This window comes from Ixodes scapularis, unplaced genomic scaffold (assembly GCF_016920785.2).
Source record: "Ixodes scapularis isolate PalLabHiFi unplaced genomic scaffold, ASM1692078v2 PGA_scaffold7__128_contigs__length_106722199, whole genome shotgun sequence".
Classification (NCBI taxonomy): Eukaryota; Metazoa; Arthropoda; class Arachnida; order Ixodida; family Ixodidae; genus Ixodes; species Ixodes scapularis.
Genome location: NW_024609882.1, coordinates 86,243,065 through 86,311,189, shown reverse-complemented (window position 1 = coordinate 86,311,189; position 68,125 = coordinate 86,243,065). Strand labels below are relative to the sequence as shown.

General features: G+C 42.9%; 1 protein-coding gene across 1 annotated transcript; it reads left to right on the top strand.

The window, feature by feature from the left end:
* Window positions 1–9,826: 9,826 nt before the first annotated feature.
* Window positions 9,827–66,176, top strand: LOC121833185 (lysosomal alpha-glucosidase-like). The gene is made up of 15 exons (XM_042286300.1): window positions 9,827–9,856; window positions 10,003–10,099; window positions 11,894–12,132; window positions 14,387–14,518; window positions 16,157–16,267; window positions 26,681–26,797; window positions 28,390–28,589; window positions 33,184–33,317; window positions 36,126–36,277; window positions 46,421–46,569; window positions 49,681–49,765; window positions 55,921–56,105; window positions 59,300–59,388; window positions 62,121–62,170; window positions 65,925–66,176. Exons 1-15 carry the CDS (start codon window positions 9,827–9,829, stop codon window positions 66,174–66,176), a joined length of 2,022 nt encoding a protein of 673 aa, XP_042142234.1.
* Window positions 66,177–68,125: the final 1,949 nt, after the last annotated feature.

The window sequence follows — 68,125 nt, the reverse complement described above, 5'->3', positions numbered from 1 at the left end:
TAATACTCCGTGATAGTGTGTCAGCCATATTGATGTTCAATATATATTTAAATAGTCAGGCATGCCGCAGAACGGAATTCTAGGACGCGCAGGTGTTTATTCGCGGCAATAGTTTAATACCTTTGTATTAGTAAAAGTTGTTTTTTTAAGCTATCGTTGTAATTAAAATATTTGCAAGCTGAGATTGTAATAAATAATTTCTAATTGTCATATTTCTCTTTTTCTAACCGAAGATGACCCAATCGTTAGCGCGTAAACACTGTGGGGTTGAACGATGTGTAGGAAGGTCTCTGATATAGAGACGGTGTCCTAAAATTGGGCCTATACACGACGTTTCAGATTAAGTAAAGCACAACCGATGGGGCCATTCTGAACTCGTCAAATGCGCAAGGTCACAGTATATGTATCCATCTCGTCCAGATGATATAATCATCATAAATATGTTCAGCGCAATAAATGCGTGGCCTTCCTCTCTCTGTTCGTGTGTGTGTGCGTGCACGTATGAATGCATAGAACAGAAATATGATGAATTGTGCTCGGTTTGTTTAAACGGCATTGACTCAAACGAATATATAGACTTGAAATAAGGGTCTTCAGCTTGCCAAGAGAAAGATACGCATAAATGTGTATTAAGCAATTTCAGGAAATTCAACGAAGTACAATCAGTCACATTTGAAGAAATAAATTGCTGCATAAAGATTACCAAACAGCGCCTACGTCCTTGGGTCATCAAGGATTGGTGCGTGGCTTGTTGCAGGTGCTGGATCCCTTTCACAGGCGATTCATTCCACCCGTGCCCCAGATCCCCTTCCGAACTTTCTCGGGCGACCGTCAGTACGTCGTCGGTTTGGACAAAAGCAGCGGCAAGCTGGTGGTTCAGCGCCGTGGAGACTCTCAGACTATCATGTAAGGCCACGATGTGCATAGATGTTTTTGGTGGTGTAGTCATTCCGTGCTTAATAAACACGGTGTTTGGCGAGTGCCGAGCATGCTGTAATCGCTCCCCTGCAAATTCCATTCAGGCATTAGCTGAGAAGAGTTCTCAAAAAGAAATCAGAAAGAGAGGTGATTAAAATAGGCCCCACTCCACGTTTCTTGAGGGAACACTGCCATCCCCAGAATTTTTTTTTTTGCCTAATACACTACAGTACACTAATACACTACACCGGGCTGATGAATAATTTTAATAATAAAAAAAAATGCTCAGCTTCTCGAAATGGAGACGATTACACGAGCACGGAAGCTTATGGCCGGAAGTCACGTGGCTAAAAACGCCGTAATACCAGATGTCATTTTTTTTTAAATTCTCCGCATTTTTGGCATGTGAAGAAGACTAAAAGGTTGCGTGTACGGTGTGTAGTGTGATTGTTTCGCACTAACATCCTTCCCACTCGGTGTTCTGCGCTTAAGGATCGATTTTCTGGTACCACGAATGACATTTCCTAACTAGCGTCTCCCACGTTGGCCCGTCCTGTGCCGGCACTCGCTCGTCCAGCCTGCGACACGTCGGCATATTGTGAATGACGTGTAAATATACTTCCTGAGACTTTTCAATTTTTTTTTCAATAGCTTATTTGGAGTTTTTGGGGGTCACAAAAAAAAGGGCTCAACTTTGTTTTTTTTAATATTACATTTGTTTTATAAGAGCCACCACTTTAAATGTACTTAGTGCACATAGTTTGAACGCGACGCTACCATAGAAGAGAGGGTGAGCGCGACTGAAACCAGCCGATTCTCGACCGGCTGTTTACGGGCGGAAGGATAACAAATTTCGAGCCGGAAATTATGTTCTGAGTAGTGCGGCTCTGAATGGTCCAGTTTCTATAAAAGCTCAGCGAGAATAATTACCTTTTGGTGTTCCTTTATTCGGCCGGAGTCTATACAGAGCTACATTAGAGGCATTACAATGATTTAGGTTCCACTGACCCTTTGTAGCTTTATAGTTATGCATGTGTGCTGGACAATTCCGTAGCAAAGCTTGTATAAAAACTGTGCGCAAGAAGTCCGGTACGGAGAGATACTTATTAATTGCTAAATTCTTATAATCAAGGAATGGGTGGAACAACGAAATATTTGAAGAAGCAGCCGGCAGGGTTGCAACATTTTTAACACAATTACCAAAGCGCTTTTTGATTTCTAACGTAATTTTTGGTATTATCGCCTTGGATACAAAGCTTATTCTTTTGCGCAGTGTATTCAATCTGCATAGTTCGTCGCTAGCTCGTTAATGGCTTAAATAGATGCAAGTTCTAAACGGGTTTCTGTACGAAGGTCCCCGCATTAAAAAAACGAGAAGGAAAATATGCGCTCCAGTTTTTTTAGGCTATTATTCGATGAGACCTTGTGGTTTTACGATACCTTACTTTAAAAAAAAAGAATAACTGTCTTTGCTTGTTGAAATGAAGATTTGTTTATTCATCCAGACAAAATGTCCTGCAGGGCGGTTAGTGACCGATAATTTTGGCGATTATGAGAACAAATGTTTACTGTAAATAAAATTTCCTGCTTTAGAAATTTATCAATAAACTCCTCAAAATATCCTCCGAGCCAATTTTAGCAAAATCTTGGAAAAATAAAATAAATCTCTAATTTCAGCTTTTTTAGAAAAAGGAAAAAACTCAAGCTTCCGAAAAATGCATCTTTAAGTACTGTTTTTTTAGCTTTGACCCTGTGGGCAATTGGGAGTTTCAAAGCGTCCGGCCAGGTCTCCCGCATCTTTAGTCGTCTCTGTTCATATGCTTCTCGAGGCAGCCGAGTGCAACTTGCCACGCAAGCAGCACTCCGCCACTGGGAAAAGGCCTGAGCAGGCTATGCGCGAGAGGCTTTTTAAGTCGCAACGCGGTGCGATAGCCTTAGTAAATGACTACTCCTTGTTGAATGAGTGCGTTGTATCCTTCTGGGAGGTGAGCAGCGACAAGGGAAATAATACAACCCGAAACACAGCGCATACAGAACTCTCAGCGTGGCTGCTTCTTTCTTCGGGAGCTTCCCACCCCTTAAGTTTTTTCCTTTCTTATCGGCACTGCAACGATATCATAATGCTCGGGTTACTCGCTCGTTCGCTGGAGACTCTTGTTGCCCACGTTTTCCCCTATCCACCCCACTTATCAGGGCATATCATATCACGTTAGCTTCATTATAAGCCCCTAGAAACAAGGATTTTTTTTTTGGCAGACGCCAAAATGTGACACAAAAAACACCCGAGAATATTCGTGGAAAAAAAAAGACATTAACCCCGAAACTAAAAAAAAACAAGTTTCAACAAAATAAACTCCAAAACCACAGAACCCTTCTTGTAGGCAGTCTTGTAGACATTACTAACCAATAGTAATCGGTTCCATGAATAATTACTCCGGATTAAAATGTATTCAATTAGATTACTTGATTACTTGGCAGAACAAGTAATTGACTGTTACTGGAGCAAGTAACCGTTCCTTTTTAGATAACATGAGATTTTCGAAACGACAGATTTGTTTGCCGTTTTGAAAACTGCCCTCTTGTAGTTTGTATTATTTAATAAAAATTACGAAATTACGAAGTAATTATATTCTTAATGTACCAATAGTTTTTTTTTTTATAAGCCTTCCTCTTGCAGGAGTGTTGGTTACAGGATTTCTTTGCAGGAAACTATAAACAGAGGGCGCCAGTAGAAGGGCCTTGAAAAATAGTAACGATGACAAGCAATTTTAGTACTTCCTAAAGTAATTAAATTGCTTTTGAGATTACTTGGTAATAAAAGTAATCAAATTACTACAAAGTTATTACAAGAGGAACGAATCACAAGTACTATGATTACATGCAAAAATACCGTACACTTTTGGTTGTAAGCTTGTTTTCTGCGAGATAAGCTTAAAGGCCGAAAAAAAGTAGAAAGGAGAAAACTCTTCCTCAATTCCTCATGTCCATTAGAGATAGAGGGAGATCGCCCTTCAATCTGCGGGGAGTAGCTCGGAGATCCGCTTTTATGGGCGGAGGAAGGGAGAATTAAACTGGGAACCTATTTTCTGACGGCAGAAGAGGATTCGGTAGGTTGGCCTTTAACGTTACGAAAAAGCGTTACAAAAACAAAACAAATAAAATCTTCAGGCTTACAATACCTACATCAATGAACAAAATATTAAATCATTAATCTATATAGTACTTGTTAAATCACAAAAAAAAAGAAAAACTTATCTTTCAGTGGAATTCGATTCCTTGCCCTCTTGACTTGCAGCTAGATGCATAAATCACGCCCAAACCCTCTTTGCTTTTGTGACATGCAGCGTAAGCCACGAGGGGCGGAGCCAATGCCAGACATCGCATTATCACTTCTCGGCGAATAAGACTGCGGCATTAGACGATAAAAATGACGAAGAACCAATCACGAAGTAAAACGCGTAAACATAATAAACTATGCACTGCGTTTCTCATGCTGTCAGTGACTACGGCAGCAGCATGTAACCTAAGGCTTCTGAGTCACCTGAGACGGCCCGCGAACATCGGGTTTTCAACCTATTGCGCTGGAATTTACTGTAGTGATGCTGTCAGGTGATTGAGGTTTACACTGAAAGAAATTAAGGAATGAACTCACCTCGTTCTGAAGAAAAACAGCTTTTCTGTGAAATATACGCCACCACTTCGCAGATGATGCACGTGTAGAGAGAAGTGCTGCCGACAGATGGCGTAAGCCACATCGAGGGTACGCCGGCTGATTCGGGTTCTCTTGCGAGATCCTCTGTTTTCAACTCGAAACTGCCGGCGATCCCCTGAAGCGGCGTACGCCATCTGTCGGCAGGTCATCTACCTACGCGTGCATCGTCTACGAGTGCAACGAAGATTTCAAAGAACAATTTTTTTAATTATTATGAACCATATAAGTTTGTGCCTTCATTTTTTTTTCCTGTTAACTTCCACCATTCGCTTGCAACTCTGTAGTAAATTTCGGCGCGATACGTTTAAAAACAATTTTTGCGGGCAGTGTAAAAAGCATTAGAAGCTAGGTATAAGGTTTAAAACAGCAAAGACACGGACGAAAGGAATTAAGACAAACGACAGGGACAGGCCTTGGAAGCGTTCGTTTACATGTCGTAGAATTCTCTTTTCCTCATTTCAACCATTTGGACAACAAGGGTTCGAGTGCTCACAGCTGCTATGTATCGAGTAACCAGAGTGCGTAGGACATCAGACGACCCTATCACACCGTCATGTGATCGCATCGGCCGAAATAACGTCATAGTCCCTTACAGAAGCGCACTTGCGGGCTTAGCCGCTTTCAACATGTCGGGAAGGCTCCTACGAGAGGTGCAGATGAAGTCCGTTGGAAGAAGTATTGTGAACACAATAAACATTGTACGAATACCGTCCAGTTTGTTTCGCCGGCACTAAAATAAATTTGAGCATGCCTTTACGCTAGGTATTAAGTCGGGAGACGCACTCTGTGAAGCGAGACCTGATAGCTCTGAAAACCTAAATATAAACACCCAGCGCACCTTAAAACTTGCTGGTAGTTCTGTAATTTTCTATTTTCCCCGTAGAATAAAACCATATTTATTTAAAATGTTTGGATATGTAAATCTCAAATTACGAAAGTTGTATTGATAGAAACTATCAAGGTGCCATGTTACGCCTACTGTGAAAAGTTAAATACTTACTCGTTAGCACAAATTTATGACGTAAGAAACCAAATTTCTTCTCTCTTTTTTTAGATTTGGTATGAGCACAAGGTAGTACGTTACATTGCCTGTTTTTCAAAACAACAAACAAATGTTATTTTTTAGCTTTCAGACGGATCTGTCCCGACTGATCTTCGCCAACCAGTTTCTGCAGCTGTCGACGCTGATGCCTTCTGACACAGTCTACGGCCTCGGAGAGCAGTGGAATCCACTCCGCCGATCTACCAATTGGACACGCCACGTGTTCTTCAACAGGGACATGGCACCTATTGTAATACGACGTATTTATTTCTCTTCGCCATTCACTACGTATTCTGTGAGCCAGGTCGATAAAAATGCTTTATTTTAAAGGTTTGTCCACACATTTGTGTTTTAGACTGAACGACAGCCCTGCAATCGCTCGTACCCACCTTGTTTTCGGAAGAGATGTTGATTTACTAGAAAGGATATACTCTACGGTTCTGCCTACTGGAAGCTTTCGAGCCGGAGTGGGTTGAGAGGGGGGAGAGGTTAAAGTAATGGGTTAAAATGTGGATGACTACAGTCGGTGACAGATTCACAATTTAGTAGGTGATCTTCCTCCAGTGCGCGCTTGCTCCTTTACCTAGGACCTCGTCCGTAAAACCCTATTATATCTAACAGTTGACACACTTGAAGGAGGTACGGCTTCCGAAAACCGTTCTTTATTGTGGCCCGCATGCGAGCAAGTACGGGCCGATAACGATCCTAGCGTGACAAGCGGCACGGTTTCCACTGACAACGGAAGAGGACCATTTTTGAACTATGCTCTTTCTGAGCAAACATTTGCCACAATTTATATTCAAAACAAACAAGCACGATATGATCACGTTCCACCGCTGGAAATGAGCATACGATCTTCCACAGGTTCCGTCGATTCTGTCCATAGGGCGGGCTGATAGCGTAGCCAGTGCCACAAAGCAGACACGCCACGAAAAGGAGCCAGTCGTTCTAGAAACATTGTCAACTGACATTGATCTAGTAAAGTTGCCTCGACGAACCCAAATCCAGAGTTAGGCGGAAGGCGCGTTAGAGGAGGAGCTTCTACTGAATGTTCCGCCTGTGACCGACTGCAGATGCACTTAATGTATTTCCGACGAGAAAACCTCCCGGCGCCACCTAGTGGCAGGCCCTAAAACACTTACAATATGCGCATTTTGTAACCACGATTACAAGCGGTTTCAAGCCATCTTAACACACTCGATCACACTTTAAATGGAAATGCGGGAAGCAGCCTTGTGTTTGAGCGTGTCGTTTCATAAGACAAGTCATACTTAATCACCCACCTCTATTGTCCACCGGAAAGCTGATTCGTCCTCATTAGAGCCATAAAGATGGCACGCTTCATAGTCTGCGGTCTCCCTCCACCACTTGTCTTGTGGGCGCCACCATTTTGTTACCGAGTGCAGAGCGGACGGAATAGACTTTTCAAAAATCTGCTAAGCAACATTGGCGGTTGTCATATCTTGCACGCGAAGTGCGTGAATGGATGCGAGTCCTCGCCGAAAGCTGACGAAAGCGCTCGTTTTCAATACGAGCTATGCCAGGTTGACTCCGAACGCTGTCGCAGCACTCGTTTCCAACAGATGCTTAGAGTCAGGGATGGTCAAAATACATCCAAATATGTATCGAAATACAATGACAAAATACTCCTTCAAAAATGTATTTAATTACAAATCCAAGTACATTTCCAAAAAAACATTTAAGTACAAGATACAAACACAACCAAATGTATTTGGTCCCCTCCAAATACTTTTCCAAATACATTCCTCAAAATTTGCGTCAGCGACTTCAGGGCTCCTGCAACGGGTTTCAGGGTAACTCATTTTAATTTTGCATCGCACACTCGGGAGTTAGTGTGCGAGGCTCTAATGACGCAATAGAAATATAATCACAAAAAAATGTAATCAGCTTGGACGTAATAGGTGAAAAAAGTGCAGAGCTTCAAGCAGCAGATTTTTTTGTCGATTACATTTTGGTATAGACCAACAAAGAACCGAGACGACTAAAAAGCGCAGCACTAGCTAGAGAATTTTTTATCGTTGCAGCTTGCACCACTTACGAAAATCTGGACGACACGCGCATTTAGAATGTTCGAGGGAAAAATATGGATGGAAAGCAGGCTGGAAAGCATCGCAAGTTGTCACCGGTACTTATTTAGGCAGTCTGCCTGTGAACGTCGATTTTGTCACTATTCTTGCCCTGGACTAGCACCGTCATCACAAAGTCACTAAACGCTTGTGCTTAATTGAGAGACACTGCATTCGGTGAAGAGCGTAGTTTTCTTCCTGCTCTGGACAGTGACAATAAATTTGAGCGATGTATTTTCCCACAAAATAGTATTTAAACACAATTGTATTTGAAATACCCACGTTTTGGTATTTAAATACACACGTCAAATACATTACCCAATGTGTAATTAAATATAAATGCAAAATACACAAAGTGTTTGAAATACGTATTTCAAATACTTGTATTTAAAATACTGCCCATCCCTGCTCAGAGTCAGTGATCGAGCAATCGTGGACTGGTGTTGCGCCGAGTTTTAAAAATGGTCTATTGGCAATGCCTTACAAACTGAAAATGCGACTTTCTTAGCTTTAGATACCTTGGCAGGATGCTCAATCAACACAACTTCGTGCCGTCACGGACAGTTTTAGCATTTGGGGCTCCCTAGACGCGATTAAAAATATCTAGGATGTAGGGTCGGGTACTGGTAGCAACGATGTTAGGGAAGAAAAATGGCAGAATTGTCGCTACTGCGAAGTGTAGATTACTTTGAGGCTACAGACTTCATTATTCGAGGAGTAAGTCAAGCAAATTATACTATGCGTGGAGAGAAAAAGTGAGTTGTGTTTTTTGCGTTTTTTTGTGTAAGCGCAAAGAATACTTGCGTGCGGTCTTTTTGAAGAGCCAAAAGAAAAGCCTGACCATGAATTGTTGACACAATATTAAAATCTGCTCTGCAGTATTCGTCGCGCCCATACGCATGCCAAATGTTATAATACATATTGTTTCTTTTTAAAATTAACATTTCACCGAGTCGCTCAATTAGTGTGTTGCAGCGACTGCCCTTTAAGTGTAGATTACTCTTCATCGCAATTGTATGATGAAGGCAAACGTCATGATGGCACCGCTTAAGCATCAGTTTCGTGCCCCATTCCCACGGCTGCATTTCACTGCATTCAACTTTGTTTTGGCTGTTGACGGTTTTACTAACCTTGCGATACGGGCAGGGATGGGCAGTATTTTAAATACAAGTATATGAAATACGTATTTGAAGTGCCATGTGTATTTTGCATTTCTATTTAATTACAAATTGGGTAATGTATTTGACGTGTGTATTTAAATAATAAAACGTGGGTATTTCAAATACAATTGTATTTAAATACAATTTTGTGGGCAAAATACATCGCTCAAATTTATTCTCACTGTCCAGAACAGGAAGAAAACTACGCTCTGCACCGAATGCAGTGTCTCTCAATTAAGCACAAGCGTTTAGTGACTTTGTGATGACGGTGCTAGTCCAGGGCAAGAATAGTGACAAAATCGACGTTCACAGGCAGACTGCCTAAATAAGTGCCTGTGACAACTTGCGATGCTTTACAGCCTGCTTTCCATCCATATTTTTCCCTCGAACATTCTAAATGCGCGGGTCGTCCAGATTTTCGCAAGTGGCGCGAGCTGCAACGATAAAACGTTCTCTAGCTAGTGCTGCGGGTTTTGGTCGTCTCGGTTCTTTGTTGGTCTATACCAAAATGTAATCGATAAGAAAATCTGCTGCTTGAAGCTCTGTACTTTTTTCACCTATTACAACCAAGCTGATTACATTTTTTGGGGATTATATTTCTATTACGTCATAAGAGCCTCGCGCACTAACTCCCTAGTGTGCGATGCAAAATTAAAATGAGTTACCCAGAAACCCGTTGCAGGTGCCCTGAAGCCGCTGACGCATATTTTGAGGAATGTATCTGGGAAAGTATTTGGAGGGGACCAAATACATTTGGTTGTATTTGTATCTCGTACTTAAATGCTTTTTTTGGAAATGTAATTAGATTTGTATTTAAACACATTTTGATGAAGTATTTTGTCATTGTATTTCGATACATATTTGCATGTATTTTGCCCATCCCTGGATACGGGTTATTACAATTACAATGCTGACCGCTGTGCTTTGCGTCAATTTGGTGCGAAAACAGTAAAGCCACTTAACGTTTCTCATAAATATCATATGTATTTCTGCACAGCTTGTGGAATTATTATTTTGTTGTGAACAACTGGCGTCCTTCAAGATGAGCATGTAATGAAGCTTTTTTTTTCTTTTTGTCTTTAGGGAACAAGAAATCTGTACGGGACACATCCGTTTTATCTGGGGCTTGAAGAAGATGGCAAGAGCCACGGTGTCTTCCTGCACAACAGCAACTCAATGGGTGAGCTAAACAGCGAGGCGGTTATTACCGCCTCATAATAGATTTAATAAAATTATTTTTAAAAAAAATTCAAAAAAGAAAGATAAAGCTGTTTCGCTGTAGACAATTTCCCATGAACCAAGAGTATGTTTACACGCCCCTTGATTAGAGCGTGGTTTCGTGTTCCTTGACGTGTCTACGTTTGCCGTTCATTTTGGCAGTAAACTCTGCCTAAATTGCGGGAAAAAATATTTTCACTGCGCTTAGCCAAAAAAAAAAAAATTCTCTCTCTTCGCGACGTTATATATCTACGTGTGGTTACATCTTTCCGTAAAAGTACATAGCTGTCTAAAAATTACCCCCGGAGGCAAACATTCCATTCCACGATAAAAAAATACAAGGTCGGCGAGATAAATCCGAAAAATTCACCATATTAATGTAAACACACAGAGGCAGAAGAAAACATTATTACTGGTCGTTTTTTCTGCATTGTCCTGTCTGCCGTAACGACTCCCTGACTGACAGATTCTCTGAAAATCTTAGCAATGCTGTAAACTTGTGTCGTCTTGTAGCCTTAGCAAGCAATGATTTGCTTAGACCACTTTCAGGCGCAAAGCGAATCAAATATTGCTGCCCTCCGGTCTTATTTTGTGCTCATTTTATAGAAAGTCGCGAATTGTTTATTAGGCTGTAGTTCACTGTCAAATCAAGCGGCCGCAAAAACGAAATATGGCCGGTTAGCTGCTCTGTCTTGTTTAGAAAAAAAAAAAAACTGGAAAACGTCCGGATTTATACAGGCGAACCTGTAAAACACTATGCATTAAGTCATATCTGCGATCTACATGACTATTACTCGATGTCCCTTAATCTCTACGCAGGGCGCGTTCAGTTTAGAAATATTGCCTAGGCATCATCAACTGCAGCACACATTGCTTTCCAAACGCCGCTCCGTGTCTATATAGCGCAAACAATAAATAATATTTTTGCGAAGCTGTCGTGCGACTCTTTCGGCCCCTGGTTACCGACCAGTGGAAAGTGAACATAATGTTTTGCTTAGACGCAATAGGTCGCTCGAGAACACCAAGGTTATCTGACTTGACCGAGGCGTATGATGCATTCATGGGTTTCTTTCACAATAGTTGGTCCTCGCAGCGACCCTTAATAAGTGTCCTATAAAAGCACAGTAGTGCGCTCTAAAGGAACACCATGATCCCATATCTCTTTTTCTCTGTCCGTCCATTCGTTCGTCCGTCTCCGCATTTTCTAGGCATATTTAGCGGGGAAATTAAAATCATGCGACGTTAGGGTAACCCCTGACACCGACGCTGATATTGCGATGTCACCGTATGTGGACACGTCCCGTGAAGTCAGATCACATAACGTCAATTTTTTCGATAAATGTTGTTGGAAAATGGTATGTGCCGTCATGGTATAAATTGCGACACCCCCAAGTGAAAGTTTAAATTGTAGTTTCTCTCTAAATGTAACGGAAAGAGTGATGAGATGCAACGTCAGCTCGTATGAAGACGTGCAACTTGACCGTGACGTCAAGTCAGGTGACCAAGTCAAATAACCTAAGGTCAAGCAACGCTATGACTTCCCAATTTACGCGTCGCATTCATGTGGGAAGTTAAGCAAGTAGATATTTCGCTCCCCTTTCGGAGTCGGCTGTCTAATATTTTCCAACGAAATTTAAAAAATATCGTGTCTTAAACTCCGCGTTTTATGGATTATGGGACTTTGAAGATAAGGGTTACTGCAATGGTAATTTTACATATCAGATTAAGTGAACAAACATGGCTGTTGCTTTTCCAGAGGTGGTGTTGCAACCTGCACCGGCAGCCACATTCCGGGCCATCGGCGGCATCCTGGACATATTTGTCTTCGTCGGCCCGACTCCGGCCAAAGTGGTGCAGCAGTACCAGAACGTGGTCGGCTTTCCCGCCATGCCCCCCTACTGGGGCCTCGGCTTTCACCTGTGCCGTTTCGGGTACGGGACTCTCAACAGGACCCGCTTTATAATGGAGAAGAACATCGAAGCTGGGATTCCTCTGGTAAGCATGCCGGAGTTTCACCGGAACTTGATGTCAATGAAAGCCTCTTTCCATGGTAGACAGACAGCTTCTGAAAATGAATCGCGACGTTGCGCTTTCAGTTTATGTTGCTGTCGAACTTGCACTCTTATGTTATCCCCTCTGTCTTTTTTTTTTCTTATTTTTTCTTCGGCCCATTTTGCGTTTTTTTTTCTTTTTTTTTTAAATTGAAACGTCGATATAGGTTGCTACTCGCGAATACTAGAACCACAAGAAGTATATGGTTATCATATAAAGTGGATCTAGCGTAGAGTACAGTAAATGGGACGATGGTTTCTTTATTTGATTTTTCCGAACACTCGTTCTTTTCCAGACGAAAAATTGTGGGGAATTAGAGCACTTGTACAGACGCCGGTGAAGGTTTCTGGAACACGTGCCAAAAAAAAAATGACTTGCTTCGCCTTCTGACAGTGCCCGGAAGCTCCCAAAACTCATGCTTTGATGTGCTTCCTTTTCATGCTCGCTGTAACGTTTTTTGTTTTTTGTTTTTTTTACTGGCTTTTATTTGATGCTTACGAGATAACAGAAACCGGCGCAAGGTGTATCCGGTATACGAAGGCGGAAGCTTTGCCATCCATCGTGATGGATTATGCAGACAGGCGGCACGACGGCTGGCTAAGCGGAATTTTTCGCCGGTTCCGGTTATCTCATTTGCGTGTGACTAAAGTCAGTAATAAAAAAGAAAAAAAAATCGTTACTTTCAAGCACGAAAGGACGCCCATGCGCAAACCGCTTTTACCTGAGAACGGCGACGTGCTGTCAGAAGACGCAGCAAGTCATTTCCGCTGGCGCTCCCGTGTCAAATAGGTTGCTGCCAACAGTAAAACAAAGCAAAAAAAAAACTATATTACTTTTGTGTCGGTATCGGCTAGGCGTCTTAGCTGACAGCTTGGTAGTTTTGCGCTCCCTGGCTCGTGTTTAGGTCCAGCGGGAGGCAGAGATATTTGTAGTAACCTCACCAATCGATCCCAGAAAGTACTGTACTACACACAAACACTTACAATTTTCCTGAGCTTGAAGCTTCTCGACCACTTAGGCCACTCAATAAACGAGGCTGAACCAGCCCAGGATGTTGTCACTTCTTAATAGGCGTCGGGTGGTACAGCTACCACTTTATTTCTAGGCCTCTGTATTCAATTTATTTCCCGGAGCTTTGGGTAGGTAATATTTTATGTAAGAAAATATTAGGGTTCTCGACTTGTGCCCCTGACCATTGGAGACGGGTTTGCGCAGCTATACATAGCTGTGTGCTTGACACATGTAATATACTATTTTCATCAACAATTAAAAATGTTCTAATCATACACACCGCTAAAAAAATGCATACCAGTTTTAGGACCCATATTCCATAAAACATTTCGAAAGACCCATAAGAAGAAAAATATCAAAATTATATAGTTTTTTGTTTTGTGGATTTGGCAATATTATTATTTCCATGGAATTTCCTGTATGTTATGCAGGTATCACAGGCCTGAAGAAAAAAAAAATATATTGCCGGCAGCCTAAGTCAAGTTAATTTATTTAAATTAACAGTAATCGACCGATCTCACCAAACATTCTCGCATACGTGAGGCGGTTATAACGTTAGTTCACACAAGGCAGGGGGCAGTGTTCGAGACGTCTTGCGCCGTTTCGTGATCTGCTCGCGCAGGGCTCCAGTATGTTTATCGCGTGTGCTCAAATACTGAAGTTAACTCAATGCATTGCGCCGGCGGTGGAATAGTCAAACTGTCCGGTGAGATCGGTCAGTGGTAAAATTATTAAAATCAAGTGGAAGAAAACAATGCGCAGTATCTGCCATCTGACCTCACTGGAAATGTAGGGTAGACACCCGCGGCTGAGTCTTAAATTGAATGTGGGTGTTTTTATTATTGAAAATTCGCATTGAATATCGTGTTGTTCTTTAACAAAGCACTGCATATGGATCGTATGGGTCAAGTAATCTTTTTCAACAGGGATGTAAAAAAAAAACGCATGGACGAAAGGTTGCAGTCAGAAAGAAACTTGGAAGTAACCTCCTGAAAGCTTCAGAATGAAAGTCTACGTGTCCAGTCTCTTATTTCAAATTATTTAAAATTATCAAAAGCATAAGCTTTTGATAATTCCTTTTTTTTTTTTTGATACGTCAGAGATAAACCATACCCAGTTGTGGTCTACCGGTAAAATTGTGGGGGATTGAAATCAAGCATCTTGGAATGTGATTCTTGACTTCCAGGACACGCAGTGGAACGACATTGATTACATGGTACGGCAGAACGACTTCACCTACGACGACGAAAGGTTCAACGGCCTCCCAGACTTTGTGAATGATCTGCACGCTGGTGGCCGCCACTACGTCGTAATTGTGGTGAGTGGTGGAAAGTGAAACATGTGTGGAAAAAAGATTTTATATATATATATATATATATATATATATATGAACTTAACGTGGCGATCAGCCAGTACTCGAAGTGTATATTTCCCTATGTACACGATGTACTTGTTATTCAAAGCAAGCACCCGCCATCATGTTTCTTTTTTTCACTTGAAATTACACACCTCATGAAAAAATAACCACTGTTGCGCTTAATTCTTTTTCAAGGGCACTAAAATCGTCAAACACCAGGGTTGTGCCGAACTTTCGAGTCGGCGAAGAAAGCGAGAATTAATTGTCGTGACAGGCCAATCGGTGCGCTCCGTCAACTTCGGCTTCAACTTTGGGTTTCACGAGTTTTAGAGGCCGAGGGCAGTAATCTTAGTCGTAAAGTTTAGTGCCCGTCTGTATGTGCTCCGATAAAAATGCAAATTAAACACCAATGTCCTGTTAGCGCTAACAATGTCGCGCCCTACACGTAGCAAACTTTAACAACGCCTTGTTAGAAGAAGACGTAAATAGCCAAGAAACTTATTAATCTACATAAAAATAAACGAAACCTACAGATTCTTAAAGGACGACTATTAATTGATTAATGGAAGAGAACTAACTATAGAAACCGATGTTCTGCACTGCCTTTTCATAAATAAGATGTTTCAAAAAGTAAAAAAAAAAGCAGCTACCTGACAGAAATCGGTTGATTAATGTGCGGCTACTTCTACATGAGTATTTCAGGTAAAATTTGTTTCGTTATGTTTTAAATAACGCAACAATGGAGAGTTATAAAACAATTTATATGAACACGAGCTCTCAGTCTGATGCCTAGGAGCGTGTAAAAAGAACACATTTAGTACAGCGGGACGCAAAAGCATACGCAAGCAGTTTCAGCGCCTGCTAGAGGGGTCCACGCAATCTGCTCCGAACAAACCGAGGTGGTATTCCAGCGAGCGAATTCGATACAGTAAACATCGTCGCTACAAAAACGTTGGTAATCTCTTAACATGCTGGTCTGCTGCGAATGTGTTTTAATTTTCATTGTAATTACACCGCCACCAGTTCGAGGTAGGGTTCACATGGTATAGCTCGCTGCTTTGTGTTCGTGTGTCTATGATTGGATGGAGCAAATCAGTCCTAGGTAGAAGTGCAGTGTCAGGACGCTATTTTTTTTTTCTTTGTGGGTTGGAGTTCACCTTGCTAAACCAATCATCCCCAGCAAAAAGCTAAGAATCAATGGGCAATCACTGTGCGTGATTGGTTTAGTTGCCGATTGCAAACCCACACATATATTAAATGCCGTGACGCTGCACTTTAAGCAATGCTTGATTGGCTGCACACGATTAAAGCGCAAACTGCGGCGGGACTTAAGGGTCTTTTTTTTAAGTTCTGGCCAAGAAGAAAATATAACGAAAAGTTTCGTATATTTAACACCCATTTGTTGCTCAACAAATATATAACAGAGTTGAAATGGAGCTCAGAGTGGATACGCTCCTCGAGCTTCGATGTCATAAAAGTATTAAGTATATTAGGCCTAACTAAAGTTTTGCAATTTCAATAAAGGAATACTTGTAGTGCCGCTTCTGGGAAACAACGTTGAAATCGAAAAACACCCAGTAACCGTAACGCTTCCTTCAGGATCCTGCTGTGAGTGGTTCTGAGCCACCTGGAACGTACCCCCCTTACGACCAGGGCATGGAAATGGACATCTTTGTGAAAAACATGTCCGGAGGCGTGGTCTATGCAAAGGTCAGTAACAAAAATAGCCGTTGGGAGGTTTCACGTGACTCACTTCCTGCTCGGAATCTCGCCGGACACGATGTTGATGAACTTTATCTGTTCATGCGCGGAGCTGGCGTTTTCTATCTCGGTCGAGTATTTTAGTATCATGATTGACTGCATCTGCCGGAGTAGTCAGCGGCACGAAGGAGCATCATCTGATACTCGATTTTAGGTACATACCGGTCTTTATTCGTACAGCGTATGGGTCGGCGATCGAAAAGGACTTGTTGGCGGCCATAATGGCTCCAGTAGATGCCGACCGCAAGATTCCTAAAGGAAACAAGTTGTAATAAACTTAAATTTATGCAACCAAAATACGTCCACTATATTAATTTCTGATTTATTTTGTCGACGGAGCCATTCGCCATGCTTTCGTTGTCCAACAACACCAAACACGGCGCCAATAACTAAGCATCTGCCTCTATGCAAATCGCTAAAGTGGCGGACACTCATTCTCAGTATGCCGGAACGTGGCTTACCGGGAAAAAAAAGCGGTTTTCTGGAACCAACCTTTTGGTTCATAGTGCTGTAAATATAATACCCTTGTCAGAGGGACATTTTAACGCCCTATAAAACAAGCGCGTTTATAAAATCGGCGAACAAGCGCGCGCCGTATAGGGCACTTGCGCACTCAACATCGCATGCTGATTGGTAGATTTTTTAAAGGAGGTTAGTAAAAAGAACCTTTAGTACGCCGTCTGGCAGAGGCAGAAAGCACTTAACACAGCCGCAAAGCAACAAAAACGTGACCATAAAAACTTGGGGAATACTTAAGCTTGGCCTTTAAGAGTGGAATGCAATAGGGTGATCGGTTTTTGCTTGCAAAGCCTTCTGATACAGACGTGTGGTCGTTGCTCTGCCGTGCAATCATATTGTTTACGTCGTCTAGCCGGTGGCGTCACGTGTGACGTGACGCCACACGTGGCAGTGATGTCATAACCTTATTGATCATCTAAATCTGTCGGAACCATTTTCGCTGAATCTGGAAGAATGTATTTTTCGGCTAGATTTGACGGGAAAATTTTCCGCTAAACTGACCTTAAAATTTTTTGATGAATTTGTGGTGGAAATTTTCCCGCCAAGTTTTGCGGATTGATTTCGTAATGCAAAGCGTGCAGCCGCGCGTGACGTCACGTGTGACACGCGTGGCGGTGAGCGTTGCATTATGGGATTCTTCGCTCCCGCCGACGCCGGCGCCGGATTTTCTGGGAGACGAGCTCCTAAACGCTAAAGCGTTAAAATTGCTTTTGAAGACAACCCCTTTAGTTTATATAACATACATGCGTAACTTCAAGCGCTATATGAACAGAGCAGGCCTATTGTCCCCATAATAGAAGTTCATTTGTAGTACACCAAAATTGGAGAACCTGAGGCCCATCTCTCTCACTTCATGTATTGGGAAGCTGTTCGAGCACGTGATACTCAACCGGCTCCAGCCATACGTCGAGAACAACAACCTCCTACCACCGGCAATCTTCGGCTTTCGTCCGCACCTCAGTACGCAAGACATCCTCCTCCAACTACTCGAGGATATCAATCAACAAGTCTCCGCTCACAGCACTAGGGCCATCGTGACGCTGGATCTGAAGGGGGCATTTGACAATGTGAGTCACGACATCATACTTACCAATCTCAGTGATCTAAACTGTGGTCAAGGAACCTTTGCTTACATTCAAGCATTTTTACAAAACCGCACCGCCACGAACGGCATTGGCGACCTTCGTACCCAACCCCTCCCCACTCCCAACAGGGGAACGTCACAAGGAGCGGTTTTGTCGCCTATGTTGTTAAATGTGGCGATGATGAAGCTCCCTGCCCAACTCGCAGAAATAGAGCGTGTCTATCGCGCCCTCTACGCCGATGATATTACTATCTGGGCCACCTCCGGCTCTGACGTGGTTCAACGGTATGCACGTGGTGGGGGTCTTCAATGTGCGCCTGAAAAATCGCAGCTGCTCATTGTAAAGAAGAAATGCCGGAACATTCCTTATGATCCGCCACAGCTTACTCTCACACTCGAGAATCAAGTCATTCCGCAAGTGATATGCGTTAGGATTCTCGGCCTCTTTTTCCAACAAGACGGCGCAGGATCACACGCGCTTCAACGTCTTACGCATACCACGAATCAAATCCTTCGTATGATGGGACGAATTTCCAACAGACGACACGGCCTGAAAGAGGAAGACGCTACCCGTCTCATCCAGGCAGTCATCATTAGCCGTGTAACCTACTCTGCCCCCTATCTGGCCCTCAAACCTCGGGAACGAGAAAAACTCGAAGTACTGACTCGCCGGTCTTATAAACAAGCCCTCGGTCTTCCACCCGGAACCTCGACACCACGTCTCTTGTCTCTCGGCATTCACAATAACATCGAAGAGCACATCGAAGCACACCTCACAGGTCAACGCGAACGTCTCAAGCTAACACCTGCAGGCAGGCAGGTTCTAACTCGTCTGGGCTATCCAATTCAAAACCTGGGCCACAGTGAAACGATTCACCCCACTGCTGCTTATCGCACCAAAATTTCAGTTGCCCCAATACCCAAAAACATGCACCCGAGTTCCATCAGGGGAGACGACAGGCTCGCGCCCGCACTCTTCAGAAGAAACTTCAATATGCCCGCCACGTCAGATACACTGACGCCGCCAGTTACCGGAGTCGACTCGCCATGGCTGTCAGCGTAATCGACGGAGACATGCGAGAAGTGACCACCGCGACCGTTCCTACCTCCCTCCCACTCGAGGCAGAAGAAGCGGCGATAGCGCTCGCTATCACGTCCACCCCACACTCTCAACAAAAGGGTAGTCGTAGGTGCTACACTTGGGGTAGTCAGAAGCCGTCACAGATATCGCTACCCCCCCCCCCCCCCCCTTCGTTATACTAACAACTCCATGGGCAGTTACACGGCACGCAATCAGCAGGTAATCACAGTGAGCACCCCCAAAAGCAACATGGCGGCTGGCGAGCGACAGTGGAGCAATACGAGTAAGGCCTAGCGACCTAGACTGCGTTTTGCTAAAATACGATTCTCAAGGGCGTACGCCCGTTCGCTGCCTTCCGTGCTCACAAAGCACTCCGAAACGCGCCTCGAATCACCGGCACCGCACCTAATACGAGTAGGGGCCACGATATGAGGGGGGGGGGGGGAGGGGGAGGGGGGGCGCATTCGAGGGAGTTTGTCCGCGATTGCTTTCGCGAGGCCGGCTGCATTTATTTCGCGGCCAGAACACATTCAAAGAAGGAAACAAAATAGCGACAAATGGAATCATGTCTTTATTGAACAGAGCATCTGCTTGCTGTGCTTGCCGCAAGTGATCCGGCGTTTTCGGTTGACAGCGGCGAGGCGAAGCATCACCGATTGAAGCGGCGTCGGTTCCGATCGTTCAACGCTCCTGCTCACCTGTTAGCATTCGTTATCCACTTTCAAGTCCCTGGTAATCCTCGCCGCGTCTGTGCATGCACTTGGCGCTATTCACCGCACGGAACACCCATTCAACTGGCTATGGGACTGATCCCATTTGGACGAGAGGCCGAGAACCGAACCAGACCGAAACCTTTGTGACTGCTACGTGGAGCCATGGAACGCCTCTTGTTTTTCGCTCAAATAAGTAGACACATAAACGCGCGACTCCTTGAATTGGGCGGCGACACGCGCCACCTAACGGACAGCGCTCAAACTAGAGAACTAAAGAAACCAGCAATTCTTGCTGTGAGCGCCTCGCCAGACAATGCCGTATGTACATATCCCACGCCACACTTTAATCATACGCGACATTCAGACATCACAGCATTTTATACATCAACGCATTCAGAAACAGCACAAGATACATCACATATTGACACTCTACATTCCTATACACACGTCTAGTTGACACCACCAGCTTATATACTGCTGTATTTTACGTAACCGATCAGGATGGTGACCACTGTCATATTTTGCATAAATACGAAAAGACTGTGCAAGATTTAGCCGTATATATTCGTTTCCTCTACTGCCCTTAGGAAAGCGCTCGTATCTCTAATGTAGGGCCATTGCAAAAGTGAACTGCAGGTTATAAATAAATTTGAATAGTTGCTACACGTCACATTTTGAACAGTTTCGTTTTCTCGCTTGCCTACACTTCAAGTATACAGAAGCCTGTTTAATTAATTGTATTAATTATCGAAACCAATTTATGCAATCACAACTTTCTGAACACTCTGATGCATTTTCTTTTCTCTTTTACATCTCCAGACTGACTTTAGCGGCGGTTCGGTACACGTTGAGTACACTGAGCACGCGCAGGTGATTTTAGCGAAGCCCGTCCGCCGGTCCTCCCCGAAGCGTTATTTCAGTTTTCTTCTTTTCGCTAAATATGCGTTCTATGGGGTCGCGCTCGCGCCAAGAGGGCAGTGCAGAATTGCTGCTTTCAGGCCCGTGCCTTCACCTGCAACTAACGCGAAATACGTATGCTAAATTATCTAAATCCTGGTTGAGACAGTAGTGTTTGACTGCGTGCGTCTGACTGCGTTGCGGCAGCAAGAAATCAGGACATCCCTGCTGCTTATATCGCGTGCCAAGATGAGTCCTTGAATTGGATTCCACGATTGAAACGAAGCACAGACGTGCCAGTGAGTGGCTTTCGGTTCTCGACGCAATGCTGTCAAACGCTAGTGTCTGAACCGGCCTTATTTGAAGCATTTTTTTATCGAGTATGCTCGATGAAATGTGCTAAATGAACCAGAGAAGGCGAATCATGTACCCCGAGACAGAGAAATAGTGAAATACACGGACATGATCCAAGATATCTGTGTACGTTCGTCCTGTCCGGCCTCAGTCGTGGTGTTCAATGCTTCATACTTCACTGCACTTGAAAGCAAAAAAATTGGGTACGACAGGCGCGCAAGTTCGGCGGAACCGAGGAGGCCAGTTGCAACCGATCTGCACGCAGAACTAGGATGCTATGTTGCGCTTTTTGGACTCCCAGGAGACTAGGGAGAAGGAAGTGACGTCAACGACACTGCCAATGCAGATTGGATGTTGACAGAAGAAAACGAAATCAACACTCAATCTGCGTTTGCTGTGTCGTTGACGTCACTTCCTTCTCCCTAGTCTCCTGGGAGTCCAAAAAGCGCAACATAGCCCCCCTGACCGATCACACCTTTATTGAGAGCACGCTCTTTACTGAACCGCACAATAAAAGACGACGAGAGTATGTCGTCCGGCGAACATTCAAATCAACTCACGCCTGTGCGTAGCTTCCTGTGCTTTTCTAGAGATTTGGTTAAAGGCCTCGGAGCACGACGCCAGCTGCCAGCTGTTTACTGCTGTACATGGTAAAACCCGCGACGGAACCGAAAAGGACAACCGCGATACTTTTTATCTGCCTCGGGTTTTAGCAGGTGCCTACCAAGGTTGCCTGTACTTGTTTGTTTTCTTTCAGTTTAGGCGAACTGAGCCACACGCTTGTTTCGACCGGTTCAAATTTGAAAAAATGATAACCAACGCACAAAGAAAACAAGTTTCAAGCACTTTTTGAGATTTTCGAAGTGACTTTCACTATTGAACGACTGCATGCACTTGAATGTTCAATTCAAGAGTTCATAAAACGTGACTACCCCATGCTTGTCACCTACCAACAGGGTGCTAACTCTCAATGGCTCGAGCCCAGTGTTAAGTAAGCCTGTGGGGAAGTTACAGCCGTCAAAACGCACAATGACGAGGGGGGGGGGGGAGGGGGCGCTCACGTTTTCTTAGAGTGCAGCTATCACATCTCTTCCAATAATTACTGACTCCCAGGCGTCTTGCCGTAGTTTTGTCAACGGTCGCCTCTCCAGATTCGCTCATCGAATTTTAACTAATCACCCCCCTGAACAACTCCCTACAGTATCCTTGATATGGACGCCGGGGCATAATTCCCTGAGCGGGAACGAACGCGCACACGCGTCAGCCCCAGCTTTAACCCTCCGGGCCCCGCCACCGCAGGAAGACCCATCCCTGGTCCCCATCCCGATCCCGCTTACGTATCGTGACATCCTTCAACATCTCCGATTGGGTCGCCGCACCCTTCCTCCGCCGCACAAATCTCTAACGAGGACGGACGCTGTAGGTTGGCGCATGTTGCAAACAAATACTTTCCCCACCTCAGCCTCTTACATGCCATGTACCCTACAGTATACCCCACAAACAAATGTCCCCTGTGCACCGAAAAGGCTTCATTATATCACATCAAGTGGGCATGCCCTAAGATTCAGGCTGCCCCCCCCGTTCCCAACCCAAACGCCGAGCAGTGGGAAGCTGCGCTGTCCAGCTGGGATCCGGACGACCAGCGTAATCTGGTCTCCCGGGCCCGTGCCGCAGCGTCAGCTAGAGGGGCCCTGGAATGAGGGCTCCTCTCGCCTCGGAAGAGCCAAACTAATTGTTTATTAAAAGTCTTTTCTCTCTCTCTCTTTGTAGTCTTTATTTTAAAGCATACAATGCTTTTTAACCCTACCTCCAATCCCAAAATTGTGTCCGTCCGTCTGTTTGTCCGTGCATATCTCGTGAAATTTACCGGGGAAATTGGTGTCACGTGACCTATACACATATTGGAAGTTCCGCGCTTCATTTGGCGAGAAATTCGATGCCACCTGACCTGACGTCACGGGACAGACAGACCACTTCAGTTCCCCCATTAAACTTGGCGGAAACTTTAACGTCAAATCAACTATACACCAATTCTGTTTCCCCGCTAAGTTTAGAGGAAAGATTGAGTTCGCATGACCAATACCCGAATTCAATTTCCCCGCTAAATTTGGCGGGAAGATTCATGTCACGTGACATGGCGTCACGTTACTTATACACCAATTCATTTTCTCTGCTAAATTGGGGGTGGGGTGTGTGGATATCTTGTAATCTGACGTCAAGTGAACTGCAGACCAATGTAGTTTCCCTGCTATAGTTATCGGAAAAATTAACGTCTCGCGACAAGATGTGACGTGACTTTTACTATACAAGAGTGTACAGTATGATCTTCTGAGTAAATTAAATTGATTACTTACAGACTTCATTTCATGCATTGTACGATGTTAAAAGCAAAGGTCGTTGCCAATTATTTTTTTAAGTTCTTCAATGTATACTTTTGTCTTTCTACAATAATAGATTGCTCTGATCTCAGCTGGTATTCTTGTTCAATGAGATATCCTTAGTTTAAACACTTGATAAATGCAGTAAAGGTATTTGCTGCGATAAAGCCTCACAAGATTATAAAAGTAAATATAATTATGTGCACTTCTGAGCAACAGTATACGCATAATTTACCATAATTCCAATCCCTGCGGTTCAAAAATTGATTGAGATAACTACATTTTTGTTTATTACGGGTCACGGAGAATGACAAGAAATAAACGATATTGCATAAAAAATACAACCAATAAAGCTGTAGGATACGACCAAATAAAGACAACGGACCTTAAAAGCCACATCCACGTGATGAAAACAGCTCAGATTCAGCTATGATTAAGCTCTAAATCTGCAGATTATCAAGTGATATCATTTCTAAAAAAATAAGACTATTTTTCGCCCAATATACAAGAAGGGCAAGAAAAATAAATTCCTTGTTTATACACAAGTTTGTATACTCTTGGTTGTTAATTATATAATGTAAAAATACATCAATAACATACTTGGGAGTGTTATCGTGAAATATAATATCACAATTGACACGCGATATGATTTCACAAAAAAAATCGGAACTTCACTTTTTCTGCAGGATTGTTTTGACTATGTATACGAAAACCTTCACTGTACAAAATATGTGTTAGCTGTTTTTGAAGATTTTACACTGGAGTTTAAAACTATAAATCACTCTATATCATCAGGTCGACTGTACAGCTTAGGGATTCAGGGAAACGTACATGCCTTGTTAGAAAATTATCTTCTTGACAGATATAAAGTAGAGCGACTAGGATTTCAATATATTAAAGCAATTAGGGTAAAACAAGGAGTACAGCAAGATACAGTTCTGGGCCCTCTACGTTTTAGTTCATATGTCAATGAGATTGCTCAGGTAAAACTAACAAGCAAACAATTCCAGTTCGCAGATGACATAGTAATTGTGTACGCCCAGGGATGGACAGTATTTCAAATACAACATTTGAAATACGTATTTCAAATACTTTGTGTATTTTGCATTTCTACTTAATTATAAATTGGGTAATCTGTTTGACGTGTGTATTTAAATACTAAAACGTGGGTATTTCAAATACAATTGTATTTAAATACAATTTTGTGGACGAAAATACATCGCTCAAATTTATTGTCACTGTCCCGAGCAGAAAGAAAACTACGCTCTGCACCAAATGCAGTGTTTCTCAATCAAGCACAAGCGTTTACTGACTTTGTGATGACGGTGCTAGTTCAGGGCAAGAATAGTGACAAAATCGACGTTCACAGGCAGACTGCCTAAATAAGTGCCTGTGACAACTTGTGGTGCTTTCCAGCCTGCTTTCCATCCATATTTTTCCCTCGACCATTCTGAATGCGCGAGTCGTCCTGATTTTCGTAAGTGGTGCGAGCTGCAACGATAAAAAAGTCTCTAGCTGGTGCTGCGCATTTTGGACGTCTCGGTTCTTTCTTGGTATATACCAAAATGTCATTGACAAAAAACAAAATCTGCTGCTTGAAGCTCTGTACTTTTTTCACCTATTACGCCCAAGTTGATTATATTATTTTGTGATTATATTTCTATTACGTAATTAGAGCCTCGCACACCAACTCCCCAGTGTGCGATGCAAAATTAAAATGAGATACTCAGAAACCCGTTGCAGGTGCCCTGAAGTCGCTGACGCAAATTTTGAGGAATGTGTTTGGAAAACTATTTGCAGGAGACCAAATACATTTGGCTGTTTGTATTATTTGTATCTTGTACTTAAATGCTTTTTTGAAAATGTAATTAGATTTGTAATTAAATACATTTTGACGAAGTATTTTGTCATTGTATTTCGATACATATTTGCATGTATTTTGCCCATCCCTGTATACGCCCATGAAAGTTATGAAGTCGCCATTGGAGAAGTAAAGAAAGGCATTCACCATATTTTTTAATGGTACTGTTAAAATCAGATCATCGTAAATATTTCCAAAACTTAAATAATGTGCTTAGAGACCCTAGAAAAATACTTTTTACTTAATTACCCATTAAAATACATCACAAAAATTGTAATAACTGTTCATCCCTAGCAGTTCAATATGCTAAAAAATGTAAAATACCTTGACATGTTAGTAAACCAAAAGCTAAAACGGTACTATCACATAGAGCAGTATGGATAAAATTTAGGACATTGGTGGCTTATATGTTTCACATCCAAGAAATGGGCCCCCATTTTGTACATAAAATGATATTATGACTCATTATGAAAATCTGTGATACAATATTGAATAACTGTTTACGAGCACAGTGCCTAAACCTCCAAATAAAAGTTGAAACTCTCCAAGAACCTATATTCAGAAGAGTTGGTTGCAAAATCAAAAAAAGAAAACGATCCAATGGATGACATACATAAAGAACTATGTGTATTTTACTTCAGTGATCAATTAAAATACGATAGAGTTACAAAATTATTTTCAAGCAGTTACCACAAAATAGGAACTCTTAAGGAAAGAAGACTAAGGCCAAATAGGAAATATTTTAAATTATTGATAAAGACAAAGTGTGGAGAGGCTACAACAAAATATTAAGTGCCAAAACGTTTTAACCAATTACCTGAATAATTGACCAATTGCCAATACCCGCATGAAATTAAAAAAAAGACATTGCAAGACGATGGATCAATAAACAAAGACATTAAAACAACTGACATTTACTAAGGAACTTTACCTACGTACGGCCGTAACCGCGGTATGAATTGTATTCACTATTAAAACAACGCATTAAGTGGATTAGTAAATAGCAGTGTGTACCTAATAGAGGCCCGTTCCACCTGTTATTGTGTATCAGTGTGTTATCCGCTTCTTTTTCTCAATCTGTTTGTTTGATTAAACTCATAATATGTGTTGAAACTAAAAAAAAAATATGGTTGCTAGTTCCCTGCCGCGTCACACGCACAAGCCTTATTGTATTATGTGGGTACAGAGAGAAGTGTATTAAAAATAAAATAATGTGTATTGTATTTAAGATGGCGTCTTGAAACCACCAATTTATTATAAAAGTTTTAATCTGATATTAAGCAGACCCGAAAATGTTTGTTATTACGTTATCTCTGCGTACACTTGAATTATTCTCGGTTTAAACGTTAAGCCTCAGTTATGCAGGCGTCAAGCTCATATTTCGGAAGTTTGAAATTGAACTGACCCAAAAATAGTGTTACTTTGTGAAGAACAACCCACTGATCGATGTCTCTTCTTTCTATGGACCGCTGCAGGTGTGGAACGACAAGAGTAGCGTGTTTCCAGATTTCTCACACCCAAAGGCCCAGGAATACTGGGCTCAGCAGTTCAAGAACTTCCATAACGTCGTTCCTTTCGACGGGGCATGGATTGTGAGTTGGCTGATTCATTCTTTTTGGAGCCACCGGAACCACTTCTTACAAAGATTACCTTGTTGGCGCAGTCATTTTTGTCCCTGGTGCACTGTAGGCGCAATCGTCGATGGTTACTACTATTAAAACTGCGAAATTTAGAGCTTTAGAAATTGTGTCAAGAGGCTCAGAGATCTTCTTTTTTGCCGTTTGATGACTGTTTTAACATTGCCAAAAAGACAAAAAAAAAGCGTTTTTGTTTTCCGAGCTTAAATGAAACCAGATAACTAACAGGAAAAAATGACGTCAAGCAACGCACTATCTGATGTGTCATTTCCCTAAAGAGGAGCTTATTTATTGGCCCTAGTTCCTTGGACTCATCCACATTTCTTCATCTTGTTAATACATGGTCAACTTTCTGGGAGAATCCGTGGGATACAAAAGCTTTGAAGGAAACATGAACATTCTTATTAAACTGCGTTTAATGATGGCCAAGCAATTACAGTGCTCGGGAACACTACGATATTTCGTCAAGAAATGCACAAATTCGCAATTTTACAAATGTAACACATAGGCTTCAATGCAAAAACATGATTAGTGCCATGGAATTAAAACTATATGCGCCCAAAATTTTAATTAAAGCCTATATATATTATTTGACTGTCATCTATATTATTCCCGGGGAACATTGCGATGTTTGCTGTTCAGTTGAAATTATCGTGTTAGTTCATGCACCGAGATTCTGTTGTCCACAAAAGTTTGGGATATGGTGTGAGAAATTGACTAGACTTTCTTCAATATAATGAATTTTGAGAATCTCGAATAGTGGAAGATAAGAGGACAAATAATCTCTCTGATCACGCCTCAGTTCAATTGAATGCAAGATTATTTGGGAGGCTATTTTTATGCGGCAATTTATTTGAACAGGCTATTTATGTTTGCGAATCATCGATTCGAAAGGTCTAAGCAGAGGGTGCAAAGAAATGCAACGCGTTGGCATGATCTTGGCAGATTACGTGAACTACAATATGTTAATAATAATCATGATTGTTAATTGCAAGGACGACTATTAAACAATAAATAAATGAGTCTGATATATGCTGTCAACGTATACCACAAGAATCGTTTTACTGAAATAGTATGGGTGCTACTTGAGATATATCATTGACGGTTGCATTACATCAGGAGAATGCATCTGTCAAATGTACATTAACTCCTTATAATTGCGGAGAAAGTGTGAACTGAATATATTAAGGCAGGAGTTAAATTGTGATGTATTTTAAGCTACTCTCCCTAACCATTGTTAATGCCCGAAGAGAAACTGCGTACTGCTATGAAGTGTAGGAATAGAGCTGGGAAAGGAACTTTTTATGTGCTCATCTGCTCGGCACAAACAATTACAAAAGCCTATAAAAAATTTTTTTTTGTTAAAAAAAAACAAAAAAAAACATGATGCGTGCAATACTTATTTTAATGATTACATTTTTATTTTGCTTTTTTTACGATTGCCCAATTGTTAGTTTTGAGGTTTCCAAATATCTCAAAGTAAAAATATAAATGCCATTTTGTAAAACATACTGCTTTAACGGAGGTTATATTGCTCCTAATTGTAGGATATGAACGAGCCGTCCAACTTCTACAACGGTCATGCGGACGGTTGTCCGACAGCGGACAGGCTCGATCATCCCCCGTACGTTCCTGGCGGAGAACCGCTCTACACCAGGACGCTCTGCATGAGCGACCGCCACCACATCGCACCTCACTACTTCGTGCACAACATATACTCACATTTTGAAGCCAAGGCAACTTACAAGTAGGTAGAGATCCTAATTACTTTTTGGGTTGCGTCTTAGGCCTTTTCCTATTTTTATGCCTTTTTCACGGGGTGTTGCCCGAAACAACCCATTCCCGTTTTAACCCGTGCCGTTTTGACCCATTCCCGAAACGACCTTCCCGTTTGAACCCGTCCCGTTTCGACTCATTCCCGAAACGACCTTCCCGTTTGAACCTGTCCCGTTTCAACCCGTTCCCGAAACGCCCTTCATATTTGAACCCATAGCCAAGACATATTTTACGTTTGAATACGTCCCGTTTGGAGCCCGTTGGTATAAAGTCCCGCACATCTCAACCTCTTCGCGAAAAGTGTCCATCGTTCTAATCCTGGTTTGCGCAGTTTTTCTGCTTAAGAATATGTCCCGAAATCATGTTAATGCAATTAATGCAAAGGTGCAGGCGAGCGATTCAGTTATGTTGTGAAATATTTTTGCTTGTAAGCGTATTCTTAAAATGCGCAATACTTTCAGACAAACTTCAACGAAATATATTTCTACTTGAACCACTTAAAATGTTTCTTTCAAGATGGTCCCCAAAATGCGTAACTACGAAATGGACTATGTACACTGCGCGACAACGTTACCATGAACACGATGTTGGCGATTTTTCGAATTTTACTTCGAAATGGTATTAGAAGGTACCACATTTTACCGCTTAGGTTAGTGGCCCACATGAGCGCTTTCAAACACATTAATAATGTTGATGGCAGTCTTCTGATTTTTTTTTTTTTTTTTAGACAAACAGCTAAAACCAACAATCGCTTACTCGCGCTAACGGTTTCGTGCTCTGTGCAATTACAGGGAGCTTTCGTAGACCGTTTTCGACGTCACGTGGCGCTCCTCCACAACCCGCTACGATACCCAGAACGCTACAGTCAAGGCCATCGGCGCGCAGGCGCAGTAGCGGCTTCTTCGTTGCGGAGGGCTTAGCGAAAGGGGAAACGCGGTCTACGAAAACTCCCTAATGAAGTGTTAGAGTAACGCAGGCAAGCACAAAGTGAGCAAAAATTTGCGTTGCCTAAGTTTTTATATCGCGACGCAATTTTCAGGTTACCCAAAACGCTTGCGTACGTTATTCTAAAACTTCCTTATAGTGAACGGGATATTTTTAAAAGTTATAAATCAGACAGGCTGACGGGGATAGGATTGCAACTTCATTTTCTTACAAGTTCAAACACAGAACTGTCGCGTTCACAGGCAAAAATCATAAACCACAAAATGCTATCGCTTTGGTTGAGGAAGTTGAGCAGGAAAATCGCGCCATCAGAAAGGCGACACTCCAATTGTGATAGTTCGCGGCGGTCACCTGGCCCGCACGGCACCACCATTTGCAAGCTGCTGCAGCGATATCCTTCTCAAGGAGCATCCCGTTTGCAGGTCGATGAAGTTGTAAATGTTCGTGTGAGCTCTCCCTGACACAGCGTTTACCTTACAGTGCCATGTCTCCGAGGTTGTTTCAGGATAGGGAGAAGTGATGTGGGGGGAGCAGGAGAACAGACACTGGACACTTGAACCTAATCAACTGTTAACGAACAATACAAACGAACCGAACGATGGCCGAAGCGGGAAGGTTGTTTCGGGAAAGGGCGAAATGGGAAAGGATGAAACGAGAAGGTCGTTTTGAGCCGGATCGAAACGGGAAGGTACAAACGGGAAGGTTGTATTGGGAATGGGTCGAAACGGGAACCACCCTTTTCACGGATGTCTACTGTAACCTATACCACACATGCTTGGAAAGCCTATGATTAGTCGATACAGATCATAGCGAATTTTGTGATTTGTAGTATATTCTTACAAATGCCTGCATGCTTGCCTTCGTGGTATGCGATGCAAACACAAATTATTTTTTTTTCACTTTAATGAAGATCGCCACTAACTGGTATGTGCGCAATATTTTCCTTTTACCTTACTTCCACGATACCATTCGTCCTTCCGATTGGTACTATTCATAAAGTTAGATTCGAAACTCCAGGTAACGCTGTTCTGCCGAAAAGTTGGTTAAAAAATATTGTCATTATAATGCTCAAAATGGTGACAATTTAAATGCCTCGTGTAGTTTTGACGACCGGCAGCAATTGCAGAATTGTGCAACCATCATGAAACAGTGCAGAATCGGAGGCTTTGGTTCCTCTTTCTTTATCTTGGAGGTGTGTTACTAAGTTTTTTGCTTTAATACCACAGTTAATATAGATTTCGCCTGGCAGAACTTCAGAAGGCGACATCGGTGAAAAGTCTCTAGTCCAATATTCTTGGCCAAGCACAGCATGACTAATTAGAGATTAAGCAGACTCTGGTATATAGAGACTAAAAAAAAAAATGTCTCCAGCTTAATTTGTTGCCCCTCCGCTGCAGAACCGCCGTACTGGAGGTAAAATAGCATAAACATATTTACGGTTATTTGATTTAGGCCAGGATTATATGCAGACGATTAGCACAGGGGTAAACGTAGTGCGCAGGGCGTTTTAGCACAAGGTAAATGCATCCCGCTCGTTTAATACGGATGAAAGGATAAGGTTCATAAGCATCGGTTTCGAAATCGTCTTAATTGACAGATACAGCAAAGGTCGCAATAAAGAAGACTAAAAAAATACATAAAATGGAACAACATGCAAACGAATTCGTACGACTCTTGCAGGATGATCAGGTTCTTACGTCCATGGAACTTAGCTTGCTAAACAGATTGGTGTGCAAGTTGCTGAAGTTTCAGTATATTCAATATTACAGTGTCTATATTGGAAAATGCAGAAATAGTCACAATTCTTCTTGCGTATGCAATCAAGTGGCCCTCGAGTAATTATGGGAACGGTGGTCCTTCTCCTCATTATTGTTCGATATTTTTGACCAATTCGTAGACACTTTTGAGTGAAATCCAAGCCACCCTGAACAAGCGTCGTGTAGAGTTCAAGGACCTGTCATATCCCTCTTAAAATTTCTCGTCGATGTGCAGCGTTTTGAATAGTGTACTTGCAATCCACCTTACAACCTGGCTACGCTGCATAAATCTCTCACGTTACTATCATTCTCGTGATTGCGTTTTTTTAAGATCACTTGCTTAAAAAGCAAGTGATCTTAGTTAAAAATTAGTAGATCTTAGTAGTTAAAAATTGACTACAATCAAAACCAGGCTTTAGGTCTGAGTCAGAGGTGCTGTTTAGAGCCTTTTTAGCGTTTGTAACTTAATATCAGCATTTTTTAATCTGCACGAGAATAATAATATTGAAAGAGATTTCCGCATTTCAGCCAGGCTGAAGGGTGGATCGCATGCACAGTATGAAAAGCGGTGACATTGACGAGAAATTGTAAAAGTAATATGTCAGGTCCTTTGCCTCCACACCGCGCTTGTTCAGGGTGACTCGAGATTGCACTCAAAACTGGGCAGCCATCGAATTGGTAAAACTTACCGATAGCTAGGTATCTGAAGCAGCACCATTCCTGTGATTCCTATAGTGAGGGCCGGCCAGGGGCGTTTAGGTTATTTGGCAGATGTTCTGTATGCCAAAGTGCACAGCCAGGTATTGGTTGACGAGATGTGTCAACTCGAATCTTAAACACATATCATATTGTTACCATATTTGATAGCGAATATATATTTAACTGATTTGTCACTAGGCGATAAGCATTGGTGGTCATGCGGATAAACTAATATTAATTTTCATGAAGTGAAGTCTTAGTGATATGTTCTAAAAAAATAGATGACCGACTGACGGTGGTAGACGTCCTGTGATGAATAGACCCTTTGCAAAACGTAAATCGCCACGACGGCAGGGAATCTTGGGAACCCTCGGTACAGATCACTGGCTTTCTCGCTGCGCCTCCGCGACTGCGTGCGTGCCCGGCAGTTACCGCCAGCAGCCGTTGCAGCCATCCGCTATCCCGTCCATCCGCCGAGTCGTACGTCGTTGACGGGGTACCGTATCAGTGGCAGCGTAAAGGCATCGCGACAGGTGAACTTATTTCAATACTTTATTCGTCGTAACTTACCTTCACGTATTGAAGTGCCACCGAATCTACTTGTTTTGCACCGCAACCGTGGCAGATTTCCACCATGTTCGACAAAGCGTTGGCGCAGCAGACGACAGAACCGGTAGAAAGGGGAGCGATGAGGAAGGAAAGGGGCAGCCGTTGGCCCGTCGCTCGCCCGACAAGGCTGCTCAAAAGTTGTTACCGTGGTAACCTGCGCCTGCTCACGTATGCCACGTGGTCACGTGTAGCGGGAGAAGGGGCGTACCGAGGACTCCCATCATTCGCCGCGTGGCGCGCTCGGGATTTAGGGATTTTTGCAAAGGGCCTAATAAATTACCAGATGCGTTCAAGGCTAAAATTGGCCTTTCTTTTTTTACCTTAGATACTTTCATTATACCTTCTTGTCGTCTGGGTTCCAAACCTATAAGCTTGTCGGAAAACCAATTGTTTATAATTGTGTCATGATTATATACTAAAAAGTTGGAACTAGACAAATATTATACATATGAAGTGTATGGTTGACGTGGTTCAAAATTAATGTTATAAGGGCAATCCTACTCAGCGACTGTAATGTGGTATTGATTCATTTGTATTGGTATTTATGTTCTCAAGAGCCTTGGCATCCATCCGACGAAAACGACCGTTCATCATCTCTCGAGCGACGTCACCGGGACAAGCCGCCTGGTCGGGACACTGGTCAGGGGACATTGCGTCTTCCTGGGAGGACATGCGACTAAGCATACCAAGTACGTAAGATGCAGCAAGTTTGGTGTGCCTGATACCGTATCGCAAGTTTGTTTACTTTATACTGGTCGCTTTGCCCAAATTTCTGCTTTTAGGGGTAGTTTGCACTCGGAAAATTAGTAGGGACAGAATTCGTTTGCAGCTACGTCTAGTTCATTTTGATAACTAACAATTAATAATGTTTTAATAGGTGTGAAACGATTATATTTTCTTTTAAAATGAGAACACACCAACGTTTTGATTTCGTTGGTTCATATTTAATATTATGTTCGGCGTCACTTCCTAACAAACGCACTCTAGAATACGCCTAGTTGTTGCAGTTAATTTGGTACCACTAGAAAGCAAATGTCATTGACACATTAGCCGATATGAGCAGCAAAGATTGAATCACGAAGCGAAAAGTGCGAACATAATAAACCAAACTCTGGGGGTTCTTAAGCTGTCTCATAGAGTAGAAGCTAGGATCTTGGGATGACGTCAGAGAGGAAGTAGCTCGACCCCAGAGGGTATCACGAGGCCCCGATAACGGTGACGTGGTGGAGACCTTTTCGCGTATATCAATTCTAGGACATTTACGTCACAACTTTTTGGATCATGTGACCGTTACCATATGCTGCGCACCTTGGTGTGTGGCGTCACTCTGAGGCTCCCGGAAATCGAGACCGAAACAAATATCGCATTAATGAATCATTATAATTGTTGGCCTTGCTCTTTTACATATCTAGGGATGACCTGCTAATTATTTTAAAAAAATAGCAGCCCGTAATTGTAAGAATTTGCGCATCTATGGACAGAGAAATCATTGCGTGGAAGCTGTCTGCTTTTTGCAGCCTTCATCTTTCAACACTCCGGATTCATTGCCAGTGATCACAGATGAACTCGCTTTTATTTCTATTATTATTTCTAGTGTGAAGTTTTACCTGACTACCCGGCTTTCAAAACTATGCGTAATATAACCATACTCTCGGATCTTCAAACTATAAATTATATTTCTCTGTTGCTGTTTGAGATTGAGTTTTTTTTTTTTTTTTTCAAAATGCTGGAGATTAGCAACAGTTCGAATTATAACGTACAGAAAAAAAAAAAAAGCCTCAATGCCTGGTTTGGAATTTGTACGAGACCATTCATTGCCTTTAAAATGTATTTTATAAGTAGGGATCTGCGTTCTCGGAAAATACCAGGAGATCAAGGAAAACCGATAAACCCCGAACGGGAACAGCCCTTATGTAAGGACAACGAAGTCTGACTGGAAGTAAGTCTTTGTCTAGATCAGTAGTTCTCAAGTGGGGGTCCGTGGACCCTTTGGGGTACGCGAAGGCATTCTAGGGATCCGCGAAGCCCAGCCTCATCAGTCAAGCCCGTAAATAAAAGTTGTAATTTCTCAGATTGTGAACAAATGTTCCAATTTTCGGGTGAGGTTTCTCGTGTATATGTCAAAGAGTGAAGTCTACTTCACATTAGCCTTTACTTATATCCATTTATCAAAGCACTATAATAATGAACCTATACATTTCCTTCCCATCACCATAAATGGGGTCCTCCATCATCTACGCCGATTCACAAGGGCTCCGCGAGATATCGATGATTGAGAACTACTGGTCTAGATCTATATTGCACCTTGTCCAGGAGCAGAGCACGCATTGACCGTTCAAGAGCTTATTCCTGCTACAGAACCACACATCTGACCGTGTGTTTTTTTGTTGTTTGTTTTTTTCTTATCGGTAAGAAAAGTTATCTTTACTTAGGTAATGTGTAATTTTTCTTCGAGGTTGGGGTATACCCGTGTCGTATTTTCCTCTTTCTAAACCCTGATAAACTTCGCTTTTACGTCTCGCACCAAATACTGATAAAAAAAACTTAAATATATAGGGGAAAAAAACCCTCTGAGGAAGCGTTTTTGATTTTTCTAATCTGAAAAAAATTACACCCCTAAGGTGCGGTTCCCAAATCACAGGTCCCCTTCGTTAAAACATGTCCTTTGCACGATTTATCATTCAGGTTGTAACTTTTAGTATTTCACTGAATTCAACTACACTCTAAATAAAGACTGTGCGTATATTTTCCTGCACAGCACTCGGAAAGCCAATCACCGCAACTCACGGAGGCAGCTCAGCGAATGACTATGCCGAAACATATGTTTAGAACAAAAAACGCACTCTGAGGTGTGACATTAAGCAATGCAAGCGTGACGTTTTGCATTGCTTAATGTCACAACTCAGACTGCGTTTTTTTGGTATCAACATATGCTTCGGCATCGTCATTCGCTGAGCTGCCTCCGTGAGTTGCCGTGATTGGCTCTCCGAGAGATGTCCGTGAAAGTATACGCTCAGACTTTTTTTTAGAGCGTACGCACCTCCGAAAAACCGTTCGCAAAATAAAAGATGCCGGAATTGTTATGCCAGGACTCCCTAAACAACATTTTGTGTAATGCCGGTGCTCCTTCTTTGCAGGTTTGAAAATGCAGATGCTCCTAGAGTAACCCACAGCTTAAGAAACGCGAGGCGTCGTCTATTATGTTCACGCCCCTTGCTTGGTAATTAAACCTGCGGACTTCCTATTTTCCTAATGTCGCAATCTCATTGGCTAAGAAGCAATATTCAGATGCCTAAATCTGAATCCCGCAATCTCTTCGGCTAAGGAGGGATAATGAAATGCACGGGACTTTCGACACCCCGCGCATCTTAAGTGTTAAGTTGCTACGCGTTCCCATGCCGTGCAGTATATCAAGGTTTTCGCGTCTACACCTTTAACAACAGACGTTCGGTGAACATTTGCACCAGCATTCGCTTCTGCCGTCACGCTTTCTGCAGACATGCTGAGCTTCGGAATGTACGGCATGCCGCTGGTGGGTGCGGACATCTGCGGCTTCAACTCCAACACCACGGTGGAATTGTGTGCACGCTGGCAGGCCCTGGGTGCCTTCTACCCCTTCTCCAGAAACCACAACACCGATGACGGCTTGGTAAGCTGCGCGCAGTTGAAAAGAAATAATCCGGAAACCTGTCTCTCCTCAGTACATGATGAGGTGCTGCACCCTACTAGGATCTGTGTTTGTTCTTTATTTTTTTGGCTAGAGCGGGTAACACAGATGAACTCGAAAGCGAGCTGCATTCCTGTTTGCGTCGTTGAAAGTGCGCTCTCGCTTACAACTGGCATGAGAAATAATTTTGGTGGTTTCTTATTCTTGACGGCCTAAATGTAAGGTAAAGGACGAGGCAAAAGAAGGTAACAAGCGCGAAGTGTAGTCCCTCGGGGACTCTAAGGGAGCGTGTCCAAAAAAAAAGTAGAGTGTTAATAGTAGGAAGGTGTTATTGGCGTATTCTGAGAGATAAATCAGATATTGAGCGATTGGCTTTCATTGGGAGATACAATTAACTGGAAAAAGCGTAGCCACGTTGGTTTACCTAAATATATTGAACTGGATACGAACAACAGGGAGTAAGCAGACGGGCAGGAAATGGTGCACTATATCATACAGTGTTTTTTTTTTATTTGTTTTTGAGTTTTTATCGGGTCACGCGATGTCCTATTTAGCGTTCGATAAAATTTGAGGATACGGGGTGGACACGCATTTTTCGTCGTTTTGTAGCTTATGAAGAGCTACGAGTCTTCGTCGCTCTTCGTCTTACAGCTACGAAGACGACTTCGTAGCTCTAAGACTACGAAGTCGTCTTAGAGCTATTTACTAGGTTGAAAATATTTTAATGCCTCTGAAGTCGATTGCGCTTCGTAGAAAAATAAAACACCTCTCAAGTTAACATAGAACGAACAACACATCGGGGATTGGACGACTTCAACCTATGGGTGTTCACAGGTTGGATGTTTGAAAATGTTCAATTTATGATTAGAAAGCAGGAATCTATAAGTTTCATATTTATCAATGTAAGCTTACTTTATTTTTTACTTCGGAAATTAAAAACAGCGCGGAAAGACGAGGACCAGACAAAGAAGCGACACGGACGTAGCGCTGTTTTTAATTTCCGAAGTATGTACCAACTCGCCCAAGCCTCAACTTTAGCTTTATTTTTTACTTTGTGGTGCATTTACTTTCCAACCGGTGTCACCCCCAAGTGAATCCCCCTCAATCGCGGCGACAGAAACAGGAATTTCCGCGATTGAGGAAAGCGAAAATATATTTAGCTTTAAAATTAAGTATACGAAATGACCCTCGACGTGACGTTTACGCTCTTAAAAATAGAGGTAATAGTATTCGCTAGGTAAAAGCTAATAACTGCTTGTCACATATGCTAGGCGGTACATACGAGAAACGCTCGTAGTAGCCGTAGCTAGTAACGATTACTAGGAAATAAGCTAGTAACGGTGCCTTAACAAGCAAGTATCTTTAACTTTATTTAGCTAAAAACTGGCACTAACTCTCACAACACCTAGTAACCGCTACCCGAACCCAGGTGGCGCTACTAAACGTCAAATTCAAAATTGTAAAGCAAAACATTACAAGAACATTCGTTGGTAGATTCTTGGGGAATGCGTTCACATGACCCTCGAAGCGCCAGGCACATCCCATTTTTGGGAAACCCTAAAGCTGTCCTATTGACTTCTCACTGTTGGCTTTCTCCTCTGCTTCATCTATTTCTTGCTGCCTCTTACTTTTGCGTTTTCCGAGGGGTGACGCATGTGGCGTTTCCCAAGTGTCATGATGACGCATTTTCTAAGAATATACAAATGGATCTTACTGTAATTACTTTCACCCATTTTTGTACTCTGCCGCTCAGAGTACGTTGAAGCCGTTGGATACGGTCATCCATATCACCATGTGGATAAAACCACATAATACAACTCGTGGAAGGATCCGTATCCATATCACTCGGGGGGGGGGGGGGGGGGGGGGGACCGCATCTACAGTTTTAATTACACACACACACATTCACAGCCCACGCACCGCTATTATACTCCGCGACAACTTTTCTTGGCAATGCAGTGGAAGGTACATACAGGCCCGCGTCCCCTCTCCCATTTTGAATGTGCGCAGGCTCTCCTCCTCCCCCATTTTCCGGGGAGAGGAGGAGAGCCCGCGCACACTCAAAATGGGAGAGGGGATGCGGGCCTGTACCGTCCACTGCATTGCCAAGAAAAGTTGTCGCGGAGTATAGGAAACCCGGCGGCGGCACAGCGGTAACTAAACATGCCCGCATACAACCGCGCCGCGGTGCACTGCCCCTTATTTCTCGCACCGCGCCAGCTAAGTGAGTGACTACGGAAAACGAAAGGGTTCGTTTTGACGAAAACCGGTTTTGTCCGTCAGTTTGTCAGCGCCGGGGATAGGAGGAGAGGTTGATGCGCGCTGGTGTCAACGCTTCGGATGAACGAGAGTGTCGTAGGCGCAACGAGGTAGAGGGGCTTAGAGCGATAAACCGGGGTTCCGGTCTGCACTCGAAAGTGACCCCCCTAAGGCGGCTGCCATTGTACGCAAATTTGACCACACGTCACATGACCAAACCAAATACGTGACGTCACAGGAAAGATGGCAGCGCCCATGCAGCGGCTGGCCCCAGCTGGGCCGGAGCTTGTCGGATGCTTTGTTGGTTGTCGTTCGTCTCGGCGAGTTGATTTCAGACGCGGAAGCCGTCATATGAGGCCGGTCGAAAGCGAGTTCAGAGTTCAGCGTGGTGTAGGTATAACGTGAAAATACGGAGGAACGGTGTGCATTTCGCTGGTGACCGTGTGCATTTCGCTGGTGACCGACCGGGATATTGCCACGGAAGAGACAATCTGACCTACGTTGCTCGGACCTCGGATTGATTCGGATACCGCTAGGATAAAATTTAAGGCGACGTTTCTGTGCTCTCGTTGACCATCGGAATCTTCGAGGTTTGCAGTGAAGCGTGTGCAATATATTTGGATACACAGTTTAGCGACGGAAATTGCATGAGTCGTGCTTGGCGGTGTGCAATCGCGGTGCAGCCTCGATCAAATGACCGAGGCTCACTTCGGTTGTGCGGCGTACCGGAAGGCTGCCTTGAAGCTGGTAGTTCCCGTGCCGCGCTGAATGATGCTGTGCTGCTTACAAATTGTTCTGGCGTAGAAGTGCACTTTCACGGAGCACAGGTGTGCGGCGCACCGAAGAGCTGCCTTCAAGCTGGTAGTTCCTGTGCCATGCTTTAGGTGATGCTGTGCTGCTTCCAAAATTGTTCCGGCGTAGACGTGCACTTTCACGGAGCACAGGTGTTGCAGTTGGTATTGATCCCGCTGGTCTGTCGCACGTTTCGTCAACACAAACGTTTCATCCACACTCGTTACGCGAATTGCAAGCTGCCCGGACATTTCATCGAGCGTGTTACGTACCCAGCTCACGCCGCTTTGTGGCAACAGTCTGCAGTGGCCCATTACCAGAAAAGTGGTCCCACATCCATTTCAGTTCAGTTCGTCCACGGCAGTCGCCAAACCCCGAAGGAGAGGATTTATTCGGACAGAATGCCACTAAAGCAATGCAGCTTCTTCAGTGGTCAGGATAGATTCTCTTCTGCGAGTTTTGTTATACTGTCACGGACCCTTGTTCCAGTCCTATCTTCTATCAATATTCACTATTCTGGGACACTGCAGGTCATGCTCAGCTGTAATTGTATGTTCAGGTGGAGGTGCTGGGCACTTTACCCATAGCCCTTCACTCTGTGTGAACCCGGCGGCTCTTCAACCGAGTTACCCGATAATGGGACACGGCTGGCGGACTATCCTGCGTCTTATACCCCTGTCGAGCCGTAAGCAAAGTCCTGACCCGAGCCTGGCAGAACAACCGCAAGACGACCGAGTACCACAAGGAGTAAGCTCGGAAATACACCACGAAGCACCTGAAATCCGAGCCAGTTGCTGCTACCAGGAAAAACCACCGGAATTCGGTCTCCTGTCAGAAAATCCGAAGCTGACTAAGCCAACAATGACAAACCTGTAGCAGCAAACCGTGTCCCCTCCCACCATTGTTTGCATGCCCGTCGCAAATCACACTCCGACGCTTTTTCACGCAAGCTGTATGAAGACGTCAAGGACTGGATTGAACAATATGACAGTGTCGCCCGCCACATTGGGTGGACAGACAACCAGCTCCTGCAGAACCTATACTTCTCGTGGAAGAAACTGCCGGCGCTGGTCTGAGAACCATGGATCCTCCTTAACGTCATGGGAAGTATGCAAGATCGAGCTGAAGCGCGCATTCGTCAGCCAACATCAACGAGAGAGAGCCGCATTCTTGATTCTGTCCAGGACACTGCCCCAATGAGAGCGCCACCGCACTCGTGGAGGATGTTTTGCGCTTGATCGAGCGCCCACGCCCACGCCGACCTTGATGCTACAGAACCTAAGAATCCCATGCCCCTCACGTGAAGGACAACACCTTCGGCAGCCTTGTCCGCAACCCCCCCAACAACAGTCGGAGTGTTCATATCACTGAGGCTTCCAACATGGAATGTGCACTGCATGCCCAAGCCTGCCACTATGAACAACTTCCCGGCGTCTCGACACTCGAGTTGTCCAGCTACTACTTCGACGCCAGCCTCCCAGGCATCCACGACATCATCCACGACGTTGTCTGGGAGGAGATCAGGAAGCTACTTCCTGCCATCAGTTGCCTGGCTTTTATTTTGATTGCCGAGATTGTTTCGGAACAAGTTTGACAGGTATTTCAACCGAGACTTCTGCGAGCGAAGCGGCATCTGACAAACCGAGGGCAACTTACACCACAATGGCACGACGACCGCCACCGGCTGCCCCTTAGTATTCAATGCCAATTCAATGAGACACTCTAACGCCGAAGCATTCCCGACATCGTGTGTAGGTCTGTGCTCAACAAAGTATACCGAGGAAAACGTAGGTGATGCGAATGTACAACCGAAAACCACTTTGCTACCACTGCATGAAGCCGACCATGTCTACCAAAGCAGCCCGTACCAATGAATTGGTCGGCGAGGGTTCGTGCCAAACGACCCTCGATTACGTCTTGAGGAGCGACCACGGGAGATTAAGGATTACCTTCGGCGACCTTTGTCCCTGACGCCGAAGGTGCTGAATCGAAGATTCTGAATCCCTGATTACCCCAAAGCTCCTCATGTCCATCACCTCAACAAGAGGTAAGCACGACAAAGCAGGTGAGCGGCGATGCAGTGACAGTGGATTTGGTGTCGGTTGTCGTCCAAGGACAATACCTAAAAATTTGCTGACACCAATTTTCTGTGTCCACTCCACCAAGCACACAATTTCCAACTTTGAGGGAGAATGCCCCTGAATGACTTGAAGGAATAGAATGGCTGGTTGCTCTCAAAAGTGAACTGCAAGCATCACCAGACTTGGATAGCAAACAAAAATTGTTGCCAGCTTTCAAGTCAATGGTACAGCAAAAGGCACAGCCACGTAAGCAATACATGCCCGAGCTTGCTACATTGATGCCGAAAACTACCAGGAAAATTTTCGGATTAGAAGCCAGCCCTGCAGCTTCAGTGCATCAGACGTCAGTGGCCGCACATGACGTACGATTACAAGACAGCATCAGTCGGTCAAAGTCCGACTGATGCTGTCTTGTAACACCGACGTGCCAGGAGCGTCATCCGACAACAAGGTCCACAGGTACTACGACTGAACGCCTGACACCAGACTGTCGCAGAAAGAACTCGTTATGGAACCATTTACTAAGAATCAATAATTATGTAATCAAGTGGAAATAAACATATTTGATACACTAACCAGATAAACATATTTCCGCTTGCCTTCATGCCTTGAGAGTCTACACACCGAGAATTGTGTCCACTGCACGCTCTGGACCTTATGAGGACACTTGCTTCTCTGACCCTTCAATATTAATTAAGGGGTCATACCAGACTGGCAGACTTCTTGCAAGGGGCTGCACCCGTTCAACCTTTCCTGAACATGTGGTGCATCCGAAAAGCAACTCCAGTGATGTGAAAATGTTATTTATTAATTTATTGCTTCCAGGGGCCTTCGTAGGCATTGCAGAGAGGATACTTAAAACTACACACATGATAATAGCATTAAAGCACACTGCTGTAACTTTTTAATTGGAAAAACAAACACACCTCTGAGCATATAGTTTAATAGTATGTGTTGATGCATTGTTATATAGCATGACACTTCCTATATGTATGACACAATAGACCCTTTGCAGAACCTTATCAAGCAACACAACCGTCACCATTTTTTTGCCGTAAAGCACACGAATGGGCCCCAGTTCACGTCGAACGCTAATGCAGCATTCAAGTCCAATAGGTGCTGAGCCGAATTCACAGGGATGGCGGACATAACATTCTTGTCGAACAAATACCCAAAGTATGAAAGCCTGAAGTAATTACAGTAGTAGCTACTGTAATTTGTTTCATTAGAATTTGGCAGACGGCAAAGACTACAGTCTCGGTGAGTCAATACACACATTGGAGAGAGGCACATGACAGCATATCACCAGAGTGCTCGTCTGCACAGATTTGTCACACACCTTCGCTCCGTCTCTCTGATTGGCTCGAGGGGGCTGTGGCGGTTGGCCTTTTCCAAGTTACGGTGATGCGAAGTATAGACAGCCCACACTTTTAAAAAGAGTCTATTGAAGAGACCGAAAGGAATGGTAGTCAACATTTTTCAACAAGACTGCTCTCCAGGCAAGGGATGAACACAAATATGAATAATCTTATCCAGGTAATTAGAACAATTAAATAATTGACCGACTAATACAATGCACTCTTGATGGAAAAGAGTATAGCTGCAATAAATCCTACAAAACATAAAAAATACGCAGTTAATCTATGCATGCACCAAAACAGTTGTTCTTATAGCAAGTCGAATAGCTTTGAAGCAGGTGCCTGCAAGGATTTTTTCTTCCCCATACCCAATAAAACGCCAACCTCGTAGCTGAAAATAAGGGTGCACCTCGCACTCACACATACACAAAAAAAAAAAGGAAGAAAAGCGATCGAACGTAGAATCGTGGATTAGCACAAAAGGTTAAAATCGCAGGAGCTTCCTCGCTAAACGTTGCTATGGTTGTTCGGTGACGGAGGCCTAAGGGAAGTTTAACAACTTCCCTTAGGCCCTAAAGCGTAGATTCTCAGATATTTCAACGTTCAAACAAAGCTAAGAGAATGCGAAAATTTCATGTTAAAAACACTCAAAGTTCTATCGATCCTCGGACACATCCCGGAATCCGAGCACCGGTACGGCGATGCAGAGCTGATCCTGTCTCACAGGTGTTAATATCCAGATGATCCACAGCGATCTTGCGCAAAAACGGTATAAAGTCTCATTCCTTCATATTTTCACATTACACCTGCGTCAGCGAGCACGAAGAAGCCCGAAGTCGTCGGAAAGCAGCTGCACATCACGGCTACCGTGCACCGAACAAACTCGCATCCGCCAGCTCTGGGCGCTGCCATCTTACCCGTGACGTCACGGCTCTTGGAAGGTCACGTGACGAGTGGTCACATTTGCGTAAAATATGGCGGCAACCGGGGGGGGTGCCTGTTCCGAACTTCCGGTTTATCACTCTAAGCCCCTCTACCTCGTTGCGTAGGCGTCACCTTCTCCCCCTCCTTCTTCCTCTCTCTCCGGCACTCACAAACGAAAGACACTCCGGGCTTTTGTGAAAACGATCGAGTGTCCTAATGCTAACGCATAAAAAGTATTTTCGCTGGGGTAGATTTTTTCAAACGTTGCAAACATGCAGATTTGCACACCTATTATACATTTACCACAGATAAGTAATTCGAACACAGATGACACACACCCACAACAGGCACACGACGACACGCTAACCCTATTGCTGTCCCTTAGGCTACCCATGCCTCTTTTATACTAATCTTTTGGATGAAATCGGTTAGTCAGTGACCACCTCGTTCATGAGCGATGTTACACATATGGTGCCGCTTTCGCACGAATATTCTCATCCAATATTTTCGGTAAATATTTCAAGAAATGCATATTTTACGAAGAAGTAACGGTACAAACATTAATTATTAGCGACAGTTTGTAAAACAGCGTCCCTATAGGTTCCCAGAAGCCATGATGTCGCATCCCCGCATAGCAGCTGCAGTTACTACCTGTCGCGCGTTTGAGGTAGCAAATAAGGAAGATGTAGTAACGCTCAGAAACATTTCGGAACTGCTGCAGTTACTAGCGTTTTATTATCTTTTTTTCTAAGAGTGTATTGTACTCGCGACGTGTTATGTCACATCGCAGACTTTATTTTTACATCCAAGCGTACGTATTTTTGGCTTTTCGTTCGCCAACACACCTACCTACTATTCAACCGCTGTGAACGGCTTTCTTATTGATCTGTGAAAACGCGAGACAGAGTCAAAACGTAACCAGAATTTAGCTGTGAAAAAATAAAAAAATTAAAAAATATACTGCTGCGCGGCAAATAGGCTTTGACGCACCCCAAGAGGGAGCTGTGTACGCCTGCCTGGCGACCTTTCACGTAAACACAGTACGTCCAAACTGACCGCCCCCTTGTTAACATGTACCAAGGACGAGCAGCGTCCGGTTATTCGATTTTTGGGCGCAGAGGGCGAGAAACCTGCGGATATTCTTCGCAGCGTGCTAAAGCAGTACAGAGACGCCTGCGTATTGCTTTGCCAGGTGTACGAGTGGCACAAAAAGTTACCAAGTTGAGCGTCCACTTTGACAGACGCACCTCGCTGCGGCTGGGATCCTTCAATGACACAGGACTATATCTCTCCTTTGGAACGGCCCAAACACGAGAACCAGCGTGTCACCATAAATGAAGTGACTAACTAATTGTATATTAGTCACGGATCGACGCATTATGTCATTCATGATGTTCAGCAGCACAACAAAGTATTCGCCAGGTGGGTACCAAAACAACTTAACCTGGACCATAAGGAGGGGTGTGCGTATGGTTGTGAGTCGCTACTGCAGCGCTACGGAGTCTAGGAAGATGATTTTCTTCAACGAATTATCACCGGTGACGAATGTTGGGTAGACTACGCCCAGCCAGAGACAAAGCGAGCAAGCAAGGAGTGGTGACACACAACGTCAACAAGACCGAAGAAGTTTAAGACAGGGCCAACGGAGGGCAAGTAAATTTTCACGGTTTTTTGAGACAGTAACGGCACAATACTTGAACATTACATTCCCAAGGAGCTCACTGCGAACAGCGTATCACACGGCAACCTGCTTGAGAACCACTTGAAACCTGAAATCAGGTCAAACCTTCGCTTAATGCTCAGCTCAGGGATGTTGCTGCAGCACGACAATTAGCGCCCTCACACGGCACGTACGACAGCGGAAAAAAAATCAAAGGAATGCTGTTCGAGTGTAAAGCGCACGAACCATACTCACCAGACTTCGCACCGAGGGATCTTTACTTATTCGGACCTCTCAAAGGGGCTCTCGGGGGAAAGAAGTTTGATACAGATGATGACCTGAAAGCGGCGGTGCATTACTGGCTCCGAAGTCAGCCACAATAGTTTTTTTTTTTCCGAGGCACGATGAACTGGTGAAACATTGGTGCACATGTGTCGAGCAAAGAGGTGACTATGCCGAAAACTAATAAAGGACTCTCCACAATATCTATATTTTCACGCAAATAAACACGAAAAATTGCAGTTATTTTTTGACTCTGCTTCGTATAAACACCTGGCCATTTGTTTAGAGAGTAGACGCCTTCAGAGCGTATATCGCTCAAAAGAAGAATCCTTAGTCATTGGGTTTCGAACACATGACCGTCGTCTTATGTTTAACAGGAGAGACTCACTTAGCATGCTCAGAACACGCTCCACAGACAAGCAGAAACATAGTACTGGAAAGAATAGTATATAAGATTACTTTTACTTGAAATTCGTTGACGGAAATCATTGTATTCCTACGTTGCGGCTTGTGGCTTGAGCGGCAGTAAACGCAAAGCTTTGCCCATTTATATTTGGAAGTCCCACCGACAGCAGATACAAACCAAGAGTAGAAAGCTCTTTCTCGTTCTTAAAGCTTTCAAGAAAAAGCATCATTAAATCTTGAACAAGCATAAACCGAATATAACCGTTCTTTCGCTATAACTAAATGTTGGTGTCTGTTTGGGAATGCCGTAAAAAACCGAGTATAATGCTGTTGTAGAGTGATTGAAGTCGCTTGTTTCTCGCAGGACCAAGACCCTTACAGCATGGGCCCCCTAGTGGTTGATGCTGCCCGGAGCACCCTGCTGGGGCGGTATACGCTGCTGCCGTATCTCTACACGCTGTTCTACAGAAGTCACACAATGGGCGAGACTGTCGCGAGGCCTCTCTTCTTTGAGTACGCAGAGCCCGTCCTTCCTTCTGTAACGTCAATACCGCAATTTCGTGGTTATAATTAAGGTTGCGTGTTCTCTTTACATGCACATAAGACTCGAAAATCAGCACCAATATTCGTTTTCTCAATATCTAAAAACAAAGAATAAAAAAAAACACTCCTGGGATTTTCTTTAGATTAGAAAAAGGCGTTTTCTGAAGTTTATTTGTTAAACCCTAAACACACACGAGCGCGTAGCGCGTTAACAGAAACGAGTTACTTCTATGTAGCTACATTTCTTTGGTAACGAGTAATGTCATCAGTTGCATTTATAAAAAAAGAGCGAGTAACGTAGTTGGTTACTTTAAAAGCCAAGTACTGAGTAACGGTATTTAGTTAATTTGAAAGAGTTCTAACTTTGGCGTGCCTCTATTGCGACAAAGGCAGATGAGCAGCCAGAAAAACAACTCGCAGCTTTTATTGCTGAACACGCCAGTCGAACTCTACAGCTGGGAATGTCGCTCACATAGAGAACACAATAAGGTACGTGGGTTAAACCTTCTAGAATCGTGTACAAACCGAATGTAAACTCGAATATTGCCCACGCGGAAAGGCACAAAACCCATTGTCAAGTTCGAACTTTAGAACCAGAGAAAACGCAGGAGAGAGTAGAATCCCATTTTCACTAGCTCTTGCTACAGCACAACTTTTCCGGTTTTTTTAGAGCGCGTTTTTAGAACGACTCTTCTGCATAGCCAGTTATGCATTCGAAGAAAGCAGGAAAGCATAACCGATAAAAACTTCGAGATTAAGCTACTGCTTAAAGGGACACTAATCAGTAAACATAAATTTTTTTATCATGATCCGAAACGATTGAAAACAATGCCTGTACATTATTCTCAAAGTTTGGAACATGGGAACACAGTTTTAAATTCACGATATCCAACAGACCGTTCACGTAAATTATAGTGGTCACTAGGACGCTCTAAGTCGAGAATAGAGTTGTTCAATATCAGAAACTGTGGTTTATTAAAGGTTAAACAATAAACAAACAACTAAGAATACACGTAATGTCGATACATGACAGTATAGTCGAAGAATATTTCTCTGAGTTGACTTTAACTTTTTGACCGCAGAATACTGAGGAAAGAAGTTATAAACCGTTAAAGAAGAACCAAAACGACATTCAAGGTGCAATTGCACCTTAAGTGCAACGATTAAAAATAAAACAATGAAACAAAAGCAGTTGAGTATTTGTCGTCAAAGTAACGAGAAAAGTAACGCGTTACATTTGATGAAAAGTTTCACGTTCCGTATGAGAACCGGCAACGAGTAACGTTTTCAGCTACTTCTTCAGCGAACAGAGAGTAACGATAATTAGGTAATGATATTGTAGTGAATGCGCAGGCGAGCTGGTGGATGTTAACGATTTTGTTCTTAGCCCGAGACTGAGGAGGGAAAAGAGGAAAAACGAGCAGTCGAAGGCAGTCCTCGACTGTTCATTTTTCTTCTACTTTCAAACTTTCCTCTTTTCCTGCCTCAGTCTCGGGCTCAGGACAAAGTGGGTAATTAGTTGCTTTTTTGTGTAACACGTATCTACAGCTCAGCCTAAACGCAGCCCCCCATAGACCGTCTGTGAGGCTGCTTCTATCTATCGAAACAATACCTTTTTGTTTATTTTCCAGGCTCTTATGACCAGCCTTACGTTTTTATTGTTTTAAGGTTTCTTTTCACGCGTATTCTCCTGTGTGGTGTAGACTCGCATGTCCTTGTTTTCTCGTCTTCATCATTACCCTCAGCAATGGCGATCTTTTGTCCGGCGGCAAAAATTAACTCCCAAGAATACCGGATCGGCGAGAAAAAAAAAACAACTACCAGAAAAACGCCCTCGCCTTAATTGAACGGAAATAAACCCCTAATACACGAAACCCTAGTGATAAGCGCGTTTCCAAAGAAAAAGTGTTTTTGTTGTTTTCGTTATTGTACTTGTGTCACGAATGAAACGCCGTCACACTTTAACTCGCTTTTCGATACTTTCTTCAACCCTATCGTCAGTTCACAACTTATTTACTACATAGTTACAGGTATTTAGTTCGTCTGGTCAGCTAGCTGACGGCGATCGCTCAGTATTTTTCAATCAGTTGGCAACTTTATTTTGGGGAGGGAGGAATGCTAGGATACCGGAGTGGTTTTAGTTAAAATATTGGAAACATAACAAGAAACTACCCTATCAAGTTTTTGTTTTGGTACAGATGAAATAATACACATATTCTCCGGTAATTTGAAACATGGCTCGCAATTTCAAATAATATATCCTGGTTACTATTTTTGGACCATTGATACTCAGTGCCGAAAATTCAACGCAATGTAATAGTGTCCGAGAGTTTTATCACTAGATATTTTGAAATGGCGGTATTCGAAGCAATTTTATAAAAAAAACAAAAAAAAACAGAGCAGCTTGGCGAAATACAAAACTCAGGGTGTGCACTTGAAAGCAACATTGCTTTTTAGGAAGACTGGAAGCCAGTGAAATATATATATTATTAAGTATTTATCGTAAATTTTAAAATCTTTACATTATAAGAAACTTCCTACCGTGCAATGCATAAGCACTGTCAAATGCAGACATATATATGATATTCAACTGTCTCATCTTTGTGCGTAAGTTTATATTTGATAGTCAGATCTCACACTCTAGCGACCTACGTATAATTGCGCTTTAAACTTGCTTTGATTTCCAAAGACACCATTACCGGTAATACTCAGGATTACTTAGCTGAAATATTTAGTGATGGTTACGAGCAGTAAGTTACCATCGTTGTAGATACCTATTTCTGTTCTTTACAAAAAAACACCGCAAACATCCTTTGTAAACCAAGAAATAAGAAAGAGAGAAGTACTATGATTGATCAGGCACAACGTGTCAAGCTCTTTGTTTGTGCAGCGAATGCTACAATAGCACGCACTGTTGCAACATCTGGGACGCTGCAACAACAATAATTTGATATAAATTAAATAACATAAAACACGTATTCTTAATAAGTTAAACCTCCTTCGCCCCTGTGCTTTCAAATACAAAAAAAAAACTACAAAAAACTTCTTAGGGGTGACGATACGCGACGTTTGTACCTGCAGGTTTCCCGAAGACCCGAACACCTACAGCATCGATGAACAGTTCCTATGGGGTCCCAGTCTGATGTTCAGCCCTGCCTTATACCCGGTGAGTGTATGATAGGGATTCATCCGTCGCTTCTGCCTGAAATCACGTGAGATTCTTGGCAATAGATTCACAGAAGCTCTGAAGTAAAATTCTCTCGAATGCCTGGAATGCATGGAATGCTTAAATGCCTCGAATAAATGCAACTGCCACAAAAACATACCTTAAAAAATGTGTCCATTATATAGGTTGAGGCATTTGTTTCGGATGACACGAAGTGTTTCTCCAGAGTCACTATACTGGGGACGACGAGCAAAAACAGAAGCATGTATTGGAATCTCTCCTTACTCAAAGTGAGCCAAAATAAATAAAAATATCCCGCTAATTCATTGTTCGCGCAAATATATATATATATTTTTTTTTCGGGTACATTTTATTTTATGCCCTAATATTTTTATTATTTTTTATGTCTTTAGAAACAATTCTGAAATATTCGCATTTTTCGGATTGACGTGCCAAATTATCGAAATCTGTCTGGATTAAAATCAAACGTCTCCCGTAACGGAATTATTGTCAGAAATATTTTTTTTTTCTGTGGAAGTTTATTTTGACATACGTATCCTAGCCTGGCACTTAAGAAAACAATTTTTTCAAGTTCAATGTTTTAGATAAATTCTTCCCAACTATCATAATCTTTTTATATTTAATTTTGTCCAGAACGCCGCCGTGTCTCTATAACATTTACCACCTAACTGACACTTTCCTGGGGCACAAACGTCTACTTTAAACGACTATAGCGGGAGGCAAGGCCGAGACTAGATTTGTTGACACAATGAAATGCCCTATACAGGAACCGCTTGGCAGGACAATATTGAAACAGCTCTTCTAGGTTCTGTTAACTTTCCAGGTTTTCCTATTCCTTTGATTCAGCACTGTATTTCTTTCTTATATGTATATATATATATTCACAAGATACTTGCCTTTATAGGCGATGGTGGTCCAGGGTCGCCAAAAAATTGATCTACAGATACGTTTCGAGCCTACCAGGCTCGAAACGTAACTGCAGATCACTTTTCTGGCGACCTTTGACGACTATCTCCTATAAGGGCAAATATTTTGTGAACATATTTCTCTCGAGTGCCTTCTTTTTATTCCCCAGGTGCTGTTCCTATATATATATATATATATATATATATATATATATGTAAAACTGAGAAGAAAAAAAACTTTAGTGAAAAACAGCAACAACGGACGATTTAATCTTCGACGTTTCGGCCGGAGTCCGGCCTTCGTCAGGAAGAACTTTTACAGATGAACGCGGGTGGTATTTATACAGTACTACGGTCGAGTCCAAATTTCGGCGGGGTGACGGTTGGAGCTTTCGAGAGAGGGAAGCGTAGGGCAGTTCTTATCCGGGCGAAGAAGCTTGACGGTCGGTGCCAAGTTTCAAGGACGGCGGGATGACGGTTGTAGCTTCTTGAAAGGGGGCGCAGGGTGACTTTGTGTCCGGGCCGGCAGCGGTGACCTATATAGACGATAGCGTACAATAAACGAAAGTTACACGCGCAAACTAAAGTGCTGTCTCAAAAAAAAATAAAAAAATAAAAAAAAAATAAAAAAAATGAAAGGGCGGCACGGTCACTTTTGTGCATGCAGGCATGCATGAGTCAAACCTGAAAGGGAACAATGTTAAACCTAGAAGTAAAAAGAAATACAATGGATATGTTTTGTAGATTTTGTTGTTAACAGTGGTACTGTGTTTGGGGCCGGAACTGGACCATCAACTTCTCTTTTATTTCCAGGTTCTGATGTCTATTGTATTTCTTTTTACTTCTAGGTTTAACATTGTTCCCTTCCAGGTTTGACTCATGTATGCCGGCATGCACACAAGTGACCGTGCCGCCTTTTTTTTTTTTTTTTTGAGACAGCACTTCAGTTTGCGCGTGTAACTTTCGTCTATTGTACGCTATCGTCTATATAGGTCACCGCTGCCGGCCCGGACACAAAGTCACCCTGCGGCCCCTCTCAAGAAGCTACAACCGTCATCCCGCCTTCCTTGAAACTTGGCACCGACCGTCAAGCTTCTTCACCCGGATAAGAACTGCCCTCCGCTTCCCTCTCTCGAAAGCTTCAACCGTCACCCCTCTGAAATTTGGACTCGACCGTAGCATTGTATAAATACCACCCGCGTTCATCTGTAACAGTTCTTCCTGACGAAGGCCGGACTCCGGCCGAAACGTCGAAGATTAAATCGTCCGTTGTTGCTGTTTTTCACTAAGGGTTTTTTTCTTCTCAGTTTTATATATATATATATATATATGCCTTTCCTTCGAAGGGGGCATTTGTGGCGTGGGAAGCCCAATCGTCAGTGCGCGGGACTGCGCGCCGCTGGGCCTGGGACACGAGACTCGGGTAGCGCGTGCTGATGTACATCTCGATCAGGAAACAACCGGCATTTGTCTTTTTCTTGAAGCGACCAAAAACACCTTCACAATATATATATATATATATATATATATATATATATATATATATATATATATATATATATATATATATATATATTCCTAGATTACGGAAATATTGGAGGTGTAGAAAATCAAAAATACAGTGGCCCAATTTTTTTAATATTATCAAGCGAGCGTCACCGCTGGGAAGGCCAGCGCTGTGCCGCGGAGTAATGCAGCGTCACGGGAGAGATTAGGCGTGTGCGCACGAAGCTGTTTTTTTTTTGCGAGCGTCGGTTGCTAGGCTATTCCGTTGACCGCACACAGCCCCTGTTCATTATCTGCTGGCATAGCTAACAGCCTTTATGCAAAGATCTGAACAACGCTTGCTTTTATTTTCTCTTTGTTTCGATACTGCTGAGGCGTTGCATAAACCACCCGTCATCTCGAGTTTGATTTTTTTTTTTGTAACTTCATGTTGTCGTTTACTTTGGAGAACACCTACAAAAATAAAAAAAAAATACGGTGAGGCGACAGACAGAATGAAACGATGCATGAAAACATATACCGCAATCAATCCTACGAGCAATCAAAACTAATCCAGTGCTTTCAGCCTGCCACGTGACATCGTGCTTCCCCATGCAGTTGCACACAACGGGAGGGCCACGTGACACACTTTTAGCGACGGACTGGCCAAGATGGCTCGTAGTGTCGGCTGTGGTACGACACGAAGTAAAACGGAGTATGGACAGTGTTTCGGCTCGGTGTTTTGTATTATCAACCGCGTTGTTGATGTCGTCATCTAGCCTATGTAGCCGGGTAGTCACACGGTCACACGTTTCTTTGACCGGTCGGCGCGCGCACATTTCTATGCCTCCTCGAGTGCCCTTAGAAACAGTGGAACTTGTCGATGGGTGACACGACGCAAAGGGATATAGCAAAAACAGTCGGGGCTACACAGGCTAACGTCAACAGGAATGTGAACGCATTCCAAGAGGAGGGGCGTATTGGCGATGCCCTTCGACATTGCAAGCGCCCTGCCCTCCTTTGGTACGGTGCAGGGGCTGTGTGCAATCACCGCATAACCAAGCAGACGACGCTGCCGCTATAAAGGGCTTTGTGCGCACTCGCTTAATCTCTCCCGTATCGCCGCACGCCTCCGCGGCACGGCACTGGCCGTCCCGGCGGTCGACGCTTGCATGATATTATTAAAAATTGGACCACTGTACATAGAAATGCCCCCCCCCCCCCCAAAAAAAAAAAAAATAAATAAAATCTGCGAAAATTTGGTTTACCAAAAAAAAAACTATAATATGATTGACACAGTCATAAATAAAACGGAGGAAGATTTAAGAATCAGTAAAATACATCATATGATGCGTACATGCCGACTAAAAGATATTCTGTCAGTTCGACTTTACGGGAAACAATAATTATAACAATTACAGTGAGACTGAAATGGAACCATGTATTTTGTAAGATCACATAATCTCGCAAAAAATGAATATGTTTGGACTTCTTCATGGCGCTATCTTCATTTACAATTCATTAAAAATATTTGGCGGCTTGAGACACAGATCTATAATATTCAATAATATGTGAAAGTGTTGTGTATTTTTACGTGTGGTTTGGAAATGTTTTTTTTGTTTTTTTATAAAATAAGGGCACTCTGAACACACGCCACAAAAGAAAAACATTTAGCGCAATATTTAGGTTGTGAGACGTCCTTTGAGTAAGGATCAGTTCCGGAATATTCTTCTATATTCGCACTTTGCTCCGAAACAAAAAGAAAAAAAAAGAAATGAATAGAAGCGCAAGACAATACTAAAGATGGGTTGCGGGTCCTATATTTTTTTTTTTGTCCTAGAAAGTGTTTTTATCACTTACTGTTGTACACAGCTACTTCAAAATACTATTTTAAAATTAGTTCAGTGTTCCTTTGAACAGGTACTAAAATCACAAAAAAAAAATATATTTTTAAGAGACTTCGATAGGACACGCGTATATGACAGAATAGACTTCCCAAGGAAAATTAGCGGTATATTTACATTGAGTGACTAAACTCGAGCCCGCGCCGTGCTATTTCTGCGTTTACTTTGTGGCGAAGTGCCAAAAGAGGCGGGAGTTACGGACTCGATCTTCACTCAAGATCGGTCTGAAGATTTAAATATTTTGCTAATTTATGTTTTTTTTTTTTTAGAACGTTTGGTTATCTTGTTTGTGCGCCATACGTTTGCATCCGGGAACCTAAAAATAATTTAAGGGAGTTCAGCGTCCCTCTAAGTGGTCATGAATTACGCTGAAACACTTTCGATGCCTTCTGTAAGAAACGAGAAAGAACATCCTTCCATTAGGCGTTACGCTGATTAACATGTTTCTTTAAGTTAGAATACCAGACAGGGCCCACTATAAATTGATTAACTTTTCTTTTCAAGAAGCTAGCTTGCCTTCTGTGGTGTCACGTTTTAAAGTTCATTTGACTTATCTCAGTTTATTTTCCTTTTTTTGGGGGGCCGGGGGGGGGGGGGGGGGCTATGCCGAATCGCTAAATGTTTGAACACATAATAATAATTTACTATTAGCTCTTGAATGTTATGGCGAAACAGTGAAGTTTAATTCTCATTACAAGCCCACACAAATCCGGACACTGTGTAGTTAACCTCCAAGAGCAACACTTCCTTCAATTAAGAGGGGGCTAATATATTTATTATGCATCTGGTGATCAGCCACTCACGGAACGATTGCTGTTGTCTTTGAGATCAAATTTCCGGGTCAACCTGAAAAACTGTTCTGGATCCTATGCATTTGGAAACATACAACATAAGATGTTCAAAGACAAAGTCTCTCGGAATGCTGCAGCTAACCATTGCTCCCGATCTCCTGTCAGCAAATTAGAGACTTTTGAGAAAGTTGCAGTGTTCAGTAAGATGTTTTTCGAACGAAACGCTCTTCACTTAGTGGAGCTCGGTTAATTATAGGGAGAGTGCTAGCTCGGAGCACGTGGACGAATAGCTGGCGCTGCTGAACCAATCCGCCGAAAAACTCAGCAAGAGGACGAGACGAGAGGGAGCGGTGACGTCAGAGCGCTCAGCTCTGGATTAAATGATTAGCTGGTAGAACAAACGCTAGATGTCTTTGTATCACTGCACCCCTCGGACGCGTGAGAACGCGGAACGCTGGCGCCCGGCGTTTGGCTTTCGCATTCGAACGCCTTCAACGCCTGCAGTCAGCCTTTGTATTATGAAGAACTAAATCGAAGATACGTTGTCGCCGTAATTCCTCTAATAATATTTTTAGTTTATCCGAACAATTCCGGAATATTTAGACCAAAAAACGCAGTTCGAGTTGTGACATTAAGCAATGCGAGCGTGACGTTTTGCATTGCTTAGCATCACAACTCAGACTGCATTTTTTAGTCTAAACATATGTTTCATATGTTTTCGGCATCGTCATTCGCTGAGCTCCCACCGTAAGTTGTGGGTGATTGGCTGTCCAAGTGTTGTACGTGAAAGTAGGCGCAAAGACATTTCTTAGAGTGTTGCACCGAGTGTGGCGTTTCCCGGGGCTCAATGCTACAGCGCACACAGTTTGTTTAGGTCTGAACACATCTTAAAAGTCGTGACTGGTCGACCTGTTTCCGTAGTTTGCAGCGATTGGTTCTCCTAAGTGCCTCGTGGGGACGTCGAGGCTCCAGATTTTGTTTGTGAGCAGCCTTATTTTCGGTGTTTTCCCTTCGCGACCTGACGGAATCGTCGTCTTTCTCAACCGCAGAACCAGACTGAGGTTAACGTCTACATTCCGGCCGGCGTGTGGTATGACGTGGACCGAGGGACTGCCTACTCAGCGACGTCCGGGCGTTATCAGGCATTCCCTGCGCCCTTCAACGTTGTGAACACCCTGATCCGAGGTGGATCCATCGTTCCCGGTCATAAGCCGGCTCTTACAACAACCGAAAGGTGAGATGTCTGGAGATCATGGCGGCCACCTCCTTCCGCACTACTAATGAGACAAAGGAGCAAGCTTACCTCGATGTTTAAAACACGGAACTGTCGTTAGGGACATATTAGCAAATTTTAAAGTCGAAGAAAAATTGGTCTGTGCATCGGTGTACTGAGCTGTACAATATTCTTTAGAACTACGTCTGGGTGGCGCAAGAAATAAGACGGGGACAAGATAAGAGAGGCCGTGCCCTGTACACTCCTCTCATATGTGGTTCGTGGCGGCTGGAGATAGGTCCACTTACCCGTGCCTTATGACGATGTCGGGTGCGCAAGAAGTGAATACCTGTGACTCAGAGTCATGTAGAAGCAATTTTACATCGCCCCGCGTATATCATTCCGAGTCGCATATGCGGAATTACGTGCGAAGTAATTAGACGGAGGAAACCTAGGCTCGCTGTTGGGCCGTTTAAGAGACACGACACGAAGTTGTTTTCGGGAAAGAGCACACAGGATTGAAAAGAGCCGGCGGCGTTTCCGTAACGGACGCGACAGCATGTTCACTGAGTAACTAGTGTACCGTTGTGCATGGAGTGCATGGTAAAGCATGAGAGCTCCCATTTTCTTTGTTTACTTTGTTCTGTATTCAAAATAACTTCAAGTGTTACGTGCGTGCCCGTCTTTTCTGTGACCAAGATTTTGTGACATTCCGTGACCAAGTTTTTGTGACATCGACGTTCTTAGCTTTGTACCCTCTAGCAAATTATTTTGACATGCGTGACGTTACGTCTCTGAAAAGTTTTTATGACATCAACTTCCAAACTTTGTACCCCCTACCAAATTTCTTTTGACGTGCGTGACGTCACTGCGGTGACCAAGTTTTTTTGACATTCTGTGACCACGTTCTCGGTAGATTGATATCCCAATTTCGCACCCGTTCTAAGTGCCGGGAAAGACGCAGTTCTACGCCAAACAGCTCAGGAGAAGACGTCTCAATTGAGAGGTCTTTTCCTCTGCCTTATTCATTCACTTTAAACTTTTTTTTTCCCTTTCATAGAGTTCAGGGTTTTAAACATCAAGAGGAACTACCACCAACTCGCCTGCGCACTTGCTATGTTTCCATTAGGTATGCTTGCGCTGCACGGGCTCGTAAAACTAGTTCGAAAATTGCAGCTCTCTGTACTGCTTACAGCGTTAAAAGGAGAGGTATGATTATCGTACGGGTCACAGCGGTCCCAAGATTTTTGCTCATAAAGTGGTATTAACACGGGTGATGTTTTTTTGAGGAGGGAGTGAGCGGGACGTCAGTTGTCGGTGGAATCAGCGGAACACCCTCCCCGACCCCAGCTTTACACACGCGGCGGGGACCGTAGTAGGATTTCAATGTTACTAGACGCATTAGCGGTCGCACCCTCGACAACAGGGCTCGGTGCGCGCTGACGAGAGTATAAAAATGAATCCGCATATAAAACCGTGATACACGATTATGGCAACCACGCTGTTAAATGCTGAAAACGAGGAACTGCTTCCTGCTAAAAAAATGTTTCTTGAATTGGTGGATGCAACACAAAGAACGTGGAATCCAAAAAAATATGTATATATATAAGGGGCACCTTGAGGAAGGCATCGGTGCCTCGAACGACATGCGCACGAGCGCAAGCCGCCGCAATCAGGCGATCGTAATGACACCGCCGGTATCCCGCTGAGCAAAATCTGTAAAGTTGCCAAACAGGCGAACAAGCTAAGTCCAATTGTGAAGAGATTCATGCCAAGGTGGGGATCGTTGTGTGCAGCCCGAGTGGTAGTCTCCTGTATACTGAAAATGCCTTCCCGATTGACGGTTGCCAGCTATCACAACAAGTGTGCCCTTCTTTTTCGTACAAGACAGAAAACGTGAACGACGTTAACGACGTGAATGACGTGATGAAGCCTCTCTTGTGCGTTTCTGCATTCTTCGTTCTGTTTTAGGCATGGCGCTGTAGCTGCTGGTCGAACCTAATTAATAAGTTAGTTTTTCGTTTTACCACAGATTTTTCGGCGTTTTAGGCAAACTTTCGAAAGAAGGACTCGGTGCTGTCATTTTACAAGACCCCAAACAACACCACCAGAGATCTCACACTTAACAGTAGCTTTTTTGATAAAAGACTGCGCACCAAATTCTATCTCCCGCTACTTAAAGGCGAGCAGTTGGCACCTTTTTGCGGCGTACATTAGAAATACCGGCCTTGAAAAGCTTTCCTTAATTTTTGTTTGAGTTAAGCCTCAGCATTTTGCTGAGGTTTCACCCAAAGCCCAACTTGGTGTGATTCTCGCTATTTTCGAAACTGGATTTGCCCATGTCGTCCAGCAGCACCGAAAGAGTCCACGGACTCTTTCGGTGCTTCTTGACTGGCTGACCCGACCAGACACCTAACGCGCACCTCGAGGTTGTGACGAGCGCCTGAAGACAGGCACTGTACGTCATCACAATCGTGAGCTGAGGTACAGCTAACACCTTCCACAGTGCTTAGGAATTTTTGTTGTGGTTGTAACCCCGGAGGACCCTTGCCGTTGCAATTCCTCTTTACATTACTGTCTTCGCCTGTTTCTTGGCCTAGGCATTTCAAAGTTGTAAGTGTTCGCTGTTTTGACATTCTTTATTTAAGGTTACCTCCTCGTACACACAAACATATATATTACCTTTTCGAAGCTACATTTGTTGCTGCTTACCCGCTATCAAATATGCGTTCGGAAAGTGTTGGAATCACGGGCGCTGCAAGAGTAGCGGTGTGCTGCGGGCCAGCGAACAAGCATTGTATTTATTGTGACACCCTTGGCGGCGATTATGTGTAGCAAGTGCAACAGCGCCAGAGCATGGGGAAACCAGAAATCGCTCAGATGTGTTCAGTATATAGGAGGCTATGCACGAGCAAAAGCTCCCCCATTCTACTGAAATATCTACGCCCACTCAGCTTCGCTCAAAGGAGAAACGTTAGTACCACATAATGCGCATTTCAGAAAACAAACGAAGAATGCTCTCCGTGTGAATACCCCTTAAAGCGTAACATAATGAGTATTGTTACATAACCCTGTCGATTAGACTCAAAGGAGAATATGTGAACTTGCCTTAACGGAATAGACTTTACCTGAACCTTGGCAATCACACCAACGTAGCGTCTTAGTGAAACCCCACATTTCAATTAACAAGTTTTGCTCCTATTTTTTTATGTCAGTCGACAGAACCCTTTTGTTTTGCTGGTTGCACCTGACCGCAAGGGCACTGCACGAGGACACCTGTTCTGGGACGATGGAGATTCAATCAGTACGTATTGCAACAGCAAATGTTTGCCGGTTGTTGTTTTGCTTGTTTATTCTTGCGATTGTATTTTTGTCGCATCTCTCGATAAGGCAAACCTTAATCATATGTTTTTACAGCGGAGCTGTTGAAAGCGAGGTCCCCCAGGATTGTGTCCGCGAGGAAAGTAATGATGACATTGAAATCCGGACAGCTAGCGCCATCTATGAACCACGGTGGCAAAAAGACAACTGGTTGCCACCGTCGCTCATAGATGACGGCACCCTTTCTTCGGGATGTAGAGTGCCTTAATACACACGCGCGCTTTTGCTTGAGTGGTGACATCTGAGCCATTTTTTTTTTGTCCCAATCGTTTTTTTATGCAATTTAAAGTTCGCGCAATACGGTGTCACGCAGCTCGAGCGCCTAGTTTTGGCTAATGTAAAGACGCCATTTTGCCGCTCAAGTCACGTATCCAGTGCGCCGGAGCGTCACGCGCTGGCACATTCAGGGTAACACTGGATGTCTTCACCCTGAGCAAGACAGACATGTAGGCACCCTACTCGGAGAAAGAAGAGCGGAAGGAGCGGCGATGTGCGCAGCAGCGCGAATGGTTCCGCAGCCGCCGGGAAGCCACTATTGACAAAAGTTCCACTGCATCCAGCGCTTCAGATTCCCTCACCTGAAACGCCACCGCCGAGAACAGAAGCTACTACTTCGCTGCTCCTCCTCCCTCACCAGAGTGCAAAGGCCGAAAGTTTTTTTTTAGTTGGGCTAAATTTACTTCGGAATGCTTCGGCTTTGCTTCGGAATTCACATTGCAGCCTTAAGCTTCAGCGAGATGAACTCACTATTGTTAGCATGGTATACTGGGAATCAGTTATATAGATACCAAAACTTCCAAGGAACTTGTTGAATCATTAACTTGCCACCTCTTTGAGTGACATATAGTATAAACTGACTTTTTTAAGGTTTTAGTTTGCATCTGAAAGGAATGGGCTACAGCAAGGCCAGCACATGGGAGGATATACAGAATGTTTAATTTTGAATCTAAACAAATTAAAAATAAAACAGCGTATCCGAAAGTTAGACGACTACCGTCTTTACCAAGCATTCATAAGGCTCGGCGAACATTCAATAAAAAATAATAGCTATAGTAATTTGACTGATTAGGTCTTAGGGGGCATGTAGCAATAGCAGTATAGACAGCAATTACTGTTCGAGCCCAGAAGATTGTAATAATGTGTAGAGATGTAATGGTTTTTAAGATGTTAATTCATAAATATTCATGTGTGTTAGCCTGACTTCAAATTGCGGTAAAAAAAGGGCGTCGCAAGTCATGCCCACAATGACAATCAGAAGAGTGACGTAATCGTTCCAGTCATAACATCACTTGTGCCGTCTGTGTACCAATCAAGGACAGGCTGCCGAGATAGCGATAAGGTGGCTGAAAGGACTACGCCACTATTCTAAGCGTTATTGTAAGCTGGGCTCGGCGCAATTTTTAAGTTGGGATAAAAAAAAGCCAAAACTGAATAATTGATATCAGGAAAACCATGGCATTTTTGCTAATTCTTTGAATGGGTTTGAGTTCTAATAGTAAATGCTGTCAGTACTAATTTTACGTGAAGATTCCTGAAACTAAATTTTTTAAAAAGTAAAATACGGTATTTAGTCAATTAGCCTTTTAACCATGACGGCAATTCCCTTATCTAACATCCGCCAAGCCTGATAAATGCATGATAAAAACGGCACACGTCGAAATCTCATATTCTATTTCTTAATCTCTTCGAATTATAAGCAGACACCCTGTGTAATCAAACTAAATAAATAGGTTCGAAGTGTACTTATCGCTACTGTTTTTGGTCGTGCAAGCATTCTCCTACGCCATGCACTAATTTGGTTCTTGCAGTTCAAAACAATTATTTTAGTGTGTTTTGTAACTGCGTCATCTTTATTTGTCGCAGTGCGATAAATCAAAATATTTGATATGTAAATAAGTTACAAAAATTATTGATTACATGGGAAAAATTCATTGCGGGTTTTCACGTTTACGTCCTATTATTGTTTCTTACTCCTGCGACGATCATATTCCAACATTCTTGTACAAATATGAGTGCGGGACTCGAGTAAGCAGAAACACAATTCAACCCGTAAATAGTGACCCTACGCCTTCCCAGCATATAAAAATGAATGCTTAAAATGGAACGAAATTATTCTCAATTGTCGTGACCTAAATTTATTCCAAAAATATTACTTGCTTTTTCTCTGCTTGCGCTCTCAAATAATGACTGATATAAACAATTTTTAAGAATGACCAATAATCAGACGTGACATCTTTTCAGCCATGTGTAAACTACCATCTTTAATACGCGTTATAAACAAACAGTTCTATAAAAAAAATACTTTAGTTCGTACAGGTTAATGCCGAGTACAGGGTTGGAAAGTAACGATATAAACAGACAACACTGTTTTTAATGCTGACGGGTTTCCAGTATCGCGAAACGAACGCTTATTACTCCTACTGCTTGCTACTTTTGGCAAAGTCTTTATGTAGTGTAGGTTAGTCTTTTCTGTTTGAACCAGAAGATAATATTTTCTTCTAACTTGAATGTGCAGAGTCACCTAACCACTTTGGAACGATTCTTGAAAGCATGCCTCATTGTAGCTGTTGTCCATGCTATAAAGGCGTATTTATAGGATATTTGCTAAGATCAGTACAGGCTAAGATGACTCATAACTGTTTTATGCCATTTCAGATACCATAGAAGACGATAAATACAACATTTATGAGTTCTTACTAGTAAAGGTAAGTCTGTACTTTGTGTCAATTTGGATTTTGAAATCATTCGTTTTTCATTCTTTCTGAAACACGTCTCAGTTTTTTGTGTGATATATCTGAGCCCACAGAGCTGCTTTGATCAGGGTCATATTCACAATAAGAAAAGTTGAGATACATTCCATATACTTCGCATCTATTACAATTGTTTCTTCCGAGCATTGGTGAACTTCGCAGCTATGCCCGAAGTTAAGAAATTACCATACTTTACATTGATAATTCTTTTCCACACTAAACAAATTAAGATGACGAATACCTGTATCCTGCATATCACATTCCTCTGCTACGAAAGTTGTAGGCTTAGGAGAGAGCCTCATTAAAAAGGAAAAAAATATACATGTACATGTATATGTCCATGTATATATGTACATGTATATACACATAAATCCAGAATATACATCCTTGATTTGATACTTTTCCTTAGATTGAGGCGGTTTATTTTGGTCAGTTTTAGTGTTCGATATACGACCGAACGCAAGCGCTGTACGTTCGCATTAGCGTTGCGTGTGCAGCACTGCGCGTGATCGGAGCTCAAACTGCGGTCTTCAATTGGCGTATGGCGACGACGTGTATCAGCAAATGGAGAGTGCAAACTTCGTGATGAAACTGTTTGTATACTGCGTTTCAGCTTAACTCTAAGCGGTGCCAAAAGCTATTTGCATGAGATACAAATACACAGACTATAACGAGATGTCAGGATTCATTATTCACGCTTGATTGGATTGGCTAGAGATAAAGTCCTTTGATACTTATTTTACAAGTAACGACAACACTACGAATACAAATGACAAAGCACATTCCGCTAAAACAAATAGCGGAATTTAGTTCAAACCTCTGCTGTGCGCCGCCATTCGCTTCCTAAAACCCGCACAGTCACGCTGTCGGCGCTTCAAAAAATGTCGCTACTTGTAGCAAGCTCTTATCTAAAGACTTTAGCTAGAGACAACACGCGCCTAGAAACACAGTAAAGAAATGCCGTGATCTAGCTCTTTCTGGGGAGCTTAAATTCACTCGTAGCGTTGGTGGCATTCGCTCGTAAACTGAAATGAAGTACACTGAACGGTACAGTCGGCACTAAAACAACGTTAGCCCAACAGATCGATGGCGGTAGCGAATAAATTGCCAGACTTGGTGCTACGTTGTCGCGGACACACAAAAAATTCAGAGTACACAGATCGTTACCGCTTGTCAATCTCCGTGGCGCTTCCGCGGACAACTATCGTATCCCAAGAATTGTTTTCTTCTACATCGCCAATGTTATCGATGGTCACTGAAACTTAATAGTCTTAAAATACGTCTGATGACGGTAAAGCAATGAATAAAAAAGACGATATCGCTCCTGTCAACGAGCAAGCAACATGTGCACAGTCATGAGTGGCCTGCGGAAGCCTGAGACAGAGCAGTGGAATTGTGAAAGCGAGCTTGGTTTCTGTTTGTTGACTTCCCAGATGTTACAAAATAGCACACGCCAGGCAGTTTTAGCCCCGTTGTGTTGGCGTGACTACAGCATTAGGTGTCACCCCCTCGGCGGCTCGTCAATTGCTCCTTTGGGTTAATATTTTAGTGAAAACTGTACGAGGTACTCAAACTGTCCGACGACTTCGCTCAAACATAGAGTTGCACAGGCGAGAAGGAAACGACGAACTTATTTTACTCTTCCGAACCGCGGAGGCTATAGTTTTGCAGTTTGCCTTAAATGGTATGCTCCCCCTCTATTGTTACTTCTTCAAATGTTATGGTTACCACTACACATATATTCAGAGTGTAACTTAAGTCTATACAATCATACTTAGCCAAGCAAGGCAGTTCAACGGGATGACACTTTGGCCTTGTGTGGGCTTCACGGACCCGAGAGCCCCCAAAACAGTGTAGCCAAAACTGATACTCTCTCTCCAGTTTGGAATTTTAACCCTAATCTACCAAATATATTGTAGAGTACAATAGGCTTCAATGCCTGGTAAGCTTGCTGGCAACTGACTTCTTTGTTTTTCAGTTCCAAAGCAAATGCCAGAACTAGGTTTTCCTTCCGATTGTTTTTTTTTTTTTTTTTTTGTGAACTTGCATCAATATAGCCTAAATCGCCAAAAGGGTGCCAGAGAGGCGTAACTGTCCGGTTCGATTACTTTCTGGAATCTTTGAGGCTATATCCTTATAGCCTCAAGAATTATACTTCGTTGCTTGTTGTTCGGTTGTCATGTGACTTCGTTTGCTCATATTCTTCTCTTTAACAAATAATCGTAAGAGACCACAAAACCGTCCAACTTGGCGTTCCTCTGGCTAGTTAGGACCAAATAAATGTACTTCGACACTAACTAACGCCTTTGAGGAAAACCGCAAGTTCAAGGATTGTTAAACACGGGCCAATTTAGACGTTAGTCTCGTGTGCTATCTTGCTTAACTCTTTTAAACACCCAAAACCATGATACTGAGGGCGCGAACTGCATTAGGACGCATTTTAAAAACACGTTATTAAAGCCTCCGACGTAGTGAATCGAGTCGAAGTCATGGATTTTGCACCTAACGCAGCCAGCGTGCACAAGACTTAAAAAGTTTTTTTTTTTTTCCTTGCGCGTGCAATTTTTAAATCCGGAGGAAAAAAATTGATACTTAATATTTACGCTGAAAAATCATTACTTCGTTTCAAATAAAAATGTGTGGTCTGGACGCAAATAGTAATTGCCATTAATACTGCAATTCCTACATGACCAATAAAACTTATAATTTAAATGTCAATTAACAAATTCTAGTTAATTAGTCAGCTTAGCATAACGATTGCCCACTCATCTAAAGTCCGCCGATCCTAATAACTTCATGGTGAAGACGGTACTCCTGTAACTCTGATCTGAGTTTTGTTTAAAATAGTTTCGAATTAAAATCAAACACCTTGTATATCTTTTTTCACCAGAGGGCAAGAGTTGTGAAATTGTTGACTGGAGGCCATATTGCTAATTAATGGAACAAATTCGTTTGCCCGGGTTAATTAACATTTATAATTATTAAATGGAAGATTGCAACGTGCACTTTAAATGTCCGATCTTGCACAGCTGACATACTTATGTAATTCATACACCACATATATTGTGTGAAGACATATGGATATTATCAATATTAAGTAAGCTAATTGGTTAAGCATTTTGAATATAAAATGCGAGGACAGCAAGAAAGCAAAGACGGTCCTTGTGAATATTTTTGCGTATTATGTTCAATAATACATTTGGAAATGCTGCTGCTAAATAAGCGAGAACACTTGATGCGGCAGATGAGGGGCTAAAAATCTAACCAGATGGGTTATTTTGAGCTATTATCTCAAAGAATTAATTTATTTACTTGCGTGTCTTTTACATCAGAAAGCAATCCCTGGAAATTTCAACGCCGTGCCGAGGCGTATTCAAAAGACATCGGTAGCGCATGCTCCAGTCAAGAGATTGAGAAAACCAAATTTCAGATCATTGAAATCCCTGCCACAATACATACACTTCAAAACTAAAAACTTCACTAAAAATATACCTTAACGTTAGCACTTTGGAGGTGACCACCTGACCTGTGCTGAGACAGTACCCCAACGCCGATTTTCTCCATTTGTGTTATTTAATTCTCAAGTTTCTACAGTGATATAATTTGTATACTTACGTAGTACATTTTCTATTTTTATTTACATTTATTGTAAATTACATGGATGTTATCTGAAAAAATACTTTAAGAATGCATGATACATATTTTTCAGGACCTTCTTATTATCAGCCGGACGAAACGAGGATATGCGGATAATGTGACTCTGGGAAGAGTGAGGGTCTTCGGTGTCTCTACGGGGCCAACAACTGTTTCTCTTGAAGGCAGAAGCGTGAAGTTCGACTACAATGAAACAACTGAGGTATTTAACTTTCATTGCACAATACACAGTTTAAAATGTGCTACACGTAACGTTGATTGCATTGATTACGTACAGGAAACGTGTGTCTTATACAAACGACACTGATTGCTTGCTTAACGGTTGAAATTTATTTTACTTTCCGCAAGATGTATGGTGGCTTTATGTTGTTGTGAATCACCTTTTAAACTCTTTTATGATGAGCAACATTACCGGTTTACCATTATCAAAATTTAAACTAGGGAAGCACACAATTTTTACAGGATAATTGATATTTACTTCAAGGAAAGTGCACTTTAACCAGATCAATCAATGTCCGCTTTGTTGATTTTAGTTACCATACTGATGTTTGTTTACCTTTGCAAGGACGTGGAACTGCATCACATAACGCTTAAAGAGCAAATCGATAGTTGCTATAGACGGCAGCATTGAGTACAAGTTTGGGAAGCGAAGACATATTTGTAAGTTTTAAGTATGCACCTGCACGCTGTGCAAGTGCATCAGCTTCTCATACAGCATTCCATCGTGTAGACTAACAATGGGTTGTGCGTTCGGAAATTATCACAACTAAATTTCAGTAGGGTTGCCTATAAAGAAATTTACGGCTCCTATGATAGTGTAAACGGGGCATCCAGTTCCAGTATAATTTGATTTTTGAAGTATGAACAACTGGATAACATCGTGTGTTTATTGGATTACATTTTTGGTAGGTATCCGTGATTGAAAAACAAATGCCACTGAATCTTGGAGCTTGTTGAGCAAAACATGGTGGTGGAGAATTAAAACGAGCACACATTGCCCCTCATCCCCCATAACGAACGAAAACAAGACAAATACTTAAACATTACAAACAAATAAACAAGAATAAATAGCGAACCCGCCCGCGGCTACCGGCTGCAGGTTTTGTATTATGCTGTGGCTAGGGTTACGTCCGGACGGAGCACTGAAACGTGTATACCTAACCCTCTCCCCCCCCCCCCCCCCCCGCAATCCTCTCTCTCCCCCGTGAACCTAGGGAGGGCGGAGATTTGGACGTAACTTGGGTTACGTCGGACGTAACGTTAGATACTTTGTTTGTATTAAAGGACCTCTCCAACCAAATATAGAGGTTGCTAGTTCCACATAAAAAAAAGAAAAATTTAAAAAAACCTTGGCGGGTTTTAGGACTTTCTCATGGATACCTCCACTAAATCTTAAGTTGTGATTTGGAGATTAAAGCATATACAATGCCTATAGAATATTTCGTAATGTAACTCAATCGATAAATGAGCTGTAACGTAACCGGATCAGGATGCAGGGTTCTTAAAACGCTCATTCTTCCGCTTTCTTCGCAATGTATGTATCGGTTCCTTTTGCGTCAGTCCGGCATTTGTACGGACGGGGCTTCTGAGAGCGGCTCTACATTAGTAAGAAGGGAAACTGCAATGGGCGTGACGTCACGATAAGTGGCTGTGGTATCCTGTTACCTGATAGGTTTTGTGGAGTGACGAAACGAAAAGGTGTTTCACAGTTTCAGCGTCTCAAATGAATTTCATGACAAAATCTTAGGGATTTCGTTCGATAATTTGAAAGCATAATGGAAGGTATGCAAAAATGTTCAAATCGTGAAGACCTACAATGCCTTCTTTGAGGCTGGGGAGGCACTTTATGCGCCCAGAATATTACAATTTAGGTAGCCGAAAGCACACTTCTAGAAAAGCTATTAGTGCGGTTAACAGTACGCACTATCATTCACACTCGTTTCTAATATTTATCAAGGTACCCCCCCTTTTCATGATGTTTTATTTTTTTTTTTGTTTCTCTCTTTTTTTGGAGGGGGACACGTGAGGGTGCGGTGCAATATAACAACATGAGTTAAAATTTACAACTTAGTATGTTCCTTGGAGGCGGTGGCAAACTGAAACCAGGAGTAAAACGTACATAGTTTTCGATACACTTTGTATTCAACAATCGTCTGCTGTACTTGTCTTGATGGCACATTGTAAAACGTACAGGAATTACAGTTTATATCTTGGCGCGTATGTTTTTATTAATGCGAAAGCAGTAACTGTTCCATG

Excerpts from the sequence above, each read along its gene's own strand:
- LOC121833185 (XM_042286300.1), top strand. The coding sequence starts at position 9,827 with ATGCTGACCGCTGTGCTTTGCGTCAATTTG. Across the intron at positions 12,133-14,386 it reads TCGAAGCTGGGATTCCTCTG|GACACGCAGTGGAACGACAT; the intron begins GTAAGCATGCCG and ends CTTGACTTCCAG. Across the intron at positions 46,570-49,680 it reads GCGAGGCCTCTCTTCTTTGA|GTTTCCCGAAGACCCGAACA; the intron begins GTACGCAGAGCC and ends TTGTACCTGCAG.